Source organism: Cariama cristata, unplaced genomic scaffold, assembly GCF_000690535.1.
Source record: "Cariama cristata isolate BGI_N322 unplaced genomic scaffold, ASM69053v1 scaffold21219, whole genome shotgun sequence".
NCBI lineage: Eukaryota > Metazoa > Chordata > Aves > Cariamiformes > Cariamidae > Cariama > Cariama cristata.
Window position 1 is genome coordinate 49,832 of NW_009637777.1, and position 72,089 is coordinate 121,920.

Sequence of the window (72,089 nt, forward strand, 5' to 3'; positions counted from 1 at the left end):
CCATTGCACCATTCCCAGCACCAGCTATTCAGCCTGCCCTGTATTCCCAACACAGAACGTACTGCTGTTGAGAAGCTCAGCTAAATATCATTACATGAGAGGGAATTCATTTTTCAGCAGAAGCTTTCCACTTTAGGTGTATAAACCCGAATAAATATCTAGCATCGTATCATTGATTCAGGAAGCAGAGCTGGGATTAAATTAGGCAGTCCAATAATGATGTGCCATATTGGTAAGGACTCAAGTGAAATCAGATTAGAGCTTTTCCCAACAGATAATGTCCTGCTTTTTCATCAAAACCTCCAAACCAATTACAATTACCATTCAAATCACTTTGTGCAGAACAGGAGCTGCTTGTTTTTACTGTCAGGAGACCTAGAGGGATGAAAAAGTAAATGTGTGGAAACCTAGCCCATCTTTACTGAGTGAGTCCCACCAGACAGATGGCTTTCCTATTTTTGTCAAGCGCTCCCCTACTGTTTCCCTGTGTTATCCTTTGCAGGAGAGAGGAAAGCCGCAGATGCTGGACGGGAGGGAAGCGGATGGGAGAACAGCGGTAGGTGCCGAGGCTTTGCAGCGAGGGAGGCGTTTCTGAAGCCCTTGGGAGTGCACAGTCAGAGCTCTCCAGGGCTCCCTGTGGAAATTGTGTTCCTGTTCCAGGCCAGCGATTGCAAAATGCTGGGGACATGCTGTTCATTATGCAAACTGGCTGTGCAAAGCGGAGAGAAATAAGAAACAGTCATGCATGTCAAAGACCAGAGATGTTTAATTGGAAAAGACAATAATTCATGTAAGTTACTTAAAGTTTCCGTTTGAATCAGAGAGACAATGAAGTGAAACCCAACAATAATTGCACAGAGAAGAAATGTTGACCTGCCGCAGGACTAGCCATCCCTGTGGCTTCTTCCCTTCTGCTTTTCCAAATGGCACCCTTCCTTCCAGCACCGTCCTCCAACAGCACTGGAGGGGCTACAGTCAGATGGATGACCACAAACTTCTGCAAACCAGATTGCTTTCCATTTTTCATAAACAATAAACAGATTAAGAGAGGCTCTGCAGAGAGTAACGAGGCTGAGCCAGGGGTTTGGTTATGTAGGTTTTGCTGGTGACATATATACAAAGACTGAGCAGGACGGGGGGGTTGCATGGGTGGGCAGGCAGCTCCTGGGGTTGTTGGGCTGAGCCTAGCTTCCCTGAATGGCCCACCAAGTACAAAATCCCCACTGTTTCCTGCAGAAAGGGCTCTCCCAGAAACCTCCAAATTATATGGGTCATACTGCAAAGGGGGAAGTACTGAACCAGGGGTTAGGCATTCCCTAAGGAGATGTAAACCAGGGCAATGAAGAGCAGAAGTAAATCTCAGATCACAAAGCAAGCCTTAACGGTGATCCTGCCCCACCCATTACCCAAAGAACAAGTCATGCAATTAAAAATAGACAAAAATGAGTTGATATTTCAGTCACTTCCAAGCTCAAGGTGCCCTTCAGTGTGTTGGGCTTCCCTACCAGATGCAGAAGAGAAGTTCTGATCTTGAATCTTGTATCAGACCAAATAACAAAAAGGGGGTTATCATCTTAGCTCTAATCTCTTTTTGCAATGTACAGACATATTGAAAGAGATTACCTTACTAAAATGGAAAGAAACTGTGGTATTTTAAAACCCTAATCCCCTCTTTCCTCTGTAGGAAATAAGATAAATATCTTGATTTCACTCGGTACAATTACAAGAAGCTTTTCTCTTATCAAAGTTCTCAGTTTCCTCTGGTGAGGCATTTTTTGAGCCGTATACCAGGCTTCAGCAGTGTCCTGATTATTGGAAAGCCAAGTGGTTTTGGGGTGAAGGAAGGTACCAACCTCCTCTGACACAGGGTGCAGTGCAGATGCCACCATCGCCTTACCAGAGGGCAGGAGTCCCTGTGGGAACTGGTTTGTACTGGGACAGGCAGCTTGCTTTGGTAGCGGGTTTTGTGGGGCTCGGCTGGCCAGTAGGACTGGTACGCAGGCAGCGAGGAGCGGGGAAGGGGCGATGCACACACGCTGCCCGCACAGCCCAACAGGGTGCCGGCAGCGCTACGGCAGCCCAGGGAGCTGGTGTGATGCTGAGCAGGGGAGGGGAGCCAAGGTCACCCCCACACACCTTCCCTAGACTTTAACCTTTTTGCAGAAGACTTTTGAAGTCTTAAAAGAAAAAAAATAATCTTAAAGCTGTTCAGCTTTTAAATTTAGCACAGATCTCCAGGAAAGAAAAAGCAGGGCAGGGGTAGGAGGAGGAACCTTACCCCAGACTTCACAGATGACAGCTGAGAGAAAAGAAATTAGTGTCTCGACTTCTTACCCTGGGGATAACCCAACCTCAACAAAAAGCCTATTGCATTTACAAATACAAAGAAAGGCTTCAGCAATAACTTTAGAAAACACCTACAATAAAAAGTAAGTCCACCCTCACACAAGCTGGAGGTACGCTGCATGCAGTAATGCTGGCGGTTGCTTCAGTAAGCACAGACATGCTGTGCCTTCCCAAAACCACGACCCGGGCAGAGCAGGGGCTGTATCTCAGACAGTGAGCACAGCTCCGGCGAGGGTCCTGACTACCATGTCTGCCATAAGCTCTCACCCTCACACAGCTTTTCTGCCTTCAACTAATGGTGCAAATCCTGCTCTTTATTTTCCAGGCCGTGCTGGAGTCTCTCTTCCTCTTTTGCAGCTCTTGGCCTTTGGGATTCTTTTTTTTTTTTTTTGATGTTTGGATTTTAAATGACGTGGGAAGCAGCTGGCAGCAGGAGCCCAAAGGCAACGCCATGCCAAACAGCCCGGCAGCTCTCAGCAGCTCCTGCTCCCTTCCCCTCGGGGTGACCTGACACTACGGCAGAAAAAGCCTGGAGATCTCTCTGTGTCACTGAAGTAAAAGGGGCCAAAACCTCTGCTGGCACCAGCCCCTGTTTATGCACAGCTGGAAGCACGTGTGCATTTTTCACTAGCTGAAGCAATCGGCCGGGCTGTAACACTGGCCTTGGCTCTCTACCCTTTCGCCCCAGTTTTCCTTTTTAACCCTTGCACTTCAACAGGGAGAAGAACGCTGCGGCAGGAGAGCTGAGAAGGTCGAGTGGTCCAGGGCTCAGCGATGGGAGCATCAGTGCAAGGTGGGCGCAGGTGACCGATATGGGGAAGGGGAAGGGACCCTTACTGCAGCTTCCCACCAGCCCGGCTGTGGCTGCTTTTCCCTCCACACACATCCTCGTGTGCGCTGCCATGCTGGATATATGTCCCGGCCATTGCAAATGCTTTTGCCCAGGGTGGATTCAGCCTCTGTGGGCAATGCATCAGCTGCCTGGAGGAGCTTTGTGTGCCACCAGCTGTCTCAGGGTGCACTGTGCAGTCAACCTGTTTGTAGAAGCAATAACTTCTGCTTTTGTGGAACATCTAAATTCCCAGACCCAAGGGCTTCTCTGCTCTTTCATCCTGCATAGCAGAGTGTATAATCTCACCTTGCACTTCCTGACTCAGCCCGCATCGCCTGTTTGAGCGATCATGTACCGCCTGGTATTTATAGCTCCCTGTGCCCTCCTCGCCATCCCTCACAACTCCCAGTCACAGTGTTTGTGCATGCTACACTGGAAGGCTGTTACTGTGAACACTGATGCCAAATTGTAAAATCATGCCAGGGAAGTTGGAAGATAAGTTTGATTGTAAATATTGGCAAAGCTTCACAAAAAATGACAAGAAAGCTCCTCCAAGAAATCACAACATTCTTTTTTTTAGTTGTTATTGAGTCTAATGATCGCCTATATTTTTTACAGAATACATTTTCAGGTTTGCAGCTAATGAAATTTCAGTGAAAACCAAATTATCTCTTGACTAAGATTAACAACATTAGCAAAGGGGAAGACCTAATAAGTGCTATACTCTAATTCCCCAGTCTGAGCCTTTTCCCTGGTATGAGATTGTCCCCCTGTACTATTTTTAACTACTTTGTCCGGTCTAGCTTGAAATGGCAGAATGAGATGAGACATCTGTACGTACTGTACATGCCATCACAAACCCACTCTGAAGAAGAAATAAGAGCAAAGGCACAAAAGAAATGTATTTAGAGAATTAAGAGAGGTTATTTCAAGGTCACTGAGAGCCTGTGCACTTAACCGAATGCCAACCAACAACACACTTGTGTTGCCTCTGCTAATACTTCAGGGACAGAGGTGGAAGTTGTTGTCTCTTGCACTCACCACCCTCACCGAGCTGCAATAAAATGCTCTGGTGACTTACAAAGCCAGACACTGCTGGGAGCTGATCGGCTTAGGCCATGGTCCAGCCTGCCAGCTCAGTGCCGTGCACTGTCCCTCTGCTCCCCAGCTGCCACCATCTGTCCCTCGCTTGTCCGAGGCACGGCTGCCAGGGGTTCAGGCTGCCTTTCCCCTCTGAAATTGTGCGTCACCCAGCAAAATAGTGAACTTGCTCCTGGCTGGGTGTCCTCAGTGATAGTACAACAAAGCAATGGATTGAAAGCAAAAGGGCTGAGGACATCCCTGTCCTGGAGACCAGGTCACTTAACCAGCAGAGACACTTGTCATCACCCAGTAGGTCCTCAACAAAACAGGCTGGAGGTCTTCCCTCAACTCACTCTTGCTTTGTGTTCAATACCTGTTCTCGAACTAGAGAGGTTATTACAAAGAAAGCCAATCTTCAACCTTAAATTTCTCTTGGTAGAAAACTGCATATGATAATCTGTTGTCATGGCTTATGATTTTCACCATTAAAAATGAACACTGTGTTTCTAAAGCAAGTTAGTGCACTTTAAACTTCCAGATCTTTCCCTTGCTACACATCTGTGCATTAGACTTCTGCGCCCAGTCACTGATCTCTCTACCTTCTCTAGTACAAGATAAATAGTTCATCTGCCAAGACTGTTTTATTACAGCCTCTTTTTTGAAACCTATACTCACACTCCATTTTCTCCAGCCTCCCCGCGGAGCGCGGTCCCCCACTGCCAGCCCTGCCTGCGCTGGGTACGTGGGCAGCACTGCCTCCGTGTCTGCGGGAACAGCCCCCTTCACCCCTCAGGCTCGGTATCAAGTGGGAGCTGATGTTTGGTGTCGAAGCCTGTTTCATGCTGGCTGTTCGTTAGCTTAGCCTGTGCTCTGTGTTCAGTATGTCATGAGGCACAGCCATAAGACCATGTTTCTGTAACTCTGTGGAAACTTTTTCCTTGGGCTCAGTTAACCAAGTAATTCAGAGCGCGGAGGAGCCCTGTGCTGCTCACTCCTATTACTGTTAGTCCTCTAATCTTGTGCTATCTGCATACGGTATCAGCAATTATTTGTTTTTCTCCAGAGAGGAGATTAAAAGTAAACAGCTTGTGGCCAAGATAGTAATTTTATTATGATTTACAAACTATGGGGGTGATCTAGTTAATACGTGCCATGCTGATGTAAGTACCAAGTCAAATGTGTCACACTTCTTGCAAATTGGAACTTCATAAAATAAAATTAGTTTGGAGAATTGAGAGCTACTTTTCATAATCTCTTCTTTACCAGTGGTACAGACATTACTCTGTCTTTTCAGATTTTTTATATCATATTCTACATCAAACAGTCTGAATGCTATCACTTAAGGACCATGTCCTTCCTTCCTATTTATCTGTGGGTGCAATTTTGTGCCAAATCTGGATCCTGGGAATGAGACATAGGCAACCTCAGGATACCCAGCTCCTGATCCAGAGGGTTACGCTCTTGACAAGCCCACTGGCCAGCCAGCAGGTAACACTGCACTGCAGGCACTGCCCAGAGGGGAACGGGGACCTGCCCTGTCAGGTCTTTTGGGAAACTGGGACAATTTCTGTTCCTCTTGATGTTCCCTGATGGATGCAAAATCAGCAGGACAGGGGAGAAAGCTGCCCTTTATGTAGGCAGTGTGGTCAGGTATGGACAAGACCTGAAGCAGTTCAGCTCTGCTTCCTGGCTCCCACAAGGGTCAGAATCAAGGCAAAAGTGGGGCTTTGTGGGGTCCCAAGGTAGTTTCCTACTATGACATTCAAACCATATAATGAGATGATTTTTTTGTAAATTCATCAAGCTTCAGCTTGTTAAAAATTAGACATTTCCCCCCACTAGTCTCACTAAGAGGTTGTTTCAAACCATCACTGCCATGATGACTGGAAACTTTCATCTAATTCCATGCTTAAAGATATTCCTGGCTGCTTTGTATCCCTTTGTTCTTGTGACAGCATTCTTCTTTAGTTTAAGTAACTCTTCTCCCTGCCGTCTTTACCCCTCTGATGTATTTGCAGACAGCGATCAGATCCTCTCTCAGCCTCCGTTTCGCTAGACGAAACAAGCCAGCCGCGCTCGGGCTGTGGTACGGAGCCATGCGGTGCCACTTCTGCCGGCACGGGGAACTGATACTTGAACTGAAATTATCGGAGTGGAAAACACATCTTGAGCCATCTCTGGTTGCAGTGCCTAGAGGGCTCAGCCCTGGGGCTGTGCCAAAATGAAGGAAATACTCTTTGTCACCTCGGAAGTCACCGTTTTTAAATGTTTTAGTTGATATAATATTTCACGTCTTGGGACGGAGAGCTCTCACAAGCTTTCTCTCCTTGGTGTGGCTCTGTACCAGGTGGCAAGACCAGCCTCTCGAATGACCCATGGAGCCAGCCCCTATGTCTATTATGTCTATTAAATGAAAACTTTTGTTAGCTTCTCTTGTGCCTCTTGCTAAGCACTGGAGGGTCCTGAAGAACAGAGCCCTCCCAGGCACAGACGAGGACGTTCCTTCAGGTCCTCCAGCCACCACAGAGCGATGTGATAATGTGCCCGCAGGGTACAGTCAGCTGAGGGTGGCTGCCCACAGGCCTGCTCATCAGCCTAATTTAATCACAGGAGCATGATGGGTTGCATGCAAACATCATGTTTGCATCTGTTTGCTAAGATGATGCAAAATAAATCCCTATCATCATGGACAAAAATCAAAATCCCAGCCCAAACATAAGCAAAGATATTAGCTGCACCCTAGTAGTATTTCATCAGCTCCTCTGAAAACAAAATTATTTGTGTCTCTCAACAGGGAGTTTCAACTAAACTCTTGTCAAAAAGAGAAGAAAAGCAAAATTTGCAGCAAATGGAGACGTCAGGGGGATGTCATAATTTGTTATGTTTCTCAATCTTTTGCTCAGAAACTTCCTAAAAAGAGTTTAGTGGGGATGTGCTTTATCAGCACGTTCACAAAGGGGTGAAGTTCTTGTCTATTGGTCCCATTAATAAGGTGACTGCTGGAGAAATTACAACACACATCCTAAAGTTTAGTAGCCTGGTAATGCTCCAAGTTCCACAAGCACAGCAAAATATATGCTGCTTACATTGTGCCTCCAAAATGACCTATGGAAATGCAGTGCGAAACAGAGAGCAATGAGGCAATGATGGAAAGAGCAGACCAAGTCCGAATGATCCGTCTTGGGGCTAATGACTTTGCAGCGAAGAAGATGATAACGTATGTCAAAGTTCTGATCCATCTTGCAGGATCATTAAAATTCCAAGGCAGTTCCTGCCAGTCAGAAATTTTAACCCTAATGGTCTGATTTTGCTCTGAATAACTGTATAGCTTTGGGCAGAAGTATTCTGCCACTGGAATTATTTTCTAAATGATAGTGATATAAGAAAAAAAGTCACAGAACATCTACAGAAAAATCTGTTCAGTTTGTGTAAAGGGGAAAAAAAACCTTTTAGAAGGGTATTCATGTTGTAGTTAGTGCTAAAATTAAAAAAAAAAAAAAAGATTTTAAATCGAAGACCTGCATCTTTTGTGTTTAAAAACTGAGCCACAGTGAAGATTCATTTCCACATCAATTTGAAATTTGGTCTAACCAAGCTAAAATAGCATGTTTGTAATTGATGGGTTTTGTTCCCTTCTGGGTCCGTTTGTGAGTTTTGTGCACCCAGGTGTCTACCTGCCACTTGACTGTTTCTTCTTAAAAGCAAAAGCGAAAAAACCACAAAACCTTTCAGAAACTCTAGGAGAACCAATAAATATTGGATTTTACCCTTTCAGTTAATTTGGTGGAGCCTCCAGGCAGCCTAGCAGAGTGAAGGAGGAATGCAACTAGCTGGCTTTGAAGCTGAGGGCGGTCAGGACACCCCGAGTTTGAACCCAAACCTTAATCCCTTAATCTTTCACCTCTGGGCCAGCTGCAGATCAGAGCCTTTTGCAAATTTGTCCAAGCAAAGTTGCACAGCTACTGAAATACCTCATTTTCTTTCATTTGTTGTTGTTTTTTTGTTTTTTGTGGGTTTTTTTTTAAAGCAGCACTGAAGCCCTTCCTTGCCCAGCCTGGCCGGTTGCTGCCGCAGCCTGGAGCCGAATTCCAGGGTCTTGCTGCAGCCCTCACACACCACAAACAGAGCGGGGTGTAACACCCCCCCGATAACACAGCCTGCAAACATCTCCTCCTTTCCAGAAATAACTTCCCTCTGGGTTACATACGTAGCTGTTTCCACAAATCCGTGCATGTGTGTGAGAGAGAAAAAGAGAAAACAGAAGGGAGACAAACATTTAGCCTCACGTAGCAGCAGCAGACCTGGGCTCGGACTCCTCTCTGCCGTTACTGAAATGGTTTTTAGGGACTTCGACTTCGGACACAGCCCGACCTGTCCGCCCGTGCTCACTGCCGTGGGCCCTCCTTTCCCCAAAACACCTCTTGCGGGTGCCAGCAGCCATCGCCCTGTCCCGTGGGGAAAATGCGGTAACGAAGATGCATGTTCCCCTGCCCCGTGCCACCTGAGGCTAAATGCACCTTCGCCGACGAAGCACCCGTGCTTTTGGCTTGCCAAACACCAAGGGACGGCTCTGCCTCGGGAGAGCTGGAGAAGAGACACGCAAGCTGAGGACAGGGAGGCTGCGCTGGCCAGGCTGGCGGCTGGAGGCTTGGCTGGGGTGGGCAAGCCCCACGGCTGATGCCAGCCCACGGCTGCTGCTGCTGCACAGGAGTGGTGGGAGCCGCCGGGGCTTTCCGACCCCTGGCAGCAAGTGTGTTATTCTGCCTCGGGAAGCTCTGCGGTCTCTGCGGCTGTCTTAGTGCCTAAGGAAGGATAAGAGATAAGAGGAACAGGAGGAGGCAGAACAGGAGGAGGTAATTTACTTGACAGACCTGCCAGTTCTATCAGAACGCAGCTCTGAGTAACTAACCTCTGTGTTTTCTGAGTCAAGCCACGACTGCAGCCCATGAAATCCCACCATCGCAGGCAGGACGGGACCCATGCCCTACAAACACAAGTGAAATGACCCACGTCAGGCACCAAACCTGCTGCGTGATTCAGCCCATACTCACTCCCTGGGTGCACAGGGAAACCACAGCACTCTTTAACCCATCTTGTGAAGCAATTTCTGAGCCCGGGAGCTTGGAAACAGCCAGAGGATTTGTAATGCCACAGCCACCAAATGTGTCTGTTCCCCCGCAGGAGAAGGGCACGGTGCCTGGTGGCACAAGCACACTTGGCTAGCCAAGATTTGACCTGTGAGGAGATGACTGAGCACTGATGGAGTTAATGACCTTGTGAAATTAAAGCTGTTGAAAAAGCATGGTCATTCAAAATCATCTGGGCAACCTGATGTGTATTTGCTGCAGGCAGCACCCAGGCTGCTGCTCAGGCAGGGGAGGGTCCTCCCTGTTGGGGTGTTGGGGAGACCCCAGGAGCAAGGGGAGATGGGGCTCTGAGCTGGCAGCCTTGCAAAGCCCGGAGGGTTTCAGGATGGCTGCTTGTCTTTGTGAAAAACTACCTCGTAAACACAGGGGGAAAGCCTCTTTAACTTACACACTGTTTAAAAGCTGCATAAAGTAATGCAATGCCATCGGCCCATCCATCCCACCTGTATGTAGTAGCCTCTAGCCCAAAGGCTCCCCTGCTCCTAGCCAGGAAAAGGTGAAGAGAAAGGAAGAGCTCCTACCTTTGCCTTTATGGACTGAAAGTAGCAACCCAAAGCCAAACCCATGTGCAAATTCGCCTTCAAGCCCAGACCCTCCTGCCGATCCCACATGCCAAACCCCCGCAACAGGAGGGTCTGGCTGTGCAGAGCAGGGACAGTGGGTGCACAAGGCACCCGTGGAGCTCCCCTCCCTGTGTGGACACCGCCGGAGCTGCAATGGGGCCCCCCTCCCGTTACAGCAGCCATTTCACAGGAGGCATGAGCTCAGAGCTGGGGCAGCTCTGCAGGAGGGATGCACAGGGCACCAAGCCAGGCAGGACCACCCCTGCACACTGCCGTTGGGGAAGCATTGCCGATAGGCACACATCACTTCTTCCTTCGCTCCACGGCAGCTCTGACCTTCTCCTCCCTACAACCAGAGCAGATTTATTTTTATTCCAACAGATCTGTAAGCCGTGGAGTTGGTAGACTTGTACAAACTAGAGACCCGAGTTGGTGCATTGCCTGTTCCAACAGCAGCAAGGAAGCACTGGGGCTCGCTGCAGTTTGGGAGATTTACTGGCACAATTACTCATGTTCCCTATAGGGACCAGTAAGACTCCACAGCAGTGCTCTGGAGCCGAGTGCTGGCTGCACACAAGGATTTACTGCACACTTCTCCCAGCGCTTTGTGCACCTTCAGAGGGCTGACATGAGTGTGGGCTGATTGCCTTATTTATTTAATCTTGTATTTATGAAGACGATGAACTTCTAGCCTCCAAGGTGCATGTTTCTTTTCACTTTGTTTCTCTTGGCTCTTCTAAAAGGAAAATCAGGACGTGTTTTACTTTGGAGAAATAAAATTGGCATCAGCCCTGTCTGAGAAGACCTCTCTATGATGGAAAATGAGTAAATAAACCACTCACTATAGCTTTCCCTGAAGAGACTAATACATCGTACTGTGCTGAACAGTGCACTTCTGAGGGGAAATGGGCAATACACCAAAGTAACCTCCTTGACCCAAACGTTCCAGAGTTTGTCTACCCTGATCATTGCTCAAATATATTTTACCCAAAGTCATCTTCTTCTCTGGGGCAAAATTTCAGAATTTGTTTTATCCAAGAATTCAAGCAATGCTGATCTGGGTTCCCATCCACTTGTGCAGCATGAGAGTTTAATGATTCATGAAGGAATGAGTCTGTTGTTTTGTGTTGAATAAATATCTATGCATTACAAAAGATATGCAAGCAATATGTTTAAAGGGGAAGACAGCATTTTTCAGATGATTATGGCATTTTGCTTTCAGTCTCGTGGTGCATAGAACTCCTGAACACATGCTACAGCCATCCAGAAACCCGTATCTATTGCAGTTAATTATTGTCCTAATTTTTGCCATACGTTAGTTGAGTGATCATTGTAAATTCTCCTATCCACTCATTATTCACAATGATTCCCAAGTCCTTTCAATGAATGATATTCCAAACCATAGGTTATTAGAAGTTTGAATTGCAAATATTTATAATGAATTACACAATTTGTGCTGCAGCCAGAGAAACAAACCTTTGTGTATGACATATGAGTTGCAATCTCAGCCATTGAAAAATAAATAGGGCATGAATTCGGATTGTAGCCACACCTGCAGATTTCAATTCACCATTTGCATGTGTCCTGCCTGAATTTTGCAGTTGATGGTACACATCAGAATTGAAATAGGTGAATATCCAGAGGGAAAAAAAAAGGGGGGGGACAATTCCTACAGTTGTAGAAAGCAAACTTGGAAAACAGGCAAATCAAAATTTTCTTTCAAAGCTGAATACTTAATGCTAATATTCTTTCCCATTGTACACATAGGTCCAGCTCTAACCAAATCCTATCTCCTGGCTGTTCATGACATCTTCAAAACATGTTTTGTGCCATGTCTTACCCTGCCCAAGGACTGGGTGTCTCTCACACCAGCTGATGGAGAGTTCAAGAACAAAATGGGTGACAGCAAATCCTTGCCTCATCTTCTGGTTCGTAATTTAGGGATAAAGTGGGGTGGTTGCCAGGGGATTAAGAAAGCTGTGGTCACCCTCATATCACGGTCGAGTCACTGTGCAGTCTGCTCCCTTGCCCCATCACTGCCATGGTTTCGTCTGGCCCCAGGTGTGTTGTAAAAAGCCTCTCCCTGCCTGGGTCACCCAGAGCACCACAGTCTTCACAGATCACTTGAAAAATAAATTAAAAGAAAAGAAGGAATGCGCACTGTCTCCCAAGTGGTCTCTCAGCCTGTGTGTGGTGAGGGCATCTGCCTCTTCTCACTGCTGTGTTCTATTGCACTCTGCTCCTCCTCCTTTTTTTTTTCCCCTCATTCCTAATATAAATGTGAAAAATCCCAAAATGGGAATGTCAGAACATTTTGACACTAAAGTTATCAGAAGAACAACAGAAGAAATGCCTTCCCTCCCTGGAAGGCACTCTCACAGGTCAGATGCATGCGAGAGCAAGAGCCTGATTTTTAACAGTGACAAACATATTCTTGTACTTGCAAACGCACCAGTGAGATGATCGTGAGCAAGGACAGCAAGGTTTGGACAGGCAGAGCTGAAGGAAAGTTCAGATCTTCTCAAGATTGGGAGTGGAGAGGAGTTAGAAATCCCAGACCTACCGTCAACCACTCCTGACCCCCTTTGAGGCTAAATGACTCAGGTCAACTTCATACAAAATTGCAAATCTCTGCTCGTTTTGGGCGAGGAACTCTGCCCTAGATTCACCACAAGGTCTGTCCTTCTCTTCACTTCTCTCTCCCTGCCAGGGTACAAAAAGCAGCTGTAAAATCCCACTTGCACAACTTCCCCATTTGCAGAAGCTCTTGGTCAGGAAGAACAACTTTGAGGTTGGAAAAGAAGTGTGTGAGCCAGGTGCAGCCTACGCAGCCTACGCAGCTTCTCAGTTGGGGTGGTACGAAGCCAAGCCATACAGGAAGGTTTAAATATTTCAGCTGCTGGGCACAAACCCCTTGTAATTCCAAGCTAGTAAAGAAATGTACGTTACACCTTGAGAGAACCTGCCTCGCTAAATTTCTCTTCCATTTGTGCAGGGTCAAACTTTTTTTGCATTTAAAAGAGAAGCACTGAAGAAATAAAAATTCCTCAAGTGGGATTAACTATCCAAAGACTACAATTGGGTGGTTTTGCTTTAATCTCCACACCTCTATCATCATCAGTGCATAATCTGCACCAGGGAAAGAAGTCACGCTTTTCTCATCAGTTACAAAGCTGAGGAGAACAGAAAATAATTGCTCTCTGAAGTGCTGATGTGCAGAGCCACATCCCTCCAGCACGCGGAGGGAGGAGGGGATGCGGCAGTGGGAAGCGAGTGCCTTCTGCGGAGCTGGAGCGATATGGAAAGGCAGGAGATAATCTGAATGTTGAAGAGAGATGACATGTTGAATCTGTATGTTGAAGCGACACGCTTTTATCCCTAAAAGTACTCATAAAAGCTAGAAATGGACAAGATGCCCTGTGCAGGTTTGGTTCTTACAGGGCCTTTTGCAATGGTTGTCACACCTAGATGGACAGGATTGTTATACATGTCCATGGATAACTTCTGTGTGGGAGCAGAGTGGTACAAGTGGTAGGGAGAAGCTGGAAATGAGGAAAGCCTGATCTCAGCTCCGTAGTGGGATCCACCATTTACTGCAGCCCACCAGAGCCTCCCCAGCTGGCTCAGGCAGCCGAGACCGTGCCCACCCCTGGCTTTGGAGGAGAGGTGACTCTTCATATTTGCTTTGGCCGCCGCAGAGACATCGATGTGTTTAAAAAGAGTCTCAAAATGAGGAGTTTGTCAGCTCAGGGACACGCAGCAGAGAATGAAGGAAACCACCAGCAGCTCAGCCCTCCCAGAGGTGTGCAGAGCCTCCTCGGCTGCTCGCTCGGGAGCCCATCCCCACTGCCCAGCCTCCCCAGGGCAGTGCTGGCCTGTGCCCACCTATCCCACAGGCAGGATGATGAGGTCTCACAGAGAGCTAATTTCATGCAAAAGCAGCAAGACAACCTGGAGACACGAGGAGTCACTGGGATTTCCACCTGCAACACTTGGAGGTCAAACGTCCGCACAGACCGAAGCGATTCACCCTCTGGGCTGACGTGCTCCCTGCCCTCTACATCTCCGACCCACACCTAAGAGAGGCTCCCTGTTGTCTCTCTGCCTTGTCTACTCAACAAAAAGCATCTTGTTGCTGTGCTTACTAGCCAAAATAGATGCCTCTCTTTGCGTTTAGGCCACCAGGCTGGCCCCTGCACCCGGGTGCAGTCATGAGAGCATGGAGCCGCCCCGGTTAATAAGGGATGGGAGCGAGCCCTCCCTCCCCGCTCAGGGATGCATTTCCAGTGTTCGCCCCTGCAGCTCCCCAGCCAGAGGTACTGGCTCGCTCACTGCAGGATCGAGAGCTGCATCCAACAAGGGCTGCTCTCTCAATCCTCTTAACTGCAGCAGAGGAGCATCTGGCTTGTCCCCAGGAGCACGGCTCCAATATAAATACAGGCTGAGCGTGGCACGGTGCCACGCATCCATCACAGACAGAGGGCTCTGGGACCATGGCCACCGAGCAATTTTTAATCAGCAGAAGAGAAATGCATTGCAATGTCCTTCATGATTTAGAAAGCTTGAGAGGTCTGTCTCAAGGTTGTGACAAGCCCTGCCCCATCTCCCATCCATTAAAAGGCTAATTCCCACACTTCAGAGATCACTGCAGAAGGGTGCTTGGGGCAAACTAGCAGATCAGACTCAGCTGGGAAGTGCTCAGTGTCTGATTTAGTCTCTGGGCGGGATAAGTGCTGAACGCAAATACAGTTACCAAGCCCTTATTTGCGTGTGAAAAGCCATGAACCCATCTACCAAAAGAACCAAATCACAGAAACACCTATGGTTTTATTCAGAGACTGCAGTTTGTTCTGCTATTCTTGGGGCAAACTAGCAGATCAGACTCAGCTGGGAAGTGCTCAGTGTCTGATTTAGTCTCTGGGCGGGATAAGTGCTGAACGCAAATACAGTTACCAAGCCCTTATTTGCGTGTGAAAAGCCATGAACCCATCTACCAAAAGAACCAAATCACAGAAACACCTATGGTTTTATTCAGAGACTGCAGTTTGTTCTGCTATTACGGGAGACATAATTGTTCTTCCCTCCCTCCCTTCCTCCCATGCTCTGCCTCCCACCTCTCCACTCGGTGAGGAGAAGACAGCAGAGGCTGTCTTATACCACAAAGCCCTCCAAACCCCTCTTACCCCCACAGGGCACAGCCCACACGCTCTCCTCTTGCAGTGAAGGCACTGTGGCATTCGGTGCAGGGTGGGGTGTGTGAGGTCCAAATTCACTGGGACCCCCAAACCGCCAACCACCAGGCTATGCCCTGTAGCCTGTGTGAGGCACGCTCAGCTCCCAGGGCCCCCCCAGGGCACAGGGACAGCCTTTGGCTGCGTTACAGTAAGAGGCAGACACCCCAGCATCTTCTGAGCTGCTAAAACAAAATGGCCAGCACCTCTCCTCCCAGACAGGCACTGAAGTGCCCCAGCAGGGTCAGGGCATTTGGGGAAGTTCATGCTATGCCTTTCATTAGTTCAGAAGATGCAGCAGTGGCTGGTGGGCCTACAAAGGCAGAACCTGAGAAGGGGCAATGCGGGGAGGGGGTGTCATGATCCCTTTCCTAGAGAAGATGGAGTAGGCAGCCTCTCCCAAGACGCTCCCCGTGGGGTCAAGCTGCTCCCCTCAGACCAAAGAGCAGGGCGTGCCAAAACGCATACACGACTTCTGCATTCTCTCAACTCTTCCCTGGACACACCTCTGGAGAAAGTGCACATGCCAACACGTATCTGTTACCTACAACCCCAGGGTGTCTGAGCACCCTAAGGATTTCTGGGTGCTTCTCTTGCCCCCTCCCTTTTTAAACTTTTAATCGACCAGATATTTCAAATGCAAAGCGAAACCAATCCTTTACAAAGAGAAGTACTCTTTCTAGTAGCTCCAGGCATTTCACGGCACCCAAGAAACACTCACCTTAGTACATGAGTCGATCCATTTATTGTGGTGGTGGAACAGGGGACTGTCTGCCCCAAGATGGAAGGCCTTCGGTATCGCTCATCGCCACAGCACAGGATGATGAGGAAGGCACGTCTGAAAGACTTGTTCAGGAAGGCGTAGAGGAAAGGGTTCAACCCTGAATTGATGTAGCCCAGCCACAGGAAAGCCGTCCACAGCTTTCCCGGCACCGTGTAGTTTATGAAAGGGTCCACTATGTTTGTGACAAAGAAGGGGGCCCAGCACAGGCAGAAGCACCCCATGATGATGCACAGGGTCTTGGCAGCTTTGGTCTCAGTCTTCATGCGATGCGTGCTGTGCTGGTCCGGGGGGTGCTGCCGGCTGTCGGTGGGGGCCCCTGCACGCTGCAGCACCTGGATCTGGCGGGCATGCTCCCTGGCCGTGACATAGATGCGGTAGTAGGCCAGCACCATCAGGAGGAAGGGAATGTAGAAGGCCACCACGGAGCAGGTAATGGCATATGGCTTGTTGACCATGAATATGCAGTAGGTGGAGTTGGAAGCCTTGTTGAACTGCCTTTGCTGAATCTGGGGCGGGGTGGGGAAGGACAAGAACAAAGAAGAAGGAAAGAAGTTCAGCACTTCTCCAATACCAGCAGTCTGTTTGCCGGGACACCTCACCGCCACTTTCTGATTCTGTCTCCTTCCTCCCCTCTCCCATCCACGGTACCTGCCTTACCCCCTGCTGCCTCTCCTGCCTGTCCTCACACCATGGGACCTCTGGCCCTGCTGGTCCCCAGGTCTGCTGGACCAGCCCGCGTCGCAGCTCCGGCAACCTAGAGCATGCCTCAACCTGGCCAGTGAAAATCAGCTTAACTCCCCAGTTCAGACACAGCGAAGGGGCGTAACTTCACTTCGTGCCACGCTTTTTTGCCGTGCTCAGTGCTGTTCATCAGGGTGTGGTTTAACACTAAGGATGCACAAGTTTCACCCAGCCGAGTCCCACAGGGGTCTTAGGGAAGGACCAGGTGGACAGGGAAGGGACCAGGCTGCCACAGCTGGGGGACAGCTCCAGGCTGGGGGGCAACACTGAGCTTCCCAGGCAGAGAGGCTGTGGGCAGCAGCCCAGGCAGGAGAAGTCTGCAGGTTGAGTCCATAGGCTGAGATCGAGTCAATGACTTGTGATGGGAACAGAGACAGCAGACGAAGAAAGGGGTCTTGCATGTGAGTTTGGAGAGCGGGGGGCATAACTAAGACAGACAGGAGTTCTCCGAGGCTCCTCTTGCTACAAAACAATGTCACTGCAGGTCCATCAGGCCCGTGATTTCTGGTGTTCATTCCAACAAGAGAATAACAAACCCCATTTCCTATTTAGAACTATAATATCAAAATTATTTAATTGGGCATGTGAGGAAGTTTACCTCTAAGTAAACTATGAAGCATTTTCACTTGGTGCTGTTTGAACCCTGCACTACTGCTCAGCATGCAGCTACTGCACGGCGAACACCAGCAAGTTACCAGTAAGGGCAGGGCTTGCACTGGTGTTTAGAAAAGCTGGCACAGACAGCTGGGTGCCGAGTCTTTTCTGAAAAGGTGGGGGCAAGAAATCAGTGGAAGAAATCAGATACCTGACATGGTTTGTTAAATAAACAGAATGCACCTCCCTTTTCTACCAGCTGCATGTTCTAAAGGTGCTTGTCTGGAAGCAATTTGGGCTTTATCACGTCGTCTAGAGGCTTGGCAGCTTGCACCTGTTATTCTCCGTGAGCCAAAAATTATTCATAGCTCCTTGACTGAGACTTGGCATAGAAGACGCCACATCTCTTCAAACAAGCTCTTCTAAATAAGGTGTTTTCACAGTTGGCCGTTTTTAATTCCTGCATCTCTACGTTAGAAAGAGAGCAGATTTGCATTTCTGAACTCCTTCCCCTGTAGACAGGATCCTGCAAGTGAAGCCAGACTGCGGTGGGGAAAATTGACAATGACCTGCACAGGGGAACTTCACCTTCTCCTCCACTTCAAGGCTCACACCAAGACAGGGGATATTGACAAGCCTGGCCCAAAGCACCATCCCTTCTGGGGAAGTATGGGTTTCCTGGCTTTCCAAACATCACTAGCACGGCAAGGAGGGACCCTCGAGCTGAGCTGGCAGAGGCCAGCATTTGCCTGAGAGCTGCAGAGGCCAAGAGGAACTGAGGACTCCTGAGGTGCCTGTTCGGAGCCAGCTGGGGCTTGGTGTGTTTTCCAAGGACTACTCACTGAACTGATAAGCAGACACGGTAAAATCCTCTCCCAGAGCCACTACTATCTTTGTGTCAGTCCTTCCAGGACAGAGTCATTTAAAAACCCCTTAAAGACATTCTCCAGAAATTGTTTGATAACAGAAGTTTTTCCTTCAGCCTCTCTTGCCTTCTTTTCTCTGAATATTGCTTTCCAAAGAATATACAGCACCGAATATATTTGATACCGGGTTGGTGTACCTCCTTAGCTACTCACCAGATCAATGATGCCAATACTATTCCAGCCTTGCATGATAGGGAGGAAAGAAATAAATGTTGGGATTACCCAGCACCCTCCAAGCATTACAGCGATGCGCAATGGAGTCATCTTGTTCCTGTAAACCAGAGGCTGGCAGCAAATAGCATAGTACCTGCAAGAAGAAAAGTGAGAGAACAACCATCATCAAAGGAGACTTCTAAGTCTTCTAAAAATAAAACTGTAAAGCATTTTCTCCAGCTTGTTTCTCCTGCCTTTCAAAATAGAGAAAAAAAAATAGTCAATAGCCTCTTTCCATTGACTGCCTCTCACACAAGGAGCTCAGGATATTTTCACAGCATAAGTAAATGAGGTTTCATAGTGCCTTGCAGGGGAAAGCCAGGATTTCCTGTTTTCTGGCTAGGGAAAATGAGGCACAGATTAATGCCATGGTTTGAAGCGACTTCATATTCAGCCCTCCTCTCCCTCTGCACTTAGTCACAAAGCTGCCTGCACCCTCCTTACCGCGATGAATGCCCACACCTTCCTTCCATTTAGCCAGAACTGAGTAAATGTTGGGGTTTTCCTAACTGCCATGGACATTTATTTTGACAAGACTGCAAAAGCTGTTATTGCAAATTAACAAAGTGTTTCAAAGCTGTGAAAATGTCAGTAAAATGAAGTGTGTTTTTCCATAACCAAGCTCCCTTTCTACCTCCCAGGAATCAGCCCCTCGTCTGGCTGGGCTTTAACCTTCTGCCACAAGGACAGGGAAAATGTCTCCATGGGGGGGCTTCTAGTCTTTTCACCATCAAGGGGACGTGCCCTGCACTCTCCTTTCTCCTCCTGATCCACCCAACATATTCATAGTACAACAGGCCCCTACTCTTAAAATAACTAGCTATGAACCAAAAATGTCTTCTCAAAGAGATAAGAAATCAACTCTTTCGTTTGTCTGGTCCCTGTGCTACCCACCTGCTAGCAGATTTCTACATCAAGAAGGTGCTTCAAAACTGGAAATCTCGTTGCTCCGAAATTAATATATGCCTGTAAGCATAGCAGATCAGCAAACATATCATCTTATTGCAGGTTTTTGGTGGTTCTGACCTGACAGTCTGTCTCAGGTTCCCAATGAAATATTTGTAATCTTTAGATTTTTGGATTTCAGCACACTTTGTAGAAACAGGCCAGTACTGATGTCCACACAGCTGCGATAGGGAACTGGGGTCCAAAGACACAAGAAGTGCCCATAAATTCTCAGGTCTTCTGGATAACTAAATACACCATTCAGCTATGTGCCTGGTTAATACATTTTCTTAATGAATGAATAATGATCATCTGGCAGATGTAATTTCCAGATTTGGTAAGCACAGAAATGATGCAATATGGTGCCTCACAGGATATGAGCACTGCATTGAAGAAGTGGCCACAGTTTCAATAACTATTTCTAAAGAATGATCTCTGTCAGAGATTTTTTTCGAGTCAAGCCTCAACATCAAGGTATAATGTATACGTAGAGAGAGCCTCACTGCTGCATGCCTATAAAAGTCAATTTTATGAGGTCAGCAGAATCATGAATTAGAGACATTAAATTAGCAAACACATACTAAAGCTGGACCACTAACCTGGGGAGATGCCTGTGAGAATTTCTAAGTGCCAGCAGCACATTAAAGTAAGATATGTGTGAATGCACACATACACACGGTTTATGCGTATGTATTAGAGAGATGTCCTTGAGCTGCCCAATTAATTTCATTAAGATTTGAGTGGGAACCAAAATCTTTGTGCTGAACAGGCACAAAAATCTAAGAATTTCCAAATTTTTTAAGACTTTTTTTAAAAAATCATGTGGAGTCAACTGAACTGCTTTATTTTGATAAAATCAGATGATATATTCCACACAAAGGGTTGAAATAATATCAAAGTGTCAAAAGAAAACATTTTTTTAAACGTCTCTGAAACAAAATTCAACATGTCACAGGGGAAAAATGTTGAAACAAGCATTCAACTATTTCAATTTGATCATTTCTACATTCTCTTCTGGTTTCATGTGTGCAGGAAAATCAGCCTGTTCCTCTGAGAAGTTTCACTTTCAAAGAAACTGTATATTTGACAGTAACTGTTATTTTAGAGCACTGGGTGAAATGTTCCTCTCGTGGAGCTCATGCTAACAGCCACGGCAGGCAGCGGCTCTGATTCCCGTCCCCACTAACACGGCCCTCACAACCCTCCCACCAGGGAGAAGGTGAAGCTGGATAATTTACAGGAATAGGATTTACTTAGTTTTGGAGTTTGCCTTCATTGGATCACGAGTTGAACAAGTGAGGGTATCCAGCCTCAAAGATGGCAAAACTCAACTGGGTAAGGTCCTGAGTGGCCTAATTAAGGGAAGATGGATTTGAGTTTGGCCCTGTTTTGAGAGGAGGGCTGGATCAGAGACCTCCAGAGGTCCTTTCCAACCTACATTTTTCTAAGTCTATCAGACAATAAAGACCATAATGGTCAGATTTCAATATCTTAATGATTTCAGAGGATAGAATAAATAGTTCCTTTGATCCTAGGATAACGACCCTTCTCATGACAGCCACGATGTGTTTGTGTAACCTTGTCCTGTGTTGCTAGAACTTACTGTGTTTGGATTTCCCCCTGCTCTCCAGATTTCCTTCCCCCAGGAAATAAACTGACCTTCGGATTCGAACAGGTATTTTCGGTAATGTTTTTGACTGCTTATTAGGACAGATGGTGCTTCTCTTGGCATTACCTGCAACTGCTCTTCTGACTCTAAACACAAGGGAGATATATCTGGCATATTTAATTGTTTACTATCTGCGAGATACTTACTGGAAAGTGCTACCCAGTGCTGGACATCAAAGGATTCCTGTGACATGCCTGATGGCAAGTTACTGCAAGTCACAAGAGACTACATTTATTTGCAAAAAGGGCAAAATAAGAAATTCAATAAATAAATGGGAATGAACAGCCAAGACACCAGCTACCATTTCACAAGCTGAATAAGCAAACAGAAAAGGAAAACTATGATACATTACTAATTAACTACAGCAGGAAAACAATTCTTCCAAGCAGTCTGAGTTATTACATTGCTGTACTTCTATCTCTGCTGCAGCTGACAGCATTACACTGACTTGTACGTGCTACTAAAGGCCATTAGAGTAAAAATTATGCCTGTAAAAATGACATCTTAAGCTCTCATATTTCTTCCCTCCCAGTGATTCAGCAGCAATTTTCCTCCACTTACATGTCAAAAGATTATATATATATTTTTTTTTTTTTGCTAACTGCGGCTACCGTGACTTCCCTTGTGTTCATAAAGTCTAGCTGGGTTCCTCCCGCCCTACACTGTTATCGGTAACAAGGTTCCACAATCAGTGTGGGTGACAATTTTGCTGATGGTGAGGGAGGCGGAGAAGCACACCGTCCAGTTTCCATAGCTCAGCAGGATTTCCATTCAATGGCCCCGAGACTCAGATAATAGAAATCTGTGTATGCTAACAGAAGTCATGGAAGTCACACCAATTTTTGCAGTAGCTGGTGATTTGATGTATGTGATGGTTTGGGCATTTAAGCAGCTATTTATTCACTGAGAGAAAAGTAATTATATCTCTAAGATTATCAATAGTTTTCATCAAAAGCTGAAATAAAGACATTTTCTTATTCTACATTTCTGCTTCATTTCAAGCTAAAGCTGTTTTCCTGTGCTCACAAAGAATATCTATTATGTACCGGTATGACAGTGTGATGGATGAATATAAAATGTAATACATACACATGATTAATATGATGTCCAAGTTTAATTAAATATTAATTCTTACTATTATCAGTCAAGACCCATGTTTCTGCAGCTCCTTGAAAATGTTAACTTCCCTGTTACCTACAGCAGAGCAGATGATGCGAAAGACATCCTCTCCTCCGCCTCTGTTATGACATTCTTCACTCAAGGGGAAATACAAGAATCCCTTCCTGGAGCTGTAGATCTTCCAAGTAGCACCATAAAGCAAAGGTTATTATAATACTTTCCTTTCCCGTATCAGACATTTGCCACATGAATGAATCAAGTGCTAACATTTTACAGATGGTTCAAAAGAAGAAATCCATAGCTCCTATGGCCTTACTTGTGGCTCTTATGGCCACTGCAGATATGTCTCGCTACCGAGGATTTGTGACCTGCCCAGCATCACTTGGTGGCTCTGTGAAATGGTGCAGGTGCCAGACTGCATACTGACCAAGCACCAACACAATGAGACTCCGTTTGTGACCGGGACCTGTGGTCAAGACTGAAGTCAAACATCTAAGAATCTAGATAACCAGCTGGGCCAATAACGTTAACATACACCAGTTTCTGTGGTTAAAGAGAAGCAAGTAGTGATACAGCACTCAGCACATCTGGCCAGCCGTCAGCCGGGGTATCCAGGTGCCTCCTCAAGCCCGTGGCAGTGGAAAAGCTGCCCTGGACACATCTCCAGAGAGCAGTCCTGGAGTCCTCAGCTCCTGCCTCAGAATCAGTGATGCTCTAATCACACCACTCCTCTTTCCTTGTCTCCTGGCCATTACAGAAATAGAATTACTTAGCTGCATTAGATAATTCCTTGCCCTCGGAGAAAAATTGAAGTACCTCCCTGGTTTGCAATACAATTTTGTTTGAGCTACGGGTATGTAGACACTACCCTGCACGAAGCTCCTTAGATAACACAGCCAGACAAATAGACACCCACCTTTACTAAACAGACTGGTTCTGTGGGTGGCCCACATTTAAAACCATTTGGTGTCATGTGCATGTATAAAATTATATACATACCATATGTTTTATCATCACTGGGGCCAAAATGAGCCAAGGAAAATTTACTGAATACTCATACTGAATAATTTTTTACCACCCCCACCCACCCAAATAATCTAGAAAAAAGAAGACAAGAGGGTGGGAAAACTGTGGGTGCTATTAGCACTCTCCCAAAGTTAGGGTGCAACAACAACAATAGGCTCTGGATGTGTCTGCAAAAAAACTTACACACCAAAGTGGGAACGATTTGTTTGTGAGTTCCTAAGGAAAGAGAGGCCAAAGAAACACAACGGGAGACAGCCAGGCTCCACCAGCTGCCACCACAGGGGACCCTGCTCTTAACCGGACACCCGGGAGGCGGCTGAGCCTGCGGAGGGGCTCCGGGGCTGCCTCCCCAGGCAGCCGGCTCAGATGCTGAAGACATTGAACTGCACCGATGGAAAACTCTTGCGGGTGACAGGGACATTTATTTCAGAAGAGATACGCTGCTTCTCCTCATGGGACACAAGTTATATATAAGGATTTGGCTAGTTTGGAAAAATTCTCTTGTCTTTTTGGAGCTCTACTCTAGCATGCTCCACAAACCCCAAATCTGAGCATGGTTTTTGCACACTCCTCCTCTCCCTCACTGAATCCAGACCGGGCCAGAGTCTTCAGCTGAACCCTGACCAAGTGATGAAGTCTAAGGAGCTAGGATCTCAATTTATTTGTGCCTGTGTGAAATTAAAACAGTGCGACTGGCTTTGCCGATATTTCAGTGAAACTAGATTCTGGCCTCTGCATAACCAGATTTTAACATTTTTTTGGAAAGAACAGCTCTTTCTCTTTTCCTTTTTACCTCTGAGCAAATAAGCTATGGTCTCTGACTGTGCCAAATAAAACAAAAAGTTATGCATCACTGGTCCAGGAAAAAAAAGTCCTAAAATGATTATATCTAACAAAATTAAATTCTTATTAGAAAAACAACGGTCTGCTGGTGTTGAGATAATTACACTGAGAAAAATGCTAAAGAGAACAGTTAATTGGAACTGGATAAATTTAGCTAGTAATACAAACAAACATATGTTGCCAAACAGAGATAGAGGACTCCTTCATGATCCCCGTGAGGGATGGTGTGTGTGGAGGGTTATTGGCAGCAACAGTGGCAAAATAAATTACCATATTTCTAGAGGGTTTGTAAAGATTAATAAAGGACAGTGCATCCCTCAGGCTGTGCCATGGCCATCTGCTCTGTTATTTATCTTAATACTCTCGAACCTGAATTCTGCAAATCCCGTGTTAGTTTTCTTGCCGAGCTGAGTGCCGACAGATACAACCCCGCAGTTACGTGTTGCATCTCGCAGCCCTCGTGGACGGTCTCCATTTGCCCTTGCTCAGCCCCTTCCCGCGCTGCCTCTCTGTTCCTCCACCTAAGCACCTGGGAACTGTACCAGATCAGATGCCTCTCCAGCTGAAAAGGGCATGGGGGATTTAATGCCTGGTTCAAAACTATAGCTGGAATTTGTGTCATATAATCAGATGGTTGACTGCCTAATCATTACTTACTGATAGCTGTTTAAAAACTAGTAAGTCTCCCCACTAATAACCTCCCCCCACCCCTTGCCAGCCAGCAGATGTTTCGCAGAGCACCGCTGGGCACAGCTGCTTCCTCCCCATCCTTGAGAAAGACATCATGCTCCCAACGTTGGGTCCCACCATGGCCCAGGCATCCTTTGGCGAGCCAGTCGATCGCCCTGTGCCTCGGCTGCGTCGGCTGTAACCCCGTGCAAAAGAGATGAGCCCGGAGAACCGTGTGATGCAGCACTGGAAGCAGGAGGCAGCAGGCAGCGGGGGCAGAGCCAGCGACCACCCAAACCTCGCCGCTCCTGTGCCCCCTGCACGGGCTCTCACACCCATGCAGGGAGAGGGCTGCTTCTCCAGACAGACTGCCACTGCCAAGCACGGGGGTTTGGGAATCTCTAAAACATCGTCTCTCTCTCAAGGGATTGTGCTAATTTGATGTCTGAACAGTACATTAATGTTAATTAGTGTTTGTAAATGGCGCAATGAGCATCTGTCACTCTGGTGCTCCAACACTCTTTGGATACATCTGCTTTGCTTTAGCCTCTATTTAGCAGTGATTATGTGGTATGTTTGAATTCCAGTAAGAACAGTGTTGAATATACAAATGCACAGTTAGGTCCATTTTGTTGCGTGTTACATAGCAAATGTTTTGAACACGCTAGGCAAACAGTGTACCTAGAGCCCAGCAGAGATGTAGACTTGGAGGAAAGCTCCACGGGCTGGGACGCAGCCAGGAGAGCTGGAGGAAGCAGAGAGACAGTGCAGGATGCTTTGGTTGCATGAAGAGCAGAGGTGCCAGATGTGCATCTAAGCCCAAGAATACAGACAGTTAGGACCTGTTTGTTTCTCTGTTGATTTTTTCCCCCCAAGACTTTGAAAAGTAATTGTATTACAAATTGTACTGCAAATATTGGAGAAGAAAATTGCCTTTCCCAACAGGTTAACTGTATTTGGAGACTATCATAGCTTCCTTGTCCACTTATATGCAGTGCAATTATTTTTTTTTGCACAGGCACAAAGAATGGATATGTATGCACAAAATGTGCAATAAACAAATAATTCAAGGCTAACTCTTTATTTTATATTAGAATACCAAAGAGATGAAAAAGCATAACCCAGTGAGAGCAAAATTTGAATTCAGTGAGCCCTGAGATACCTTTGATACCTTGGAAAAATACTTTTTCAGATGAGACTAAGAGTGTCTCTAAGTCTCTGCAGTACTTTACTCCCTGTGTCTGACTGGTAAGAGCAGTTTATCCTGCGGTGATTTCTCCAGATTTTCTCAAATGCCTTTGAGAATTAAAGCCTGAATGCCTTTTTTTTTCTTTCTTTCTTTTACAGAGGCAGTAATGGAAATAGAAAATAGATACAAGATATTATCAGATAAAAGTCTTTTCAAGCAACACTTTCTGAAAATGTTGAAGAAAATGACTTTCCAAACTGAGTCCTGAGGATTAGATTAACCACTTATTTTTCTCAAAAAACCCATAGTTGTATGCCCTGAAATAGAAGGCAGGAAATATATGAATCACAGAAAAAACACCAGCTAGAAGAAGCATACTCCCGTAAAGTCTGAATGAACACAAGGGCAACAGCTCACAAAAATTTAATAAAGCACTGTGAAGGAAGCAGTGCTGTCAGTGCTCCTCGAACCCAGCTGCCAAGACCAGTGAAGCAGTGGTGATGGAGAGCAGGTCAACGATGGGCTGAGTCATCCTTCCCTGCACAGAAACCCAGGCATTCATCTACCCGCTCTGATCTTCTCAGGGCCACCCACCATTATCTCCTCATCTATTCCTTCGTCTTAACACTGTCAGGGAGTCAGTTCTTACTGTGGACAAAAAACTACTCCAAAACAACCAAAAATGTCACAGAAACTCAAGTTTCTGCCAGTAACCTTTAAAGCTTAGGTGTGAGGCTTTGCAGACGAGAAGGGAAAAGAAAGACATGTTGCTCTTCCTCATATCGGAGTGAGTATTTTGAGCTGACCTGGAAGTTGCTTGGAGATGACTGCAGAATACTGCAAAAACTAAACTGTCTTTTCAAATCTCAACTAATGTTTGCACAGGAGAAGGGAGAGGTACGCTTTGAAAGTCTGTAGTTGAAGTCCAAAAAGGAAAATTGGGCGTAGCAGTTGGACTTTGCTAGCCTGTTAAATCCTAGCTGTGAACACCACGTGCTGAGTACACTGTTCACTTGGGTTAGAGGATGGTTACTCTGTCAAGTCATTAATCACTATTAGACTGCACTGTCGGGTACCCACATTTTAACTAATATGCACCAGAAACAGCATGACATTTTGAGTTCAGTCTGCAAAAGGAAAAGGATTTTTAAAATTGGCAAAGTGCTCAAGAAATAGGTGGAATTTAGAAAATTTTTGTACTCGTATCTATTCAAATGTGATTGAAGTGTGGATACTTTCACTTTTCATCTCTAGCACTGACATGAAGTGAGGTCGAAATTTTCTTCTTGCCGTTCTCGAGGTGATCATAGACCAAAACACACCTGGAAGTGATACTCCCAGGGCAGGCACAGCAAGGGGCTGGCAAATTGAGAAGGAGAAAAAGTCAGATTTAAAAGGTGGGGTTTAGCCTTCTTTTGGTACAGAAAATGGATCTATTGTTCTGTATCCACCATTCCACCCAAGCTGTGTTGAAAATCCCTGTTGTCCTGCTGGCTGAGGAGGAACAGCAGCTAAATTCATGGCAGCAAAAGCGAATTAATCTCTGTGAAAAGGACACAGGAGTGACGTGGGACTGTCACTGGCTCCAGGTGACCCACAGCATAACATGGCACAACTGCAATAGCTCCTTCGATGCAGCAAGGAAGAGACCATGGCACGTCCTTAAGGATGTGGTAAGGGCCAAAATCAAAATGTCTACATTGTCCCTGTCTTCTTCTACCCAAACACCTCCTCTGAGAGATGGAGGGAAAGACCTCATGTTTCATCTCAATCAGAAAATGGTTTATTAAACAGGCCCAGTGGGAAAATTAATGTCCTTGATCTTTGTGAATGTTTAGACCTGACAGTGTTGCTAGGTAAAGGGTACCAGCTTTTGGATCTGCAGACATCAAGGTCTGCTGCTTGTGTGGCAGAAAACAATTGCTTTTATACAACAAGTTTTTTGATTTACCCAATCAGGCTGCTAAACCCTGCCAGTAAGCAAGGACTGCAGAAATGTAAAATAATATATACAGTGGTAACTCAGGAAGAAAGTCTTTTGGGACTGTTTGGGACATGAAAGACCTCATGAATTAGCACAGAAATTTCTGGCCAGGTTAGGACTGCTTCTGTGCTCAAGGACGATGTCCAGGTGGATGTTAAACAACTTCAGCGATGGTTACAGTACCCTACTGGTGTCCTACTAAGTTGTATTTTGAAAACCATGTTAATGAGTTAGTCAATCAATCAGAGGAAGAAATACAGGTTTAAGAGAGGAAGATGACTAGGAACTGACCCACCTCCATAATATTTTCATTTACAGCAGTTCAGGAGAGCTAGTCCAGTGCTACAGGAGGCACCTTGGTCTGTCTTGAGCCCCATGGTGGGTAGTCTGAACTTGACATTTGGTCCTGGGAGAACCCAGAATCCCGTAGTCTTGGGACTCAATCAGATTCATAGTGAGGTGTCTGATCAAACAGAAAGCGATGAAAGCCACGCAGTTGACTTGGGATTCTCCTCTTCACATAAGACAGAGAGATCTTGGGCTTTCTGTTTCAGCTGACACTCACTGTCAGCAAACTCAGATATAATTGTGCCTTCTTGTACTGGGAGAAGAAATATACCTTTTGAAACGTCTAAGATGAAATCCTGGCTTTTTTCATGTCAGTGGCAAAGCTCCAAGTGATTACCCATGGAGTCAAAATAGCATCCCAGATGAACTTCTACAGAAGGTTGAATGGCTAGAAGAGCTATATACGCTCTGCAGAGATTAGACGACAGAGAAAAGTTTCTATGGCGAATTCAAGTGCCTTCGGAGAGGAGCAGCCTTTCTCGGGGATGTTGATCTTAGTGCTCTGCTAATTGTGTTGTGTATGGTGGTCATTGCTCTAACAAGCACTCAATAAAGCCATTTTGAGAAGAGAAACAAGAAAAATACAGTACCAGGGAATTACCTAAAATTTAGATCGGCTCTGCATCTAGTCTGCAGAGGCGTCATTCTTCAGCATGAAAGCAGCAAACAAACGATAGAGGCTGCGATAATTATCCATGTCAGGCTGCATCCAGCCACCGGTTTGGAGAACCTCTTCTCTCTCTCTGCCTGAGAGGAAAGAACAGCACATGTATGGTAAACACATGTGAAAGAGAAAGAGCATTTGTGTGTCCTGAAATAATTCCCTGATACCTGGCAATTTCAGGTTTGTCAGCTGACAAAAATCGTGACTGTGTTTCTGTATCTGAGACAGTGCAGCTCTGCTCTCTCACCCCTGAACTTGCAGAAGTTTTCAGCATACCCATCACTCATTAAAGAATTCATCCTCGGCTTCTTTTCAAGCAATTTGACTGCTGTTTAGTCTAACATGGCCAATATTGGGGGGATGACAAATATTGGGGGATTTCTCTCTGTCAGTGCATTCACGAGGAAAAAGTTTACAGGCATTTTCTGAAAGACACTTTTTTTGCTGTGACACTTAAGATGATCTCCAGCTCTTGGGACCTTCACATTCAGAGCTCTAAACAATTTTTTTCCATCAGTTTGGCACCAAGATTGGTGGATGTGAGATTTTTTTTTTAGCCAGTGTGTGTGTCAATTTTTCGTTCTAGTTTAAAGAATCTTTTTAGCCCTGAAGAAATAGGAAGAATGTTTCTGTACCACCAAGAGGTTCAAATACACACTCAGTAAGTAGAAACCTTTAAAAGCAGGATAATTTTACCATGGAAGGCCGAGGCGCTTAAATGGAGCGATGCTGAGTCAGGACTCATTCAAGCTCAGCACCCATCACCCTCAGACGACAGTGCAGGGGGTGCTGCGCCTTCCCAAAACCTTCTCAGAACACATGGAACAAGCTTAGAGGATTAGTTTCCTCCAAAATATGGTTACAGCTCCTGCTTGCTTTCAAGACAGCTGTTTTCCTCTTCTGTGTAGTATTCTAGTGATTAAAGCATTGACTTGGGATGAGTGGGTGCAGTGGGGGTCCCCAGACTCAGCTCCCCATTTCCCTCTGTCCAAAAGAAGGGGAATCATCTAGGCATGACAGCAGGCAGCGATGCTCACCCATCGCTATGGCAGCTCTGCATCTGGGGGAGAGAATTCCAGACTCCCTGGGCAGACAATAAAAGAGCAGAGAAGGAAGAGCAGAGCTGTAGACCTCTCCAGGTGTTCACACTCTGCTCTGAACATTTCATTTAGTACAGAATAATCTAATCCATCTCATTAGAGGCTTTTTTTTCCCCCCCATTTCCAGTTCCTTCTACTGAGCCGGGTGTTTGCAAACTCTACCTCAGGTCTGCTTACAGAAAGAAAATCTTCCTGTACAAAACTGTGACCTCTGTTCTGTATCCCTAATACATTAACTCTCAGCCAGGCATTTCGACAGTCGTAGAGCCAGGGCTGCCCCCAACCCCTTCGCCACCCCCAGACAAGGCTGTCCCAGGAGCACGGGGACCGACAGGGACGGGCAGCAGGAGCACAAGCTCAGGACGTGGTGGGGGTCTGCAAGAGGGTGGCATAGGCAGGAGAAAGGGGGGAGTTTCCCTTCTGTGCACCCCATACTCTGCGGTGTCAGAAATCAGGGGGTGAAGGGGAGCAGGGAAAACAATATTTTCCCTTCATGTCCCCTTCTCTACACAACCCTCTATGTTTAATTAAGAGCCTGGAGAATCAAACTCCAACATTTTATGTAACAAGGCCACATCCAGAGCGCAGTGCCTAACATCTGCTTTACTGGTAATTGGCTCAAAGTGGCAATTTGTCAACGTTTTTAAGATAATGAGCTTCCTATTTCTGTTCCAGCCATCTAAACTTCCAGATAAGGAAACTCGCTGTAGCTATTGCACGTCAGCTCCTCTAGATACAACACTGCATGTGCCCATGCCCCTCTCCCCTGCAACAAAGGAGCGCTGCCCATCAGTGGAGAGGTTAGTCAAGTGTCTTTTGAAGTCTGGCTGGGTACAGACTCTTTGGATGAAAGATGCTATTTAAATACCAGTTGTGAAGATGATGAGAATGATTATGGGGTTTTGTCCATATTAGTAATACTAAGAAAGAGTATTTTTAAAGGTATTGAAATCTCTGCACAGAACTCAAATGAAAGCTCTAAATATTGCTTATTAGAATAAACAGGCAAAATGTTTTCTTCTAAGTATTTATCTTGTGAAAAATTCTTGCTATTTTGTATGGAAAGTTCTGTCATTTACCCTGAAAAACTGCAGACAACCGAAAACCAGAACAGTTTGCCATAAATTATTTAGGATTTTGGCTTCATTTTAATTTTGCAAGAAAAGTTTGAAAGAAAAGAAAGTTTTTTAGGATCTCCCGCAAAGCCTATGCACCCTTTTCAGCACCTTTATTTACCTCCTTGTTAGCCTTCACTCGTGGAGATGTGCAAATGGATGCCTTAGAAAAATAGGCCATAAAATTTAGGGGGGGTTTGCTCTTTTTTCTCTTTCTCCATATAATCTAGTAATATATGTCACAATGTGTCATCTAGTACTATCGGTTTTCATCTGCCTGTATGGCTGCTAGCAGCAGGAAGAGCAGTTCTGATAGCACTTGAAAGATATGTCAGATATTTTTTTGACAAGAGAAAGCCAGACAATTTAGTGTTTCCGTCCCTGGGAAGTCGGGGCTCAGCACAACACCCCAAGCCATTCCCCAGCCCAGCCTTCCCTGCGGCCCCTGGCAGTGAGCAACACCTGGCATCATAACGGAGAGCAACGTCCCTGCTAAAACAACGTCCTGCGCACCATGCACCTCCATCTGCGACAGCTGCAGGTCTTTCCTTTCCATACATCTTTAAGGTGTCTTGTCTTTAAAGAAAAAACTATGCCACGTCTGAGCAGTAACGCAAACAGAGCTGTGCCGCAAAGCAGCTGAGAACCTGGCTTGCTCTATTGATATAAATCTCATCCCTTTCAAAGCTTTTCTGCACTCACGAGGATTCAGCTGCTGAATCCAAAATCAGCTACTAAGAGAGATTTATTGCTCTAAGGTTCCCAGCAGGTTCATATTTGCCTTTTGGCTACTGTTGATGAGCAACAACACTGAAGAAACTTAAAGAAACTATAATTATTCTCTATGCTCTTCTGTTCATACCTGTCCAGCGAGATACAGCACAGGTGCAGGATTGAAGCTGTGGTGAGCAGGACATCGAGGGACGTTCGGACCAGGCAGAACATCTCTCCATAGATCCAGTTGTCCTGAACCAACTCAATGGCTCCAAACGGCATCACCAGCACCGACACCAGCAGGTCCGCAAAGGCAAGGGAAACAATGAAATAATTGGTCTTGATTTTCCTGCAAGACAGATCACAAAATTAGGGAGGAATAGTTTCAGTGCAGCACCCTCTACATGCAGACAGAGATTTCAGCTTCTGTTTGGGTCTAATTTGCTCCATCACACTAAAAGGTCCTCTCTAATGTACTCCTCACTTGATACAGTCACCCCTAGCTTGTTCCTGTTTTTTACAGCTAAATATCCACCGTGTTCCCTGCATAAACGCATCTTTCTGCTCACACAGAAGAGGCAAATAGATGCTTACAGGCCTCTGCATGTGGCTCAGCCTCACAGCTTGCATTGGAGAGTTTGAGGAGGAGGAGGGGGATTTTATTTTAACTTGTAAATTGAGAAAAATCCTTCCAGAAAGCACTGAGAAGAATCTAGACTGAAGCTGTAATTTTAACTTGAAGAGCACTTTTTAAATCATAACAATAAAATAGAATTAAATCCATTAAAAATCCCACGCAGAACATGAATAGAGGCTGTTGAATATCTCACTCCGCTCCTGAGGCTGGTCTGACAACTCCCAGGGGTAGCAGCAAGCCTCGAGACAGGAGTTTTGCCTGTGACCCCCCAAATCACTGGCAGCATTTGCCAAGCTGCGGCAGTGCAGCACAACTGCAACAGGACCTTGATCTGCGTGGTTTTTCTGATGGGCTTGTTAGGAAATTTGAGACAGAAAAGGGGTAGAGGCCAACCTGCTTCTCCAAGGAATTGCTGCTTAGCTCTGTTTTTCACTAATTTATCTGCGTTTTTTATCTGGCTAAAAATGTAGAGGATGGATACTAAAATGATCCCACAGCCACGGTGTAAGTCCGAGTGGGGATGCACTGAGGCCAGTGTGAGAGTCTGACATCGCCATGGTGCAATGCACGGCCAGAGACACCCTTCATCCCGGCAGTTTATGCTCTCAGCTGTGGGCATGGGGCTTTTTAGGTGGGGATTTCCCCTGTGCGTCCCTGTGGAAGGGTAGGCGGTGGCCGGCTGGATGGGCTCACCTGAGCTGCCTGTCCCGGCACACGGCCACCATCACCAGCAGGTTCCCCAGGATGGCCATCAGTATAACGGCGGAGATGAAGGTGAGCAGCACGATCTTCTCCGCTACGCTGAAGCCCTCACTCGAACTGGGGAGCACACACACACACAAAAAAAAGAAAAAAACAAAAAAAAAAGAAAAGAAAAGAAGCTGCAGCAACACTGGAAGGGGATCGCCCGGGCAACGCTGAGGTGCCAGGCAGGGCCACTCGTTTTGGCGAGTGTGAGAGCAGCATCCCCACGCCTGTTGCAGCCAGACAGCCTTCCCACCAACACCATTAACAAAGAGCATTTCATATTTATGGGAAAAGCTGCCAGGCTTTGTGTTCATCAGCAGAAAGGCTACAGACAGAGGATACCCGCAATGCCCGCGCCCACCCAGGTCTCCCAGTGGCGGGGACGCCGACACGTACGGTGGAGGGGCCCATTTCCCAGAGCTGGAGTGAACTGTGCCTGATTTCTGAAAGTCCCTTCCAATACAGAGCCTTTGGATGGAAATGTTTTCATTCTCTTTTCACTCCAATAAATAATGTAATTTTCTATGCAGAAGTATTTTGGTTTCCTTTCGTTTTTCCATTTTTTTCCCAAGGTTTTCCTCAAGATGAGCATTTTACATCTTGAATTTTGAAATCTTCTACATAATCCTTTCCCTTGTTCTCTCTTTCCTTCACTCTGTGCTGCAGAAGTGTGGAGGCAGTGTAGCTTTTTTTTTCTTTTTCACTTGGTAACTTTTCCAGCATTAGGGAAAAGAAAATAACTTTTTTTAAAAGGAAGCACCCAATTTCCCCCTACCCCGATATCAGTAACTTCTTTCAGCTAATGAAGAGAAATAAAAGAAAAAAGAAGGATAACATGGAAACACAATGTTGGACATATTTGAAGTCTGCATCTCTACAAATATCTTGTTAATGTTTCAAAAAAAGTTGTTGGGGGTTTTTTTGGGAGCCTGCAAAGCAGGGAGGTAATACACAGCAGGCAAGAAATAGTATTCAATTCCCCATAAAATTGGTTTTATTACAGAATTTTGAGCCATTTTTCCTTTAAAGTTATTTCTAATTATATATCCTGAACAAAATGCATCCTAAACCTTCACCTGCTTGTGTAACTTTCCGTATTACATTACACGTGTGAGAACAGGTGTTTGTTCATGTTATCAAGTGTGGCTTGAAATAAACTGGCATTAAGAGCAGCACTTGACACTAATTCAGCAGGGAAATTTCTTCACAGCATACAGAGCTGGTATTTGGCATCCAGGATTAGTGTTGTGGGATTGTTCAGGTAATTGAAAAACTGAACTGTTATTTCATTTTACTTTGACTTCCTTTGGGGTCACTCTTTAGTTACTAAACACATTCCAGACTTTTACACTTTATCTCACTGAATTCTCTCAATTTTGTCAAAGCTAAAAAAGATTAGAGACTGCTCAAGTCCTGTCTCCGCTACCTGCGCCACGTTAATAAGCTTCTAGTGACTGACTTCAACCTGAGCCTGCATTGTGGAACATCCACTTCATCATCATCTCCATTTTTGTCCCTAAAAGCGATGCCACTTTGAGTATGACTTTTTTGCGCACCGTCAGTTGCACCAGTGGGTCAGATCGCAGCCTGCTGAAGTTGGACTCTTCATATTGTTCATATGAACAACATCTTAGGAATTCCTTGATTTTCAATGTTTTACAAGGAAATGCATCACTGGGTATAGGTTCATCCAGATGAATGAGAATGTTTATCAGCAAATAAAGAAGAGGAAAGGAGGTGCCCTGGCCTCACACTAGTTTCACAGAAAAAACACAGCACTAGGCAGATATATGCAGGCTTAAAACCCAGTGCAATTATATGGCTATAACAAGCAAGAGGTCCAAGGCAACTGCATATCCTAGCTTCATAAATGTATGTCCATATGCCAAGTAGTGCTTTCTGACCTGGGAGAGCACAGGTAGCTTTTCATTCCAGATAACCTCCTGTGTTAAAACTAAGAGATTAATAAACATCACGTGGAGTGGACAGTTAGGTGTATCCCACCTCCCTACAAGGTTTTTCAGGCAAAAAGTCCCTGAGCAGCACCAGGCACATGTCCTTCTGGAGGTGGGCTGTTGGGGTACCACTGTACCAGGAGAGCGGGTACGGGTAGCTCAGGGTGAAGGGTACCTGGTAAGGAAGCGGGTTTTGTCCTGTGTTGGAATGAATGGTCCCAGCCCAGAGGCAAAGGCAAAGGCATGACCGCTTCTTTTGTTCTGCCGGTTTCCAGTGCTAATGTCAGGAAAACCACTCCTGCTTAATCTTAGGAAGGTCTCTGGGGTTATGTTGAAGGGGTCAGACATAGCCATGGGTTTGCATCCAGCAAGTACTTCTTTTTGTGCAAGCCAATTATAGATGCTGAGATAGGAGAAAGGCAAAGTCAAGATGTGTTTTTATTTAGCATCTGAAAGAGTTTGCACTTAATTAGAAAGAGTTGTCTACTGAACTTGGCATAACTTCAATGAGGGCAATTAAGGCTCCAAGTAGCTGGTAGCTATGGACAAATCCTTTGGTGCATTCAGAAATGTTGACAAGGCTCCATCTGAACTAGATGTGGCTTTCCCAGGTTTTATTGGAGAGCATTGCTTCCTGACACCCTGGGTCATTAGTTCTTGGACAACTCTTGCAACGACTGGATTTCATGTCTGCAGTTCTTGCAATTGCTGCCTGCAATTTGCCTACACTGGTCCAGTCATACTTCCTCCCATCTGACAGAAGAAAATCCCTATGGATCAAAAGGATCTGCCTCATCCATCATTCCATCTGACAGCGGCCTGTAGGAGATGAAATGCCTACATGCACATAGCAGTGCCTCCCTTGCATGCTCTCTCATGCTGCAGGGGTCTGCATCAGAGTGGGCTTACGTTTAATGGCTCTTGGTGGATTCCTTTGCCTTCCTTTCTCTGGTCTGTCTTTCAAACTCCCAGTACATAGTGAACACTATCTCTGGACAGCTTTCCTCCTTGGTCTTGTAATAACATGCTAAATGCAAAATCAAGCAAATGGCATCAGCTTCTGTGCTTCTCAATCACCAGTGACCACTCCACATTGCATACAGAGATCCTTTCCTCAAAACTTAAGGTAATTGGCATCTAATTCCTTATCCCAACACTCAAATCCCAAGCCACCCTACAGAACCAGTTACTGGCCACACAGCTGCTCCTAGAACAGGATGTCACTTCTTCCCCCTGCCAGAAATCACTCTCCCTCTCTCCCATCCATCTCCACATACACCCAATCTGAAAGACCTCATTTTCCCCAGAAGCAAAGTCCCGCAATGGCGATTTTGGGAAGCAGGAAGCTGGGAGCTACTGACACATCAGCCTGCACTGCAGCAAAGTCCTTTGGAAAAGGATGAGCAGCCAGGAACGGGTCCTTCCCCATGGGCACCATGCACAGTGGGATGCACAAGGCGATTCTCCTCTGCCAGAGCCTCACAGACCGCCCTGGGCCCACCGCTTGCCCTCCTGCAGACAGCTGCTGCACGGCTGGGGAAGGTCAGACACTTGCCAAGCACTAGTATTTGGAGCACAACCAAATGCCAGAGCCTTCATTAATAATGTTCAGCAGCAGCAGAAGACACCATGAAATTTAAAGACAAATGGAAAAGAAACAACTTCAAAGGTAGGTCTCAGCCACAGGCCTTCTAGCTGGGTACCGGGTTGGATGAAAAGCCTCAGGAACAATGGGGATGCCGGGACCAAAAGCACCTTCACTGCCGAGCTGTAATTGTACCTGTCTAAGCCTTCACAATAGGCTAACATGGGTCCGTGGCTGCATCTGTGAAACAAAATGTCAAACCACACTGAATAGCGCTGTACAAAAGATGTTCCTTTTCCTCCCGAGTGAGTATGGCAGCACAGACCTGCTGGCACAGTGGTAAAGAGGATGATGATGGTTTAGTTTATACGGAGCCAGGCTGAGTTAGATTTATATTTTGTCTTATCTAGCTTTGCCCGTCCTTCTGCTGTTCCGAAACAATTCTCATCACTGCATTATTTGAGCACCTTGCATCTGCACTCTGCAGTGTGTACAGAGGGAGAGAGACACCTCCCTCGTCCCCGAGCCCTGCCGGGGGATGAGCTGGCCATCGGCCAGGGACAGGGCTTCTCACCCCACCATGCAGTGCCTTGGGAGGGGGGGCTGGTGACTGAGCCTGCTGGCTCTTTTTTAGGGGAACCCCTGAGGTTTTGAGGCTGCCTGCTGAGAGATCCCTGTCCCATTCCCGTGGCAGGGACACTGGCTCTCAGGCTGGTGGCTGTGCTGCTCAGGGAAAGGCACTTGGTATCAGGATGCTCTGGGGCCTCATCCCATGGAGGGAGATGGGAGGAATGAAGCATTTTCATTTGACCTGTTCCTTGAATGAGCTACTCTGATCCTAAAGGCAATGTGTTTGCACTCAGACATAAACATTTCACAGTACTACAACACATAGTAAATGCATGGGTGAACTGAACTGCCCACTCATCTCCCGCTGGAAAGCAGCTGTGCCTATACAGGAAACTGCCGCCTGCCATTGCCACCGAAAGGATGGCCCTGTCCCCAGGCACCAGGGCAGGCTCTTCACATCACGTCCTCTCCTCAGGATCACCACATCCCTTCCGTCAAGGCGTACTCACCGCCGCTGCCTCCCCGGCAGTGACAGCACCCCTGGGACGTAGAGCTGGGTGAGGCAGCGCAGCGGGGGCAACGTGGGTGCCTGATGGGCTGCCGACTCCTCTGTGCACAGTGCTCCCCTCGAGGGGGGGCACGGGTGGTTCTGTGGGACCAGGGGGAGGAGGGAGCTTGAGGGATGCCATAGAAAAGGGCTCTGGAGGTGGAGAGAAATGATGATTTTCACCATGCGGCTAGGACAGAAATAGCTGCAGACACCTCTCTGCTCTTCCTTAGCAGCAGGATTTTCTGCATTGAAGAGAAAACTCCTACAGCTGCAAGAAAGTTTTAACTCTGAAGTTGTAACTCAGAAGTTACAACTGGCCAAGTTTGGTGCTTTGAGGAGGAAGATTGACACTGAATTTCATAGATTCATAGAATCACAGAATCATAGAATGGTTTGGTTGGAAAGGACCTTAAAGCCCATCCAGTTCCAACCCCCCTGCCATGGGCAGGGACACCTTCCACCAGACCAGGTTGCTCAAAGCCCCATCCAACCTGGCCTTGAACACTTCCAGGGATGGGGCAGCCACAGCTTCTCTGGGCAACCTGTGCCACTGCCTCACCACCCTGAGTTTTGCTAAGAAATGACACTCAGAGTGCAGGGATGTAGTTTTGGGTGGAAGGGAGCTTTGTCCTGGCAAGGCAGGTATTTACTTGCTGTCTCCTTCTGTAAGAATCCCAAATGTTTTCCTCTTATCTGGGCTTGTGAAGAAAGATAGTGACCATAATAGCAGGTGAAGACTTAGATCTGCTCTGTGCTCCCAGACATCTCCCTCAGTGAACCTCAGCTTATTGCTTGGTACAGAGACCTCCATCCCTTCCAGCCTCATCAGTTGCAAAGAGGTGTGCAAGTGAACAAACACTGAAGAGAATTACCCACCTCACATCTTTTTTGGTGCACAGATTTTTGCGTTTTACTCGCCAAAACAATCTCTGGAAATGCCAAAGAAGGCCAGCACTGAGCCACATTTCACCAGATGTTGCCCTGCTTGAAGACTGAGGGGTGCTTCAGCCAGGAAGCAGAGCAATGTTTTAAGCCCACATTTCCCATCCAGCGTACACAGGCAACCCTGCCCTGAAAGCAATAGCATCCTGCTCTGCATCATTTGACTTGGCTGGCCACAGCCCAGGGCTCTGAATAGAGTCCAGCAGGTCAGAAACACACACTGGCACACTTGTCTACAGAGCATTTGCTGTGATAATAGTTTCAGAAGCATTTGGGAGATCTCTCCAGAGAGTATTTGTCCATGCCATGTTGCATTGCTCCCCTGGGGAACATTAAATAGGCATATGCATCACTGGGGGTGCAGGAAGGATGTTCATCTGGGCTATGTTTCTGTACATCTGCCTTTTGAATAATCTATCATCAAGTAGGAATGTATGTTAATTATTCAGTCTCAGTAATTCAAAGCTGTTAATAATGGAAGAAGTGGATATTGCTGTAAATTAAAATCAATGGTTTGCATAACATCTTTGATCAAATCTGAGCGCTCTGGCTTCCAAGCATGCTTCCCTGTTTAATACAGCAAAGATTGATGGGTTTGCTATTATGAGGAAATGAGATTCAGACAAAATGATTGTTGGTTAGTAGGAATATAGAAATCACTTAAGGAAAAAGGTGAAATACTGATGTGGAATGAATGTTTAAAACCCATATATGGACACATTTAAAAGGCTCTTCTGTATAGTCATTAATGTGAAGAAAAAAAAGTATAATTATTTTCTCAAGCTCAATTTCTACTTTCCTGTAAACATCCCAACTTTTCTAAATGACCTCAAGTGCTTTTCCATATTTTATGCAGCAATTAAACTGCACAGACCGGCCATGTTGGTAAGACCACGCAGATTGCTACTCTGGTTTTCACTGCCCATGTAACACTCTGACCTCCCTGCCACCGCAGTGGGAAAAAAATCACTAATAAACAGCTCAGTGCTGAGAGCAGCTTGGGCACTGCACACAGGCACTCCTGCGGGAGTGAGAGAGATGGAAAAGAGAGCAAGGGTTGAATAAATGACTTTGCTTTTGGGGGCAGAGGAGTGCAGCTGATAAAAAGGTGGCTGGATGGCCCATTTCCAAACTGGAGAGGAATAACTCTGCCTGCAGAGGTAACTTGGAGCATCTCCTGGAGGTAGCCAGGGACCGCAGTGAGCACTTCCTAACAAGGGACATGTGTCATCCTCACTGAAGAAGATTAAAAGCTCAGAGCAGTAGTAACCTAGAAAAGAGCTTTCTTCTTGATTTAACACTGGCCTCAGCATATGGGGAATACATGGAAGCGTCAGTCCGCTTTGTTTTCAACCAAGACATGGCTTTTCCCTCTGTAACGCCAGCTGACAGGATATTTCATGTAGGCCTTCAACTATAAATAAGTTGTCATTTGCCTCTCCACCTTTCTACTCCCCTGATTATTCCTAGGCATAAAATGAGAGGCTGTGTAAAACACTTTTAAAAATCAAGATACATTATTTTATGAGTAAACCTAACAATGTGTCTCGGTATAGAAACATCACAATAGGGAAGATATTATTTGATCTATGGCATTCCAGCTGTTACCATATTCTTTTCTGCTGCCATCTAAAAATATTAATCAGAAGTCAGCATTAATCCAGAAGCATGTACTTTCTTCCAATGCCTTCAAATGCTACGCTGCCTGTGCCACTTTGCTTCAGACTGTGCAGATGGCAGGACAACTTCTAACAGATTCAAATCAATTATGTACTTCACTTCTGGTTTAGAAACAGATTGAAATTAATTAAAGTATTGACAAGCCAGAAATAAACAGCATTCCACGTATCAAAATAACTCAGTCATATGATTAGTTTATTCGAGTGGCGCTTTTTTTTTTTTAAACCAAATAAATTGCGGTGGTGGGGTGGGTAGCAAAGGATGAGGTTTTCTCCTTTTACGTTGGTTTGAACCTCAGAAATGTTCTGCAAACCAAATTGCTTCCACTGATGGCGTGGGGCTGAAAACGCACCACGCTACTGCAAACAGCAGCAGCCCGAGTAGGATCACGAACAATGAGATGAGGACTTGGGGCCACCTGACCACATCCCTGATCCTGCACCACCGCTCCACATATCTCCTGGAGGCTGAATGCTATAGTGCTTCAGAGAATTAAGTGTTTTAAGCAGCTGATAACACTGATTAAAATCAATTGTCAAGATGAAGCAAAGAAGACAGGCTATTTAAATGTTTTAAAAATTGCCGTGTGTGGGCTGCGCAGTCAATCAGTACGTGCTAGGAGCGCTCTCTCATTTGGGAGCCGGTGCGTGCTGGAGCTGCCAGACGCTGTGGGACCTCAGGAGACATGGGGGCCAGAGCAATGGCCCCAGGTCTCCACGCACCTCAGGCTTTGAGACTGCCCAGATTCAGGCTGACAGGCAAGGCACAAGGGGCTCCAAGTAACAAACCCAGGAAAAAAATGAAAAAAAAAAAGGCCATGCAATTTCCTTAGCTTACACCAGCAGGAGTTCTTGCCTTTTCTGGATGGCGATTGGATCTGGGGCTGGAAACTAAAGCTGAACAATGTGATGCTTTATCATGATCTTCATGCAGATGAAGGTCTGAGACGTCGAGAGAGAGACAGCAGTCTGCACAGTTATATGGGAAACGTGCGACAGAGGTGGGAAACAAACCCAGACCTAGTGCGTCTCCGGGCACTGCCTCAGCCTTAGGGCCTCTCCCCTTGCAGGGAAGTTAGGCAGGAGTCCAGCAGCCATGTCCATCTCTACTTTTCATGCAATGAAGGATGAAACCCTGGCTCTGTTCTTTCCCCAGCTGCAGATCAAGTGCTACATAATTTACACCCCCATAGGAAGGGATATTGCTGCAAGGTGGATGCATGTAAGTACAATCCTTAAAAACCATTAGACTGTCACCTAAAATACCAGCTAAAATTAACTTATGAAATTAGCATTAGATTAAGATCATGGTATTTATATGGAGGAAGGAAGGGCAGCTGCTGCGATTACTTTGTTTGGGATCCACTAACAACTACCGCAGGAGAGCTCTCATGCAAAGCCCTGTGCAATCACAACTCGCAATCTTACACATCTACCGGAGTTTGCAGACCTTGGCACTACCTTTTGTTCCTTATAATATACTTTCAAGCCTTTAAATTTTACTCCCAATGCCCCCTTCACATACTGAATATTCTCCTTTTATTTTCACATAAGCATAACAATACTTTTCGGATATGCAGGGTTCACTTATTTTAATGAGGTTACCAAATACTCTACAACTATGAAAAAATGAAATCTCTGGCTTAGGCATAGGTAGGATTTTAGGCACACGACAAAGTGCAGCAGAGATGATGTAACAACCATTTCTCCTTTGTAAATGCTGAATAAAACCAAAGATCAAACATGCAAACATGCCTTTAATCAGAAATGTTTTGATCAGTTCCTAATCAGAATTGCTCCTCAGAAGTTAGCCTACTGCATCTACCAAACTACTTGCCAGTTTAATGAAGAACAGAAGACGATGAAAGAAGCACAAAAATAAACCTGACTTTTGGTGTATATTCCAAACTAAAAATGTGATTATCCTCTGTTTTCCAGATAAGTGGCTCTTGCCTATCTATGTCAATCAGGAGTCTTAAACAGAGCAGGCTGTATGTTCAAATGACAAATACAACACAGCTATGCTCAGGAGATTCGATTTAATGAAGCACCTTATTTCCCAGCAGCATTCCCATTAATTGTCACTCATTTCACTTCCATATTCTATAAACGTTGAAGACAGAGTCTAGTATGTACTTTCAAACACAAATGTTTGTATTTCGGTCACTGTACAAAAGAATTTTACTTTACAGAGAAGTAAGCAACATCACCATTACACACACACGTACAACTATCTCAGGCTTTATCTCAGTAGTTTAGAAACAGGGAGTAACTTGATGCAGATCTGTGACACAACCTCCTCTGGCACCGGAGAAAGCTGGAAAAATCAAGGTTTAGACTCATGCTAAACATACTCTGAGTGCCCAGATTTCTCACAAAAATCTGTGTGATGTCTCCTGCGATAACTAGGTGAAAAATTGTGGTGCACGGAGACTGATCGAGCAGAGCTCACTACTCTTCAAGGGTGAGCTGCTGCTCCTGGGCTAAAAGTATTGGTTTCCCTGTCTTATTATAACTTTTCCCACAAAAACGAAAAAGTAAGTCCTGCTCTGTGCCCACACATTTGTTTCCCCAAAGATAACTCTCTATCAGAACACCATAATGGCAGTTCTTAGCCTTTACTGGCTTTCTCATACTGAGTTCCCATTTTCAAGAGACAAAACCTTTGTTCCCATTTTTCCCAAAAGCCTGGAAGTTGCAAGACTTTCAAATCAAAAAGCATGAAGGTCCTGCTCTGCTTTTGCAAGCAATATTTGCAGCCAGGGAAATACTGTTAAATGAGAGGCATTTAGTCAAGACTGGTGGAAGAGTCCAGGCATCAGGCTGTATACTAAAATATCCAGGCTGTGTACTTTTCCTACTGCTTGTTTACACCTTGGACAATAAAAGACAAATATAGCTATTGGCTGTCTAACTGCTAATATTTCCTGGATAGTTTCCCAGTTTCAAGAATCTAGAGGAATGAAAGAGTTTCTTCTTGTTACCCCTGCTAATGGAAGACTTGGCACAGACAAGATAATACATTGATTGCTGGAATACATTTTATTTGAGACACTCCCAGACACTCCATGTGGCTCTGAGCCACACGAAACCAGTTCCCAGCTCATTCAGTACCAGACAGTAGCAGGAGGTACTTCCACCTCTTTTTGGAAGACAACATAGGACTGTAAGTCCCAAGGAGTTTTTTTAAGGCAAGGCACGGTGGAGTTCATCTGTTCAGTGCCCAAGGTGTGTGTCCCTGAGCGATTCCCTTGTGTCCCCAGGAAATGGTGCATCTCCTTAGTCCCATCTCCACTGTCACAATTTCTGAACTGCCCGACCAGTTTGCTGTACCCTGACACAAAACACATCAGTCAAGCGGGATAAAAGCAATCTCTGAGATGTCATGCATTTCCAACTCTGCTACCTCAATTCGAGCTTTACCATAAAGACCAGAGTTTGGTAAAGGTAATTCCAGAGGTGACAGCCAGAAACTTTCCACCCCCAGATAAGTGTCCATCAGCTCATTTTGTATGAACCTTGCTCTTGTATTTAGGCTCCATATAGGTGTCCTTTCTAAGCAAGGACATGGCAAGTCCCTGTATCAAGAACAGAGCACTTAAACTTCTTGTTTTATTTAAACCTCTGTCTATGTCCCCAGCTAAGTGCGTGTTCTGGATACTCTCCACAAAAGCCTCATCACATTTCTTACTTCAAATAAACAAGAGAGGATGTCAACCTGGGCAAGCAGCAGGACAGAGGAAAAGCAAACAGTTGGGACTGCTTTGTAGATGGTGAGTGCAGACGCTCAGCTCAGATGCAACCCAGATCGCAGCCGGGAGTCGCTACCAGCACATTTCTCTGAGGTCAGCCTAAGAAGCTCTGGAAGTGTTTGTTCAGTTGTGATTTCCTTTGGCTAACAAGGCCAAGAGCTTCCAGTAGGAATGTCTCACCATGCTCATCTGCAGAAACCGTTGACGAAGATTCCTAGAAACAGTCGTCCCTGGAGAAGAGAGCAATGCGAAGGGAGAGACCTTCTTCCCCACAAAGGAGTGAAATGACTTAGAGGTTTCTTGGTGGTATCAGGTATGGACTCTCCACTCACACGTTCCATGAACTTCAAGTTTGATCCACAACTGGGAGCTAGCTGCTTCCTCTCCCAGCTATCTCTGTGCAGGCTGATTTTAAAAATCTGTTTGAGTTTGATAACTGACCACTTGCAAATAAATTATACCCTGATATGCTGGGTACCACGGGTCTATAATTTTCCCTGCCACTGACTGAGGAAACTGGTCGAAGAACTGTGGGGGGAAAAAAGAAGAAAAGAAAAGTTCAAGGGGAAAATAGAGAGATAAAGCCAGTGGCACCACAGTGATACTGCTTATGGTGTCCTGGTTCAAGGGTCAGCACCACTAGATAAGTTCTCTAGACTAGAAAATAAGCCATGAAGCTGCCTATCAAAATGGATGGCAAACTAAGAGATCTACTGGAAATAAAACCTACAGCCCAGACATACTTAGAAACAAGCAAAGGCCTCAAGAGCTGAAATCTGATGAAACAGAGCAGAAACACAGGATCAGTTTAAGGGTTTAAAAGCCTACTGAGGAAGAGAGGCTGGACACGGCAGCTGTATCATGTGGCCGTATTTGTAAAGTTTTGAGACACACAAAGAAGAAAGAGGTAAGGTGCCTGCACCCAGCATCTTAGAGACACCTAGAAAATGATATGGCAAACGCAATGCTCTTTTCAAGTGTCAGAGAAGGGACCAACCAAGCATAGAGGCCCAAGGCTCAAAAAAAAAAAAAAAAAAGATAACAGACTACAACAACCATTTGGCTTTGCGGGTAATTTGTTCTGCATCGGGGTAGGGAAGCTGGATCCCAACCGAGGGCTGGCAGATTCCTGGCAGTGCTGAGCAGCCAGGCTGCTCCCCCAGGGGTAACCAGGGAAGCATCTTCCCATTGGGCTTAAATTCTCTGCTTAGGGGTCTGCAAGGCTGTAGGAAATGCAATAGCACCTACCAATCACAAAGCACTGAAAACCTGAATTAGTGACATTTCTGGAAAGCTGGTGCAGTGCATTTTATCTGAGGATGAGTACAGAAAGTTAGTTTGGTTTGTAATTAATTTTCTGGCCATTTAAACTTTGTTACTAACTTCAACAGGTATTTCAGGTGAGGGACACTGTTAGCTGAATCAGTTTACAGCTTTGAGCTCCACTGAAAACTGTTTTACAATGTGTCACCAAGAGTAATTCTACTTGATCCTCATGTTGCTGCAAGGAGACAGCATCCACAAGGGCTTTGAGCGTGGCTGACAGGGAAAAGCATAAGCAATACAAAAACACTAGGTGCCTGCATTGGACTAGACCCAGATCTGCTGGGCTCAGGAAAGCATACTGAACAGTAGCTGAATTGCAAGAAATAAAAACCCCGTGTTTCATTGTAGCTGCCAGCTCTGCCTGAGAATCACATCCCCATTATGGCCCATAAAAATGGAAATTGCAAATAATGGCAGTAACAGGACCAAATGTATTCCAGCTGCTTGGGAATGGAGAAAAAAAAAAATAATGCGTTCTTCCACTCTAGCATGACCCAAAATACCACAAAAGCAGTTTAATTCCCAAAGAAGTAAGGCAGTCTGTTAATTTTCCAGAGTTGTCTACCAGCGAAGAGGAGGTTCATATCTTGATGCACAAGCCCCAGAGAAGCTTCTCTGGCAGAGACTGAAAAGGGAACGGTCTGTGCCTCCCACCGTCTCCTTTCTACACAGTAACTCAAAATCTGCCTGGACTCCTGTGACATCCTCTACTTGCCCTAGTCCTCCAAACACCTGAGCTCCCAGGTGAGTCTGCTCAGAAGCATGTCACAGCTCTTGGGCAGCTTCCTCACCACTCAGCTCTCAGTCCTGAGAACTTCTTGACTAAGTCAACATGAACCAGGTCCTTCCTGCCTATCTTCTTTTGTTGGATTTATTTATTCTCCTATTACACTCCTCGTTGACAGCCTGTTCTCAGAGAAGTCCTCAGAGCTCTCAGGAAGTTCATGAGAAGAGCAAGCCCTGGACAGATCTCCAGACTGGTCTACTGACAGTGAGCAATCAGCTGGCCCATCACCACAGCCCTGTGGTCTCACTGTAGAAAGCAGTCTTCGGAAACAAGTAGATGATGTATTTTCAAGTCCTGGTCTTTAAGGCAAAGTTGAACAGAACTTAAATGCCAATAGATATAACTCTGGAGATACAGAGATGGAAAAAAAAAAAAAATCATCTGAGCTCTAGGAGCCAACTGGGAGCTTGGGTGATTTTCCAGATTAGGCTAAGGAACTAGGGACTAAGTACAGTAAACTGTTTACATGTATTTGACATCTGGAACTGACTTCTTTTAAAAGAACTCGGCATCATCAGGACATGCTCTTGCCCAGCACTATAACCACTGGAGTCTGCTTTTACCTCTGCCTGGCACCCTCCTGCAGCAGTCACCCAGCATTCCCACAGGGAGGGCCCTTGGGCTGGGGAAGTCACATAGCGAATGAACAAGCAGATAAAGCTTTGTGGGCACTGGAAAAGCAAGGAAAATGTCTGTGCTTACTATTAGGTGGCAATACTCTGTGCCTATACACAGAGCCACAGTTAGAGATGACCTATGAGATAAGTGCCCAACCTAGGGAGGGGTGACAGAAGACAGATACAACCCCAAAACAGACACATTTCCTCGGCTCTCACGTAGGCATGAGCTGATGTGCCCCAGGAAGGGAAGGGTTCTGGTCAATTCACTCTCTCTCCTTCACTCTGACCCATCAATGGATAGATAGCCAGATATTTAACAGCATCCTGCTCACACCATCCCATCCCTCACCAGCAGCAAGCAGAGCCCTTTTCCTTCTCCTTCACGCCCCTCTGAGCTCACAGCAATGCCAATGCGCAGCTGAAAGGTCGGCTCCTAGTCCGTTTATCACAGGTATACCAGCGCAGAGCCAGAAACCCAGCTTCTGTCCCCAAAAGCTCTCTCCAATGTTGATACTCTATTTCTAATGTTTTTTTCTGCAAGGATATTTTTTTGGGATTTGGGTTTTTTTGGTGGTGGGTTTTTGTGTTTTGTTTTGTTTTTTTTTTTTTAATTTCCAGATTTACTGTTCCTCAAATGTGAGAAACAGAAGGGTGTCTGGCGAGCGTGAGATCAAATACTAAACTATCAACAATTCAGTACAGAGCAGAAACTGCATCAACTGCAAAAAGTCACCTGCAACAGGCAGACCCTTCACCTCTCTACCTCCTATGCATATGCTTAAAGGCAGCCTGGCCTCCGGTTACCCTGTTTGTATTGAGGGACACAAGCAGAAGAGCTAAAATTGCCTACTTGCAAAGCGTTTTGCAGATGTGAGCCCAGCAGTTCACAGAACAAATGACACTTTGTGTCTCCATGGGATGAGGAGGAACCCATTGCTTTGCTACATTTTTCAGCATGCCTCGAGTTGTGGCTTTTCTTTTGGGTTTTGATTTGTTGGGTTTTTGTTTTTGTTTTTTTTTTCTGGGGGCTTTTTTTTGTTTTTATTTTTTTTTTAAATAACCTGCACTACAATGGGTTCACCCCCGAACAGCCAAAGACTCCCTGAAAGCTTCGTGTCCACAGGGTTCCTGTCCATCAGATGGCAAAGCTTGTGTTCAGACACCTGGGTTAACAGATGGGGTAAGACAGTAAGCTCAGCCAGCGACTGAGGTTCAGACCTTGGGCTGTTTGCCAGACCAGGGAGTCACATCATTGATGATTCATTGCCACAGTACAGTAAGGGCAAAATAAATAGTGGAAAGACTGAACTAGGTAAGAAGAAGAGCACATTTCTTATTTGCATCGTAGATGCACTCTGCTCCAGGGTAATAGTCTATCAACAGTCATTTATACTACCTGATAGCAGGTCCTAGGCACATGGCCAAGCAAATAGCACAAAATGTTTTGCTGCAGCATCTTTCATATCTAAGATAGTAGACATGCTCTTTCCCAAGCAGTGAATGGCTCATTCTACAGCTGCACGCAGTATTGCAGCAGGATCTGGAGTAGGTAACAGCTCACTGCAGCTCTAAGCATCACAGCCCTGCTCCCAAGACAGCATTCCCAGAACAGATGTCTACCCAGGACCTTGGGGCTGTTTTTCTGCACTGCTCCAAAAGCATCTCAGGGAATTTTAACTGACTGAGAGGAGAGCAAAAGCCATTAGATTTCCATCTACAGCCAATACCCTTTGGTTTCGACACACAACATCATGTCTGTTCTAGAAGGAAACACAGCTCTGTCAATATGACTCACGGTGCCCTATTAACCCTTACACAGCTAATGCGGTCCCGTGTCTCCCGCACAGCTCCAGTTCTGCGGCAGTCCTGTCTCTCAAGACACCCTAATACCTCCTCCCAGCTTCCTTACTCACAACCTCTCAAGAAATCCCAAACATGGAGACAAATTTTGCCAGCCTAACGCTGAGATCAGCCCTGAATACTCATGGAGGGTGTCCCGGGAAGCCCCTGGTGCTGCAGCTGCCAGCCTTCCCTTCCAGGCAGCCGGCAATGGGCAAAAGCTGGCAACAAGGTCCAGCTCCTTTTCCTGCTCTGGGCAATCTGCTGATTTCTAGGGCAGCTGCTCATTTTGGCCAAGCTGTAGAGCCAGGTCTGCCCCAGGATATCCCAGGCTTTGGGACTGTTTTAACAGCTTTCCGCAGCCTCTTCCAGATCTTCGCTAGCTGCCACTCTGTGCAGAGACACAGAAAGGATGTGCTGAAAGGCACCAAAAAGTTAATTTTTATAGCCCAGCTCTTTGTCAAGGGCATTTTTATCTGCACAGATTCCTCAGGGCACACCAATAAAAGCAGAGCAAAACACCGCAGAAGTGCGTGACGGCCTTACCTTCCCGGGGAGGCTCAGCACACGCAGACAAATGGTGGAGCTGCCTCTCTGCTTCTGCACCCTTTAACTTATTTCAGAGAGTATATACATCTCACTTGCTCCACAGCTGCCATAAGGGAGCATACTATCACTTTGCAGAAGCTGAAGCCAGGCTTAAAAATTCCATTAATTAAGTGTTGGCGGAGGTGTTTGGAAAGAGGTTCTGATAAATATAGTGCTATAAAGTGTTTCCCTAGAAACTGAGAAAAAAGTTGAACAATATGAAAAGTACCCAGGCTGATAACAGCTATCGCTCCTGCTGGGCAGTTCCTGGGCTGTAGGGAGCATTTGGCAAACAGAACCTCTTTTGCAGAGCTTTTTTGGCCACCGAGGATTTTTGCTTGGTAGCGCAAAAATATGAAAGTGAACCTCTACACCATGCCTTGCTTCCCTGTGCCCTCCTGCTTTGCACCCACTGTCGGCAGATGGGAAATGCTCTGTGAAGTCCATGGCTGCAGATTCAGAAATGCTCCATGCTTTTTAGTGCTCCCAGCTTGCGGACTCCTTCCTAGGTGCCCCTGCTGTGCCTGACCACCCCAGCACCCCCAGGCATGCAGAGGCTAAACCACACAAACCCAGCATCCCACCATCTTTCAAATGGCTACTTATAAAATGGTTCATTATGTTCAACAGCACAGTTTATATATGGTCATATCTACAGTTGATGTAAACCAATAGTTAAGTTTTGCCTCATAAGGGATCTGTAGGGTTTTACTTTGCTCTTTTCTGCCACTGTGTGTTCTGCATGCCACTATCCTCGGGACAACGACCACTCATCCACATCAGCTCAGCAAGTGGAACATTCTATCACTTGGGTACCAAGGGATGAAAACACTCAGCTCTCATCTATGTGCTCCTCTGATTGCTGCGCTGTTCCTGCTGGTGGGACGCAGGTGGAGAAGACAGGGCTCTGTAGAAAGTCTCAATCAGTATGTCTGTCTCCACAGAAATGCATGCGCAGGCACCTTTCTGGACAGATGCTGCAGGTATTACAGGAAGATTAGAGTTGATCTTCCCTTAGAAAAGGGACTAGGAAGAGAAGAGTGCTCTAGGCTGATTCTGGCTGGTTAAATGACATTTTAGCCTGGTATTTCTCACCTAAACAGAAATGCGATCAAAGAACTTGAGATAAACAATGATTTAATGATTCAAAGTGTAGAAGCTGGAGAGGTTTTGAAAAGAGCTTGTGTATATATAAGAATAAACACTTATATTGCAACCTGCTGGATGAATCTTAAGCTGTTTGCTTTCCATGAATCCCCACTGGCATGGCACTCAGAGCACATACGCTCTTTCCTAAAGCTCTTCCATTTTCTGCACTTTGAGCCATTAAATCAGACACTTAATTTGTTCCAGCCACTTAGCACAGCCTCCCCCTTGCCCAAATGGCGACCTCTGCTTTCAGCCCAGTTCTCGTCCCCGTCAGTCCTCACTGCTGGCTGCCAGTGTCCTAAGCAAGGGGAGCTCAGGGACCGAGGGCACGCACCAACTCCTCTCCTAGGACATCCCTTAGCTACTTCTGGGTCTTCAGGGATGGAGCTCTTTGGGTTCCTCTCTCTCCCACTACTGATTATTGCCCCTGCTCCCCCCAGGTTTGGATGGGGAGAGGAGACCTAAGACCTTCTCTGTCTCTTTCTGCAGTCAGCCATCCTGGCAGTGTACCAGCTTTAGGTAAGGAACCCATCTTAGAGCCAGCCACCAAGAGCACCGCTTCTCGTGGTCCATGGAGAAAGGAGACTCTTGGGGTCCAGATTTGGGACTCGCTCAAACATACAACTTGACTCGAGTGCGTATCATCAAGAAGGTCTGTTGTCAGAAATAATGTTCACTATGCCTCTGTATGAGGACTTTGGGAACAGCAGCTGGGTTAAATAATGGAATATTTTCTTTGCTTCCAAACAAACACAACTAATTCAACCAATTTGATTCCTTGTTCTCTCACCTTGCTTCTCATTTCTCAAAGTCAAGACAAGATTAATGAACCCCACACAGTACTGCTGGAGGGCTCTGCATTTTTCAGAGTACTTCAAGACACAAAAATACCTTCAGCAACAAACTGAGAAAACTAAAACTGATAAAACCAAGTTTGGAAGCAATTAACATCAATCTAAAATTCAGCTGGTTTGGGGGCTCAGCTTAAAAATAAAAAGCAATTACTGTTGTGACAAACTCAAATAATACATTGTTTCTCCATAGTTGTTTTAGGAAAGGGAGTCTGTCTTCACCAACAGCTACAATAAAAGGCTTATATAAAAGCTATTTACTTGCACTGAACGTTCTTGTGATTTATTTTTTTTTTCAAAAGCTGTTCAACAGCCTCTCCCCAACACCTGAGGAAGCAAGAAACCTTTTTACAGTGTGAAGTACACAGAACAGCTCTGACCACACTCATTCAAACAGCAGAGCTTTCCTGGTGTTGCCCAAGAGCACGAGAAGAGCTCCAGCCAGCAGAACCGCAGCTCTGCTCGCCTGGTCCTGGCTGTAAATGCCGGGCAGCTGCTCTTCCACTTCTCCCCTCCCAGCTATGGACCTGAGGAGCAACAAGGGCTGCTAGTGCTGGAGCTTGTAGGGGACTCCATTTGTCACAGTGGGGAGAATCAATCAGTCTTGAAGATTTGCCCAAGGACCTAGAAAGAGTTTGGTGTGAGAACTGGAAAACAAAGTAGTTCTCAAAGCCCAGAGCACAGCCTCTTGGGTTAAAATGCTAACAGAAATATTTTTAAAGCTGCCTGAAACACAATTGAGTGGTCAATATTTAGCATGCAATAGTAGGGTGCCTGCCCAATGGAAACATCAGCCAGCGTATGAAATTCAGTTTGCAGCTTTTGAGAAATGTTCAGATTGCTTCTTGTCAGTAACTGCAACTTCCCAACCTGCTGCACTGTTGTAAACCACACCAGAGCCCGCCTGTGCTAAAAGCTCTTTCAAAAAGCTTGAACCAATGGTTTTCAAACTGTGTCAGCAGAGCATCCCCAAGCAATTAACTGAATAAAGCATTTGAGCACCCCGCAGCTCTAGGGTGGTGGGAGATTTGCAGAGCTGCATCTATGGTGCCTGGTCAGCTAACACTGAGGCAGCGCAGGAGCTAGAAATGCTGGGCTTGCCACGCAGCACCCAGAGCAATGGGATGAATAAATGAACGATGAGTGCTGGAGCTCAAAGAAGGGAAAATGAAAAAGAATGGCCAACCACACCATTCAGAACTGGTGTAGATTTGAGTCACCTGTGCTCCCAGCAATGTAGAGGAGTCAGATTTAGCTGCTACGAGATAAGAGAGGACTGGCGTGCCGACAGGGAGCTTTACTTCATTCCTGGCTACAGGGAGTGCTCTGTAGTGAGATGATGAAAGCCTTACCAAAGGTCTAGGAAGGCTTTAATAGTCTTTAATACAGCCATTGCTCACTCCCTGTGCACAGCACGTTTGCAGCCTAGGCTGGCAAGTGCCCAAGAGAAGCAGAGTCCTCCCTGTTCAGGCCGCTCCGGATTGCTCAGCCAGGTCTGCAGGTGCCATGCTTGGTACATGGAAGCTCCTCTCACAGTTTTCATGGGCAGAGTTATCATGTACCTAGCCACACTCTGTAAGAGCCAGCTGCCTGGTTTGTACACAGAAAAACAAGAGTCCGTGGACTCCCAGGTGACTTCTGTACATACAAACTATGTCTATTTTAGCTGGTAATTTGGCACAATGGGAGCAGATCAAAGCAGTTGGTACTGTGGTCCCTACCTCTCCACTCTATGCAGGACATGGGGGGATATTTTGGATTAGATTTAGCCCAGTTTCCCTGCCTGAATGTTCCCACCACGCCTGAATGTGGAAGCTGCATGGTTTGAGCCCATGCTTCAAAACCTTTGGTCCTCATCATGGATGCGCAGAGCGTGCCGGGCAGAGCTGCCAGTTTACCATCTTCCAAGAGGAATGTAGTTCACTTGCTAAGTGCTATGTAATCTGAACTGATACACCACGTGTGGGGATGACTGGGGGATTCACCTTACTGCTGTTCGGCACTGAAATGCCAGCATAGGCACAGTAAAACAAACCGCAGCAAAACCACCTCTGCGCATATTTTCCTTTTGTGTCCAAAGAGATTCAGACTTTTTTGGCTTTCTCTGAGGCTGTCAAAATCATTGTGTTTGTATGAAACTGAAATTGTCTAATGCACTAAAGAACAGACAAACTGAAAAAGAGAAGTGCAAATGTGTTTTGAAGGTTTGTACAAATTTACAAGAATCGTGGGCAAACACCTCGTCATGAACAGGCAGGGTAGCAGCCTGCTTGGTAAAACCCTTGCGCCAGCTCTGGCTCCAAAGAGAAGACTCAAAGTGGTACATCACAACCTTCAGATGGAGGAGGAGGTTTGTGCTGGTGAGGGGAGCAGTGAAGGCGTTCGCAGGAGCTCCTGCCCTTTGGCCGGAGGGCATCAGCAGCAAACAGCCTACGGTTCATTACGTGCCTGCTGTGCTAGAGCGGGTCAGTGGGAAGGACCACTGTACTCTTGTTTGTAGTGTCCCCAACTCATATTTTTATAAAGTTGTTGGAAATGAAGAGAATAAAAGGCACAGCTTTTTTTTTTCCATACTATAACCAACTCAAGGGTTTGAGTTTTCATTCCAAACCACTTGACAGTATCTCATTAACCTACTGCCTATAATAAATGTGTCCAATAACAATCACCAAGTCACATGAAATTTAGAAAAAAAAAAATCTATAAAATATGAATCAAATACTTGCGAGCTCATTTATTTTTCTACTCTACAATTAGAGAAAATGAGGTCTGCCAACCCCCTCGGCTGTGATAATTACAATTCCCAAAGCAGACTGTCTAAAATTCCCAGGAATGTCTCTCTAACCTCACACTGCAACCTTTGTAAAATTCATAGTCAATTTTTTCCACAGAAATAAAACATTTGTACAGTTGAATCTGCCTGCAAAGCTTCAGGTAGCTACAGAGGTGTAAAGCTGCTCATCACTTGGCATCCTCTGGGGTACCTCATCAAAACCTGTCGAGAGCAGGAGCCCTGCACCCACGGCCATCCCAGCTGGCTGGAGCAGGACAACAGCAGCACTTGTTGCTCTGAACCAAAGAGCAGCGACATGCTGTTTCCACCGGGCTCAGCTCTAAACAAAGTCAACCTGTCCCTCTCTCCTCCTATCCTGCTGTTGTCCCCACGTTGTCAAAGCATCTCCCATTTCCCCAAGCTTTGCTCCTCTTCTCGTGCAGACTTCCCACTGGAGCATCCCTGAGCCCCGCAGGGATGGGGAGGGGACCCAAGTACTCCCACCTCTCAGGCTCACCACATACAACTCTGGAAAACAACATGTGGAAGCCCCTGGCTCTGACAGAAAACATTCAGTATTTAACATCTCAGCTAAAAAAGCTGAAATCAGGGCAGATAAAGGAGAAACATTAACTATTTTCTGGCAGCTCACAAGCAAAGCTCTCAAAACCAAAGATTCATGGTTTGTAAAAGTGTGGGGTCAAAATAAAATCATATGCATACCACGAAGTCTGTTTATGCAACCAGCCACACAGAACGAAGGACTGCCTTAGTCTAGCTCAGAAAGAGCCCCTAGGAACAAAAGAATAAAATCATTCCTGAAGTATACCGAAGTGAGATCTGACCACAGTGTCTCATCAAAACAGCTGGGGAACGGTAAATCAATATTGATTCAGGAGAGCTTTCAAATTCCCATGGATTTTCATTCATCAGATCCCCAGGAATACCTTGTGTTGCCTCTTTTAACATCTAAATGGGAAGTTGGATGAAATAACTCACCAAATGAGACTGCCCCCCCAAAGATCCTTCCACTGCCCTGCCAGGGTCAGACCACACCAGCCAGCCACACTCACCAGTCTCCAGGAGAAAGCAGTCTCTCGAGAGACTCTTTCCAAAAAACCTTTCCTCGCACCACACAATGGGCATTTTCCACAGCAAACTGACCAAAGGAGACCCCCCAGCTCTGCCCACGCTCCGGCACCCCCCGAGTGCCCAAACCCCCTTCCTCCCAAGCACTTCTCATTGCATTCAGGCTACCTCACATATTGGAAAGTATCACAAGTAGAACGAGAAAGCCTAATTCTGATAGGAATCAGTTTTATTTGGGTTTGGGGGGTTGGGGGAAAGGTGGGGTTTTGGCTGGGTTTTTTTTGGACCAGGATTAGGGCTGATTAGAATTCTAGTAAAATTCAAAAACAGGAAGAAACAGATAATGATACATTGGTTCCTACAAATAGTGAATTAAAAAACTCCAATAGATCACTTCAAAACATTCATGCTTGCTCAGGCCTACTCAGTCTCTGTCTCCACCAGTGGCAAATACCATGTTACCAAAAAAAATATATGGTAAGGTAAATATAACGTCACACTTCCCTCCCAATGTAGCCTCCCTGTGCCCAGGCACTTGCTGAGCCAGTTTCTCTGTGCCCCTTGGAGTTTATGAACTGACAGATTTTTCTTCTATGAATGATGAAAAGTACAGTGGGGAATTTTTTTCACCATAGCGAGAAACAGAAGATTCTTTCCTAGTGTCTTCAGAGGAAGGAAAAGATTGTAGAGAAAATTGCCTGGTGTCAGCACCTTAATTCCCCTTACAGAGAAACAGCAGTAGCCTACGCATTTAACTACACTTCTGGTATTAAAAAGGCAAGACAAATTTCATTAAGCAAAACACATTACCTCTCAGCATTGATTACCAGATTATAAATGCAACCTGCTAAGTGTGCATTAAAGCAGCAACCTGGAGCTGCTGGAGATTTTCCCAACACTTGAGTAAGTGAATGAAGACCAGAGATGTGCTCTCTGATAGTATAGCACTTTGAGGAGGCTCATTAAGAACAGAAATTGTCTTTGAAAATGTATTATCTCGCTCTGAGCATGCAACTGGAAAGAACGGGTCGTGGCTTGCACAGAGGCACGTCCCAACCTGAAAGCCCAAGAGCTAGAAAGCTGTGAGGGCAGGGTGGCACGACAGGATCCCCTTTGAGGTGTAAGACCCTGTTCCCCCGTTTTCTGTACTGCGCTTCCTCCTGATCTCTGTTCAGTAACTCCTTCAGGAAAGGTTTCCTGGAAGACCAGAGTACATACATTTGATCTGTCTCTAGCAAAGCAATTTCCCCATGTACTTGTCACTTGAGTGTCCAGGCAGGGGAAGGGTGAAGAATTACTCCCCGAAACAAAAACTTGAGATATCAAAAATATAGTCCCTGAGTGAATTTTAAGAAAACTCTTTGTGGAAAAGTACACCTCTCATTGCAACTGGAATACTGCTTCCTCTTGTGTCTGGGCCAGCAACATGGGTTCGGTCAGAAGTCTGATGTCCTTGTGTGAGGTGGGTTTGGTGGGTCTCAGTTCAGCTCCCCACACAGTTCAGCATCACCAGCAGCCTGGCCAGTCAAAAGGCTGAGAAACAAAAGGGACAAATCCCAGTCCTACAGAAAGACCCTGCAGATCACACCTGAGGGAGAACGGCAGAGATGATGCCAGCCCTTGTGTCCCGAGGACTGCTGCAAACAGGATTTCCAGCCTTTTTGAACAATTTCTGTTAGCATCACACTTCCAGGACCAAAATGAACCATGCTGAAATTCATCTCTCACTGATACCAGTGATGTGCCCAGGAGTTTGAAATTATTTCAGAGATGTATTTTTTTTTTTTTTGCTTGCCCCAAGATAAGGCAGCAGAGATGAGGTTGTAAGTTTTTAGACCATTGCACCAAAAAGAAAAAAACCTAGGATCAGACTTTCAGGAGGCACAGATGGGCTTGTGCCTGGTCTTTGATGGGGCCTTATCCATCCTACTGCAAGGAAGTCCTTGACTTGACTATGCCACATCTGACATTTACACAAACAACAGCACGACACTACATCCTCACAGAAGCTCCAGGAAACCCCAAACCAGGCACTGCTGCATAAGCAGAGACCTTCATCTACAGGCAAACAGAAAATACCATCCTGCAGCTTTGCAAACACACCGTAGGGCTGCTGACCCCCTGCAGCTCACCAGCTGGACAAGACGTGGTATAGGAGGAGCCATGTAGTTTATCCTACCTCACATTAACATCAAGTTCTTCCATCACAGGCAATAGGCATAGATAGCTGGGAGTTCAATGTCCATAGAAGAGACCTCGTCCTGCAGTGGAGAGAGTTAGAAAGGACAGTTATAAGCTACAGGATCTCTCACACATGCAAATTGACCCCAGTGAAGACACCCATACACTGCATTTTGCCCCCGTGGCCTGGCTTCTCTTGAAAACAGAAGTCATGTAGATATGTCGAAATGAAGTCATACCATTACATAGAGCTGTCATAACACAATTTTCTGTTATCTATCCTGATGCAGCTGTATCTCACAACACTAAGGTGCATGCCTGGAGGCACGAAATCAAGCTGAAGTGATAGACAACCCTTTGTGGTTGTGTATACACCACCCATTCATGCATAACCCTGGGCTAACAGAGTGCCCCAACGTCCCAGTGGGACAGTGGCTCTACTGAAAACAACAAAAAAATTCCCCCTTTTATGAGCTTCCAGGTTTTTGCCTGGAAGCTAAGATCAACCTTGAATCCACTCCATGATCATCACTTCTGGGAACTTCTGGGATTTAGATTCCCAGAGGATTGTTTCAACTGCAGCAAGGTAATAAACCACTGTAAGGGCTGCTACACTGGCACAGAGAAAAAACTCTTCTGGACAAATATTCTGTTTCCATAGGGGTGAGGAGAAGCTGCATAGGCAGAAGTCATATGATACCAGGCGTAGGATACAGATCACATCTAAGGCTGCATCTGTCACAGTCCTCTGCAGACATCTCGTGTCACTTGTTGAAAAAACCCATTCTCTGTAGTACTGCCTCAAATAGTAGCAGTTCCTTCCCTCTAATTACCGCAAATGAGTTAGTGGAAAAAAATTTTAAAAGACACAAACCCAAAGCATTATACCAGTGCACACAGCACACCGTGCTGTACCCAGGGAGCTCTGGTGCTGGTACGGGAAGGGGCACACACAAAAATACCCTTGGTCAATCCATCCTGTCCTTCTGCAAGTTAAAACTCCCAAGGACCTCAGAGAGATCCATCTACATATATCGCCAAAGATTCTCACAGCTGAAACAGTCTTATTTATAGAAATAAATGACAGCAACATAAATTACTAATACAGGCACCATTCTCAAGACTTGTTCTCCAAGACCAACTTTTTATGAAGTTTATGAAAATATGTTATGTTGCAATTCTGGTGACACTGAGGAGCTGAACACTGTGATATAAATGACCTCTTCCTGCCTGTGCTTACATTAAAAGTCACATGCGACAGCATGCACGCATGTAAGCTGCGCTGGACCTAAGATTTTCACGGTAATTTCCAAACTTTCAAAGCTACAAAAAGTAGTTTAAATACAGTAAACTGAAGAAGGCTTGCAAAACCTGGCTGGGAAAACATAAGCAAGAATGCTTGGTAAATTAGTTTCTGTTTTTACACAAAATTAAAACATTGACTTACCACTAAATTAAAATAGGTTTCCTGTGACATTATATTGTACAGCCTTATGAATACTTAATAGCAGTACTGTAATTACAAAGAACTAAATGATTTGCAGCTCAAGTTAAAATAAATGTACTTACTCCCAGTAACACTGATATAAATATTAATGGGATTTTTAATTCTATCAAAATTCCACCATGACTCCAAAGAAATGAATGCACCATCTTAATAAAGAGTTTGTGTATTTGCTGCTGTTAATCCAGTGGAAAAATCAGGCTAAGTTTCTGAGCACTTCAGGCTGTCAATTGCCCTTTCTGTTGTGTCTCTAGAGAGCCAAGGACAATGCCACCACCATGGTGCTATTAATAACAACTCAAGTGCAAATAATGCCATGGTGGTTACTTGGCTTCAAAGAAAAGATTATTATAATACCGATTCAGACTTCCTAGATACGATGCCAGGTTTGCACTGCAAATGAACACCCACCATCCAGGTCTGGTTCAGTGTTTACCAGAATTAGTACTTCAGTAGGTATAAACTATACACAGTTTTGCACAGATATGCCACAAGGAAAATCCGGTCAAATTTTGTTGATACTGATTCTTAGGAAATTGTTCCTTTGCTCTGCAGAAGAAGAGAAGCTTTAGTACTTATTGCTACAGTGGGAAGTTATGAAACTCTTTGCTGCAATTCACACCTGTTACAGTTCTGAATTATAAGGGAAACGTGTGTGTGGGAGCCAGCAAGAGCGGAGGGTAGGAATAAGAGAAGACAGAAAACATGTCAACTATCCCAATCCCTCATGCTCCCTTCAGTATCAGGGTTTAAGAAGTACTTTGGGAAACTTTCTGAAACAAGCAAAACTCACGATTTCAGTACAATCAGAATTGTCTTACCTATTCATCAAAATGTACTTTTCTATGTAGGCACCAGCATCACTTTTCCTTCAGTCACAGCAAGCGTGACACGTTTAAAAGCAGAGGAAAGCTTTTTAGTTTCCATTGTTTTGTGTTTGTTTATACAGCAGAAATAACATTTTTGGTACAAAATAGGAAAAAATGAAGGTTTTAAGGATTTTGGTAAAACTAGGAATTTTATATACAACCACCCAGCTACATCTCACTGTGCTGTCAGGTGTGTTTCTGGCAGCCATCCCATACACTGTGTGACAGTCAGTGACCACATTTCTTCTATTGCACCTCACAATTTATTTTTTCCTATAATTCTTTACATATTCCAAAGCTTTGCAGCCCTGAGAACATTTTTTCCCCACAAACATGTTATCTTTTTTCCCCACAAATACAGAAACAAGCAACATTTGGGTCTGAACGGGCAACGCAGTTAAAGCATCACGCTCCACAGCTCTCTGGGATCAGAAACCTCCCACTGCTGTACAGGAGACCTGTGGTGTTTTAAGGGCTGTTAGCACTTTTGTCTTTCCCCGTATGATGAAGCATATAATGAAAGGACACTAAACCAATTATACTATTTAGCTTTTGTCAGCTTTTCCGTAATGCGTTTTAAAACTGGATCTTCCTTCCCTTTTGCTCTCCCCATAACACCACAGTGGTTAGACCTGTAATCGCTGGAGTCCCAACAAAGAAAGAAAAATGACGTCAATACCATGTAATAAAAAAAAAAATCTCCATGAGTTATTCTGTAGACATACCTGGCTCACATAGAGGGCCTGGTGCTATTCTTTGTTATTAAAGTGATTACTCATACTCAATTAGGAAGCTGTTCTCTGCCTCAGAAAGATAACACCAACCTTCTAACCCAACCCTTACGCCATCCAGCCCATCGTATGTCTATTCCCTTCAGCACAAACGAGCTTCTCTGCTGGTGTGCCTGATGGTGATTACAGGCACATGGAGCCATGCGCATCCCTGCAGCCAGGTCCTGTTTTCCTGAACGTGAATGTCCAGCTTCCTACAGCTCACAAGCAGTCCCTGCTCTACACCATGGGCTGAGGGCAATGGTCCTGCAAACCCACAGTCTTCCTCTCCTGGGCTCCAAAGCCTTTCCAGCCTGGGCTTGCTGAGAGCAGCCCCACTCACAACCGGCCAGGGAACCCGAGTGGGGCTCTGGGTCTGGCTTCTCGTACAAATCCAGTTCCTGGCTTCTCGCACAGTTCAGACACGGGTCTGCTCTGCTGGCCAGACGGGAGGGTCAGGTTGAGCCTCCACACTCCAGAAAAATCTCAAAATGAGCCTTCTTGTATGTCCTCTCTTCACTTTTGGTACTGGGGACTGCAATGAAAAGCTCACCACAGTATTCCACCTAAGGACTTTGGTTACCATGAGGGGCTAAATTCAGGCACTGAAGAGAAGTGAAATGGTTTCGCTCTTTCAGGTGTCAGCACAAAATTAATTTTGATAACTCCTGCAAAGTGGAAGAAAAACTTTTCAGTGATTTTGTATGTCAAAGTTCCAGTTTGGGGTCATCTTGTTCACTTTATTTTTCTGCAAAATTTTGTCATTTTAACATGCACTGAAGTTACACAATATCTGTACCATCATGCTATCACAGAGACCTCTACAATAACTGAAAATTTCTATATTAGAATAAAAATTTTTTTTAAAACCCAACTATGGAACTCTTAAAAAAACCAAACCAAACAAAGGCCTTCACAAAGAACTGTTCGCCCAGAGAAACTTATCTGAGGTCAGCACTCTTGGCAGTATTTTCACTTCAGCAAAGCACAACATTTTTTAATGGAAAAAAAAAATACAGGCACAGTATCTCCAGCAGGCTTGACATGACAGCTCCATAGGCCTCCCTTGTGAGGCAAGAAGTCCTCATCTTATTTTATTCTCCACTAATCACTGCCACCAAGACAGATAGACCATATGTGCATGACTAGTCCCAGTCATCACTGCAGAGGAGACTGGCTCTGACCGGGGAAAGGCAACTCCATAATAAGCCTCTGCAAGGCTGCACTGAGGGCATTCAGGGAAATCAGAAACCACCCATCAAGATGAGATCAGCTGCATGCTTGTGCCCCACTCCTTCACCCGACACATCACCAAGTCACCTTAACAGATGCTCCCTACCTCTGCGCCTTCTCCTCCTCACCTCCACAGTGGTGAGGGGTAGGAAAGGGAAAACCCAACAAGGAGATGAAAGAACCGACGTACCTTCCCAACCAAGCTGTAGGGACTCTTGGGGAAACTTTACTCAGTGGCTTTAAGGTATTAAGAAGTAATTAACTTCTTAGAGACGGTAAGGAGATATTTGGTGGTCAACAGCTAATCCTGTCTCTTAAGTGACCACAAACTCACCTGCTCTACCTGGTGGCCTTGGTCTGCCCAGTAGAGATGAAAACGTCCCACCAGGTGACAGCGATAGCCACGCCAGTCTTGCAAGATACTTTCCTCGCAAGGCACTGATTAACTGATACACTGACACGTTCTTCATCCAATTTATTTCCATCCCACTCAAGTCCCATCTAGTTCCACTTTCTATCACTGCCGAGCTGATGACAACAGAAGGGTTGAGTCATTCTGAAAAACTTACACCCCCATTTCCTGCAGTGCTGGATTGTGCTGCTTCACCGTTTCCGATACCTTACATGAAGCTGTGTCTAGAGTGGACTGAGCAGTCTGAAAAGCCCATTTCATTTTACCTACAGACAAATATCGTACTGTTCCTTCTGCTCTACTGCATCACAGAGGAGGGAGGGGGATATAAAAAAAAAAACAATCTAAATTCAGTTTCTGAGTGTCTCATGCTGTCTGTGAAGAACTGGACTTATCACTGCAGTTCTCTGACTTCACTCTTCTCTTTATAAATGCAAGGTAAAAAAAAAAAAAATTGCCCCTTCCCCCCATTCTTTGCCAGCTTTGTCTTTTTAGAGAGGAGCGTGGCGTGCAGTGACAATGCCTTGATGTAGCCTCTGGCTTCAGCATAGATGCCCTGCAGATATCCATTGTTATTGGGTAACAGAGAGCAGTGAACTGATAAAAAAAGATGTTGCAGATGTTTGGAAAGTCTATTTAGCCTTCCTCTAGAAATTGCCATCCCCCACATCTCAGAGCATAAGTTCCTGGAAGCACAGGGAGTCATTTAGCTTTCATTCAGTACTTGTGATTCCTGATTGAGGCCAGAGGAATCACTCTAACACAAATAAAGACTACTACTACTACTATCTGAATCTGTGATTTCAAGAGGCTCCTCACTTTCTGTAGTGAACATCTGCCAAATTAAAGCTGTGATTGAATTAAAAAAAAAGCTGTTGCTCGATTCCCGTCACATTTCACATTTGGGGTTGTGATTTTTATCATAGCTCCATCTTCATCATTATCAGAGAAAGAGAAGTTCTTAGCAGAGGCTAACCGGACAAAATCTTCCCAGGCCACATTAAACTGATGCTGTGAAGTGACAGTCATCTCAATCCAAAGATAATTTCATGCTGTGCAGTCCAAAACCCTCCAAGTGTTGCAAGAGAATATCCTGCCCATGACAACACTTGAGGAGTAGGAAATACCAGAGTGATCCAACTTGTTCGCTCCCCGATAAAGTAGCTCCATTTCCACCACCCACTTCTGATAAAAGCACTGTCCCCTCCCCCAGCACTTCTTGCCTTCTCTGTCACTGCTGTCTCTTTTCTCCCCACGAAGGACAAAGCTGATAAGAAGTCCCTCCGTTGTCAGCAGAGACAGATTGCTGGACTGATTTTAATCAAATGTCATTCCAGCAGGTTAAACTGCAGCACTTTACTTAAACAGAGAAAAATAAAAAGATAGACATGGCACATCACCTGAAAAAGAAATTGGAGTCCAGCTTTAAACAGAAAAAGACACATGAAATGTCTTTTCACTGGAGGGTTATTCTTCAAAACAGCTCTTTAAACTCATGGAGAGAGCCTCGGGCTTGACCACCCCAACCACAGGCACCGAGTTTAACAGGTTCGTGATCCCAAGGGATGCGGGAGTCACCGGCAGCACACGGGGCACGGCGGAAGCTGGCACCTCGTGCTCGCCTGTTTGCAGACAGGCAGGCTTCTCTTCATGTCAATCTGGCCTTCACAGTCTTTCAGCTGTAACCTCTGCACCTTTCCAACCTCACACCAAGGGATTCTGCACTTTCAAAAATGAAAGTTTAAATTCCACGTTTGAGTACTAAAAAAATACTAACAGACAGCACAATATAAGGGCTGTCCCCTTGGCAAGGGCACGTGGAAGCAGTTCTGCCTACCTGTACCCTTGGACCAAATATTTACAGCAGTAAAGTTTCTATGGGCTGTTCAAGGGTGACTTTGTTCCAATGCAGAGACATCTGTACGAGATCCTTGTCTATACCATGCTACATTTGTGTAGAGGCCTGAGGAGAGAAAGTAGCTATAAAACCTGAGGGATTATTTACTGTGACAGCAGTATTATGAAATTTCACGTCTCACTGCTCTCACCTTTGGCAATTACTATCAGTTGGTAACCAAAATGCTCTAAGTCTTTGACTGCAATATTAAACCCTCAGCATAGGACGCCAAGAGAAACATCCAGGGTGATACTGTGGGTCCCTTAAAAAGACCAAGATACAGTAAGAGACATCGATCAACAAATGAAGACAAGAAGGGTGATTGAGTTCAGCGGGTGCATCGGAAGTGTGGGTGGAAACACAGGTGGGCATGATTTCCATGACACTGTCACAAATGGACAAGCCACAACGTCAGTGCTCCTCATCACCACAGAGGACTAGAAACCATACATGTGTTTGATGGGGATTTGTGCAGGGCTACCATGTTTCCTTCTTGCTCAAATGTCACAAAACTTCTCCATAATTCACTGTAAATTTTCTCTCCCTAGAAAACACACTTTCCAGCTACTCTTGTTCTGCCACCAGCACATATCCAGGGTATGGAAACCACTGCCCCAGGAAGGCATCAGCTGTGCTTTCTGTGCCGGCAGTCAAATAAAATTACTTTGTTTACACAGCAGAGAAACGTACACTATAAATGCTAGTAAATATGGAAATCCTTCAGCTTTGACGTGGTATGATGGTACTGAAGGTAACTCGCTGGATGAGGTACGGGACACCCAGCACCATCACTAACTCAGCTCTGCCTCTACGGACAGCTGCATACACACCCTGACCTGCTGCTCGCTCCAGCTGAGAGCAGCTCTACACTTTATCCAAGATCCTTGCTTTTACCAGTTCCCTAATAAATTACTAGCCAGCATAGTGCCCTCCTACTGCAAACGAACTTCAGAGACAAGTGCTGGCGGTCCTGTGGCAGAGGTCAGCTCACACCCCAACAAGAACATCGCAGGCAGCGATGGGCAGGGACCATGTCACTCGATGGCAATCCTCTGGTTTACAGCAGCCTAAGGCTCCAGCCTCTTGTTTAAAAAGCTACCCTGCTCCAAAGCAAACAGAAAATGACTTGTGGAAAACGCACATTACCATGGGTAGTCAGCTTATCACAGGGATACGCTGCTGTGCTGATCTGAGCTCAGCTAATGAGTACGCACTGGCAGTTGCCTCCTTGAGACAGCCGGGAAAGAGCAGTGAAAGGAACCATCTCCCTCCTGCCACCGACTGCTGAAATGTCACAGGGAGAGCCCGGAGTCACTCACAGCTACCGCGTTTCAATACGGGATACGATTCTCTGCTTTGCCAGCTGTGCAGGCAAGCCTTTTACACCTGTTTTTGTACCTCCTTTGGATTCCCATCCTGCTTCTAAAGCCACTTGGGTAGCACTGCGTCACAGGCCAAGGAGGGGAACTATGAGTCAAAGCAGATGAGCAAGCCAGGAACGATTCCTCAGGGAGGAGCCCTCCGAGGCTGCCACCACACTGCAGGCACCGTGATGTATCTGCAGCACGAGAGGGACTCGAGCATAACTCGTCTTATGCACTACCTTCAACTCCCGCCCCATTTCCTACATGGGTCACTGTGTGGTGGACATGTTCCACTCCCCATCTGGAGGTCACGCGTGACTATAACTTAGTGTGTCGGAATAAAATTTCTCTGCTTTATTTTTATTGCCGCCATAAGATGGTTTTGTAGCCTGTGAAATGCAAGCAGGAAATAACCTCCTGCTTTGAAGCCCAGCACCGTGACACGCCAGTCGCTGTGTTTTATGGTTCTGCAACTCCTGGACTTCAGCAGAAACAAGAGTAGTATTTCCTGGCCTAGGTGTCTTTGTTGTAATTACTCACATGTAACTATGACTAAGAAAGCTGAATTACATCTTCTGTGATTTCAGCTGTGCAAAGGGTTTAGGTGAAGCTTTAAATCTCAAGCATTAAAGATTCCCTGTTACTTCTGTCTGACCAAACTCACTATTGATGGGAAGTTTTGGGGTGCATCTATGAATATCTTCGCAGCAGAGGACATCTCACAGAAGCTTAGCTGGAAACTTATAACCTATGGCAAGAAAGCCAACAGGCACAGACCTTACCCCCTCCTGCCCAAGGGTACCAACAGACCTGCTCTGACATGAGCACCATCCTTGCTAAAAAAAACCAAACAAAACCTGCCAAAACTCTCTACACATGGGGAGTTAAGACAAATAAACTAATGCAAGTGTGAAGCTGTTGCCAACAGACACATCTCTCTGAGCAAGGGCACCGATCCCAAACAGTTTACCTTATTGCATCACATTCACACTTTCTCATCACCTTTCTTAATTGCCACAGGCAGACCAGAGCCAGGAGGTTTCTGCTGCCCCTGCGCTGGGGTGGAAATGCCATGACTCCACGGGACATTTTAGAAAATGAAGCAGAGACAAAATCCCCAGACCTCCGAGCTACAGACATATGTAACCAACCCAACTGACTCATGCCTCTGCTGCCATTTCTTCACACTCCATTAAAGGATGACAGCTTCTGGGGAGAAAACTGGCCGAGTATGGTCATCTTAAACATCTGCCTCTGGCTCACTTCAAAAAATTAGTTAGTAGAGCAGCAAGCCAAAATAATCACAGTCCCCAAGAGACCATGTGATTTTCCAGATCTGTACAAAATACATAAAGTGAACAGCCATCATCTTTTCTAGTTAAGAAGCTAATACCATCAGGGAAAGTCAAAAGGTTAATTAATTAATTACTTTTTTAAAAGATGGAGATGATGCAAGAGGGAATGTGCTATAATACATTTGGGGCACACAGGCTCTGATGTTACCTACAGAAGAGTTTGCTCCAAATACTTCATAGAAGTAACAGAACTACTCTGAGATGATTATAGGTACTTACATACTGCAGCAATAAAGTAATGATGTTCTCTGGTGGTAGTCAGAGGGGAACAACTGGAGTATGCCATTTCTCTTGAGAGAAAGCAGTTTAAAACAATCACCATGGGCTCAGTACCTAACCAAGCTGTGCTGGCAGTTGTGCTACTGCCCTTGCACTGGCAGCAGCAGCCCAGGGCAAGAGGACTCAAACAAGAGCCTGTGCCCCAGCTGCAGGCTTTGCCAGCTCGTCATCCCAGGTGGAAGCAATAGGTGATGCCCTCACAGACAGATATTTGTAAGTCAGGGCAGCAGTTAAGCAGAAGTTGGGTCTGGTGCTCCCCTGTTTAGGAAGCATGTATGTGGAAGAAGTGTCTTTCCCCACCAAAATATCCAGAGCTCAGCACCCTCCCAAGATGCTGCTGATGTTTTCAACTTCTTTTCAATTAAATTACCAAATTACTAGAACATTCTCAGGTCATTAAGAGTGAAGAAAACAAAATAAACTTGGAGGTATGAGGCCCTGAGGGTTGACACTGAAGGTTATTTTTTGGTGGGCTAACACTGCGAGCCTTATGGCACTCTGGATGGGAAGGGGGGAAAGGACTCATAAGACAACCTGCTTTCAAATGGTTATTTCCAAAGTAAGAATGACAGGACATGCTTTAGGTGGGCTGTGAGTTCTCATCAGCCAGGCTCTCCAGGTAAAACAAGCTGTTGTGACACTAATTGTGTGTGGCACCAGACACCTGGCAGCTGAGATGTCATGTGGCTCATTTTCAATGGTTTTCACAGAGAACAGTTATTCCTACCAGCACACATACTTTGAACAAGCGCATTTTTCAAATTCTGCTCATTTCAGGCTGCTACTCCCTGAAAAATGTCCTCAGGCTGGTTTCTGTCAGGCTGTCTAAGATGTACCTGTGCCACTGCTTCCCTCATGGGGGAAGCATGGTGACGGCATCCCGCTTTGCATTACTGGTGAAGGGCCGGTTTCCTAATCCCCCTGCTTACTTTAGCTCTGCAGGGAATCAGCAGATCCCCAAGGGAAGGAAGAAACTGAAAATATGGCAGGACTTCAATGCAGAAGGCTTCACCCCTCATTTCTTGTGATACTGGAGAGATTCTTGGGTGTGCATCCCACTAAGGACAAGATGTGCTGAAGCAGCAGACAGTTACCCTGGACCATGCATCAACTCTACAGAGCTGGCTCTGTGGGTTATTCCCTCACCCTGATACATCCATGTAGAAGAAAGGATGAGTGTGAGTGCATTTGGCCAAGGCTTCTACATGAGACGTCATGGTGCTACACTAAGAGGAAATGTTTACTGAATTAAGAAACGGTGATCGTGGCAGCTCTTTACATTTCTGAGAAGCAAACAGATAAAAAGCCAAAGCAGTAATATATGAAGAGAGAGATGTGTGCCTTAAAGAGTTTAGACAATATCTAATGTTTTTGACACAGTTGAAAAGAGTGAGCTAAAACAAAAGGTCACAGACCTGCAGCACAGAGAAGCCTCCATGCCAATAGCCCCATAGGGAGGCACGGGTCAGATGTCACAGCTGTGTAGCATTTTCAAAAAATACTGTATTGACAAGAAAGGGGAAGCTGGTAGCTGTGGATATATAGTAAAAGCTTGGGAATGGTCAGAAAGCAGTAACAGTTGTAGACAAATCTATAGGCTGCAGAAGAGGTTGATTTTGAGAATATTGGGAAGAAAAGAAACATTAAAAGTTAGGTCGATCAGCTGGAAAGTAGTAGGGTTGTTGACCACGATTCAGGAAAAGCAGACACCGCCAATCAATACTTCTGTTCTATTTTGGGGAGCCATATTATGTGGTGAGGAACTTTTCCATCCCCGCAGATATTAAACAAAATGTTAAACAGCAGTTACTAATGCTGGACGCTTCAAAATTAGCAAGTCCAGATAACGGCATCTTTTTTCTTTAAAAAGACTTTTTAGAGAGGTGGGTAAGGAACTTTACACATGGTTGATCTTGATTTCCAGTAAACTTGGACAATCAGAGTTAACAAAAAAATGTACCAGTATTTTGAAAGAACAAAGTGGATAATCTAGGTGATTATAAACCTATCAAGCCAAGATTGCTCTCCAGCACAATAATAAAATGGCTCATAAAGAATACAATTCATCAAGAATTCAAGATGGGGAATAGAACTTGGCAAATCATTGTGGATTAGAGGAGAATAAATTTGCCATCTTGATATTTTCAGTGATAACAACAATATTGCTGTAATAAGTTGCTGCATTCTCTGATTTCAGAAAAAGATTTGATTTGGTATTACACGAGGTTTTGATAAAGAAGCAAGGACAACACCAACTCTCTCCAGCACTCCTGAGCAGAGTTAAACCCAGTATTGCAAGAGGTCTCAAATGTACATACAAACATGGAAATGCTCCCTAACAGTTCTGGTTTTAGCATGGTCCCCTGGGAAACTGTTACAAGTTTTCTGCTACTCAGTTTTTTACCCATGTCAAGGAAAAACCCCTTGAAATCATCACTTAAAATCTTGTTTGCTGGTGACCAAGATCAGAGGGATTGATAAATTTAACAGGCAGCATACTGATACAGAGCAATCTGGATTGCCTGGATACATTTTGCAGGAAACAATATGCATTTGAGTATAGCCAAGGTGAGACAACACATTTGGAAGTCAAAATAAAGGCAGTATTTACAGGACAGGGACAATCTGGCCTTGGAAAGAGAGGACTCTGAAAAGGAAACGAGGTCCTTGCTCATCATCAGCTCAATGCAAGTGCCTATTGCCATTTGTTGTGGCCAACATAATTCTGAGGAGGACCTTGAAATGAGAAAGCAGGTATGAGGCTGCTAGGGTACCTTACCGCATGCTGATGTTGACATGTAAGAAAGATGTTGGATAGGTGGAAATACAAAGGAGAAAAGCCATGAGCCTTATGAAAGAACTGGAAGACATGTTTTTACCATCGGATGCTTCTGGAGAATAATCTATTTAGTTTATCCCAGGAGAGGCTGAAGAAGAACTTGAGTATGTGCTGCAAGTATGTACTCAAGAAACAGGACATTGGCGAGAGCACAATCCTGCTGGCAGAAGACATTCTGGGGGCTGAAAACTGAGACCAGGCAAATTCAGACAAGCAAGAAGATGCATGTATTTGACTTGTACTGATTACGACTGCCACAGTCAAGCAGCGCAGCATGACCAACACGCTCCTGTCGGGAGGCAAATCTCTGCAGACAGTGGCAGGGCAAAAACTGTGAGCCGATGTGATGAACAGAGAGCAGAAACGGGAGCCTCTCGGGGCAGTCAGGCTAATGGAGGGGAAAGCTATGACTGAAAAGATGAAATTGCAATGTGAAGGCATTGCAGGAGCATCCAAGGGTGTGAAGATTGAGCAATGTATCCAGACTGATGTGCGAGGCATTTACCCAGTAGTTATTTGCCATCTCTAGTCACTGATTTCAGTCCTTCATTCTTTAAACACAGCAAATCATTCAGTGGAAGGAAGATTCAGCAAAAAACCTGTGAATGCAGTTAACTGATTGAGGTATTTTCTTTCCTTTCACATATGAGGTGCCAGAATCTCACTGCTTGTCTAAGCAAGAGAAATTTCTGATATTCAGACAATAGAATTGTGGAAACTTGATTCTTAAAATAGCAAGAAGAAGGAAAAAAAAAGAAAAAAGACATATGTAAAATATAAACCTGTCTTGAGAAGCAGAACTTTCCTTCTTCCCCTTCTGTAAGAGCAGAGAAAAGAATTACTCCTTTGTACCCCCTGAGACTTTAAGCTCTTTCAGATGAGATTTAATCACTCAGGAGAGCTGTTTGGAGCTTTTGTTCAAGATTTCACGCAACTAAGAGAGAAGTAAGTGCCACTTCAGAGCCTCATGTTACATTAAATGCTAGGATAAAAGGAGGCAAAGAAAAAGATCTGCTTGTTCCCTAACAGTCCTAACTGTGCATGAAAGCATTTGCTTCCCAAACTAATCCCCTACTTACCCCAGATACTTGATGACTTACTGGTGTCATTCAGTTAGAGCCAACTGCAACAGACTCTCTAATTATAGCATGACCTGTTGCTAATTACTGTTTGACTAACCCACTGCTGTTGTATTATTGCACTAAATAAATAATATCCACTCTCCTCTGGCAGTGTTTACAGAACCGATTTCCCATTCAGCCTCGACTCAAAGCTGTAAGCAGTCCCCAGTGACACCAGCTGCTCCACTCGGACCCTGCGGGTGGGAAGCCCTGCCTCGCACCTTAACAGCGAGTGATGGACACGAGTGTTGAGCAAATGTGACGGCCACTGCCTTGGCCAACAAACGACCAGCTCAGCTGAGGTCCTCGGGGTGGAGGTATGGACTGATGTGGCTGCAAGGGAGGTGCTGAGCATCCCGTGTGCCCCGGAGGTCTGGGAGCAGGCTGAGGGGTTTCTGAATGCGATGTTTTTGAGGCAGTGCACCAATATCGTCAAACACCAGAGGCTTCATCCCATCATAGGCATTTTGGGAAGACTGTTGATCAAATCCAGGTGGTGGGTCCAGCCCTGCATGCTTTCCAGCCACTTTCCCTGGTGACCTGCTCAGATTGAAGGGTCACGGCCTTTCTGGACCATCTCCTGCGGAGGCTGGAAGGCCCAGCTCATACACAGCCTCTCTGAAGCTACCATTGCCAGGAGTCCTTAAAACCCTGGCTCCACTTGGCCACCACTTCTCAATGCTCAGTCTCCCACCCCCTCACCGTCCAAGCAGAGACGACTGCCACACTCCACTTCATTCTGAAATTTTCAAAAATAAACTTCTAAAAATCATTTTGAAAGCATTTTGCAATTCTCATGTTGCTTATGAGAAGATTTGAAATTTCCACTTTTTATTCCCAAGTACAAAGAATCTCTGATTTTCTGGCAGTTATAGCCACCACTGTAAATATTCTAGTAAATAAATTAACGGGTAAGAAAGCTCATAAGAACAGCAGATTTTTAACTGAATATTGTGCACTTCTTGTAGTAAGTTCTGAATT

General features: G+C 45.5%; 1 protein-coding gene across 1 annotated transcript; it reads right to left on the minus strand.

Moving 5' to 3' along the window:
* Positions 1-15,919: 15,919 nt before the first annotated feature.
* On the minus strand, positions 15,920-39,351 carry HTR4 (5-hydroxytryptamine (serotonin) receptor 4, G protein-coupled). The gene is made up of 5 exons (XM_009708484.1): positions 39,326-39,351; positions 33,176-33,301; positions 31,994-32,194; positions 18,401-18,554; positions 15,920-16,492 (listed from the first exon to the last, which is right to left on the minus strand). The coding sequence occupies exons 1-5, from the start codon at positions 39,349-39,351 to the stop codon at positions 15,920-15,922; spliced, it is 1,080 nt and encodes a 359-aa protein (XP_009706786.1).
* Positions 39,352-72,089: the final 32,738 nt, after the last annotated feature.

Bases quoted from the DNA above. Each gene is read 5' to 3' on its own strand.
- HTR4 (XM_009708484.1), bottom strand. From the start codon at position 39,351: ATGCAAACCATTGATTTTAATTTACA. The intron at 18,555-31,993 runs GTATGAACAGAA...TTCTTCTTGCAG, and splicing joins TGCTGTATCTCGCTGGACAG to GTACTATGCTATTTGCTGCC. The intron at 16,493-18,400 runs GTGAGTAGCTAA...ACCCCGCCCCAG, and splicing joins GTATTGGCATCATTGATCTG to ATTCAGCAAAGGCAGTTCAA.